This window comes from Sus scrofa, chromosome 15 (genome assembly GCF_054392235.1).
Source record: "Sus scrofa isolate SSC_HxYL_T2T_F1_AM1 chromosome 15, Sscrofa_HxYL_maternal_Yorkshire_Landrace_v2.0, whole genome shotgun sequence".
Taxonomy (NCBI): domain Eukaryota; kingdom Metazoa; phylum Chordata; class Mammalia; order Artiodactyla; family Suidae; genus Sus; species Sus scrofa.
Genome location: NC_139397.1, coordinates 120,260,013 through 120,331,784, shown reverse-complemented (window position 1 = coordinate 120,331,784; position 71,772 = coordinate 120,260,013). Strand labels below are relative to the sequence as shown.

The window sequence follows — 71,772 nt, the reverse complement described above, 5'->3', positions numbered from 1 at the left end:
TATTGCATAAGCATTTGAAACGCGCTGATATTAGAAAACAAGACTGTTTTATGGCCTTGCATTCTAGTTTTTCTGGCTTTTGATAAATATTTATCTGGCCTTTCATAATGACCTCCAAATAACTGCACTAGATTATCTGCTTGCAGAAATTACACAAATAATTTCAAGAGCAGCTGAAGCTACTGTAATACCCATCTTCTCAACCTTCACTCTGTGCCAAATAAGTACATATTCATCCTTTTTAGATTCCCCTGAAACACAGAAATATCCACATCAAAACCTTCTTTTTTCTTAATCTAGAGTTTCCCTAGTTAAAATTGATTAGATATTCAGAGGTAAAATGTGAGTTCCCATTGTGGCTCAGTGGTAATGAACCCGACTGGTATCTATGAGGAGGGAGGTTCAATCCCTGGCCTTACTCAGTGGGTTAAGGATCCAACATTTCCATGAGCTGTGGCATGGGTAGCAAATGGAGCTCAGAGCTGGTATTGCTGTGGCATAGTCAGGCAGCTGCCATTCTTTTTCTTTTTTCTTTTCTTTTCTTTTTTTTTTTTTTTGTCTTTTTTGCTATTTCTTTGGGCTGCTCCTGCGGCATATGGAGGTTCCTAGGCTAGGGGTCGAATCGGAGCTGCAGCCCCTGGCCTACGCCAGAGCCACAGCAACGCGGGATCCGAGCCGCGTCTGCAACCTACACCACAGCTCACAGCAACGCTGGGTGCTTAACCCACTGAATGAGGCCAGGGATCGAACCCGCGACCTCATGGTTCCTAGTCGGATTCGTTAACCACTGCGCCACGACGGGAACTCCAGGCAGCTGCCATTCTGATTAGACCTCCCCTAGCCTGGGAACTTCCATGTGCTGCAGGTGCAGCCCTGAAAAGAAAAAAAAAAAAATTTTTGAACCTCTTCCACTTGAATGTGTTCCTTTTCCCTTCAACTAAAAGACTGTTTTTTTTAATTGTACAATTCAGTGGGTTTTATATTTTTTTAATTGAAGTATAGTTGATGTACAATATTATATAAGTTACAGGTGTATAAAAGACCATTAAAAATTTTGTCTGGATTTGGTCTCAAAAATGCTTAAAAAGCAAGTTGACAACCTATTCTTTTTTTATGGAGAGAAATTCAATTTTCAGTTATAAAAATAACAATTTAAAAGAAGGCTGGAGTTCCCGTCGTGGCTCAGTGGTTAACGAATCCGACTAGGAACCATGAGGTTGTGGGTTCGGTCCCTGCCCTTGCTCAGTGGGTTAACGATCCGGCGTTGCCGTGAGTTGTGGTGTAGGTTGCAGACGTGGCTCGGATCCCGAGTTGTTGTGGCTCTGGTGTAGGCCAGCGGCTACAGCTCCGATTCTACCCCTAGCCCAGGAACCTCCATGTGCTGTGGGAAAGGCCCAAAGAAATAGCAAAAAGACAAAAAAAATAAAATAAAATAAAAATAAAAATAAAGAAGGCTGTGAGTTCCCATTGCAGCTCAATGGGTTTCAAACCTGACTAGTATGTATCCATGAGGATGCAGGTTCATCGCTGGCCTTGCTCAGTGGGTTAAGCATCTGGTGTTGCCATGAGCTGTGGCGTAGGTCGAAGATGCGGCTCAGATCCCGCATTGCTGTGGCTGTGGTGAAGACCAGCAGTTACAGCTCCAATTCAACCCCTAGCCTGGGAACTTCCATATGCAGCAGGTGTGGCCCTAAAAAGCAAAAAATAAAATAAAATAAATAAATAAATAAATAAAGGAAGGCTGATCATGGGCTGTTCTTGGGGTACATTCCTATTTCACTCAGTATGAGTCTTACAGTATCTCTGGCATCTTTAATATTCTTTTGTTTCAAAACCATCATTGCCTTCTACTGGTTAACTCCTTGCTCTTTCATGGATTGTTTGCTAATATATAGTTCAATTTTAATCAATATTTTCAGAATATATATACCATACAGAAATAGGCTTTATATAATTATTCTTCTAAAAGCACAGAATTAAAATTGGAACTACCAGCCTTGTGGATTTTCTTTTCTCTTTTAAATATTACACAATAATTTTTCCATATACCAAAAATGAACATCTCTAGGAAAATGCACTAAACACAAACTATTACTAGAATGGTTTCACAGCTAAGGATTACTCATATGCATTCTGTTTGCCAAGCTCTTATGTAGAACATCTGTAAGAAATCTTATTTGTCATTGTCTCGCCTTCCTACATCTCCTATAAGGATTTTTTTTTCCTCCTGGCCACAAAACTTCAGCAATAGAAAAACAAGAAAGATGGGGGTGGGGGAATCTAGTGGCGTGATTAGGTTAAGCAACAATTTTCTAATTAAAAGGATAATGGTCAACATCACATTTTCAGTTGTTCATTACCTCATTTACATCAGTTTAGCCAATGACAATTCTTTTTTTTTTTTTTTGCCTTTTTTGTCTTTGTCTTTTGCCTTTTTAGGGCCTCACCGGAGGCATATGGAGGTCCCCAGGCTAGGGGTCTAATCAGAGCTGTAGCCACCAACCTACACCACAGTCACAGCCACAGCCACAGCCACGCCATGCAGGATCGGAGCCGCATCTTCGATCTACACCACAGCTCACAGCAACGCCAAATCCTTAACCCACTGAGCAAGGGCAGGGATCGAACCCACAACCTCATGGTTCCTAGTTGGATTCATTAACCACTGAGCCACGATGGGAACTTCGTGCTAAGGACAATTCTATAGCTTTGTGAACATAGGTCTTTCACAACAGTTCCAGCTCTACCCACCTTTTTTATCTCCTAGAGTCCAGACATATTGAGCCTCTTACACTTTGCTGAACAATCCAGGCCTGTTTCCAAATTTTACTTTCTAACTAGAAAGAAAAGGCAGGGGGTGGGGTGGGTGGGAGGAGCTCTGTAATTTTCTGAAGATTATTTCTTTTAAGGTCAATGCCATTCCTTGCCCCTTCGCCAGGCAATCTATTCTTTTTTCAAACTCCAGCCTAATTGTTACCTGCTAGGTTAAGCATTCTCCAGTTCCCAGGTCAGCATTCCTGCCTTGTCTTCTGTGTTCCCAAAAAGCTTTGTTCACATTCTGGAGCAGTAAAATATTCCTCTTCTATTTTTATTGCTCCTGATTTTGATTTAGGAAGAGAGGGGATTAAGGGTAATTTTTTTTTCTCTTTTGTCTATTTAGGGCCACATCCTCGGCATATGGAGGTTCCCAGGTAAGGGGTCCAATCTGAGCTGTAGCCACTGGCCTTCACCACAGCTACAGCAACTTGGGATCCGAGCTGCATCTGCAACCTACACCACAGCTCACAGCAACGCCAGATCCTTAACCCACTGGGCAAGGCCATGGATCAAACCCTCAACCTCGTGGTTCCTAGTCAGATTCGTTTCCGCTGTGCCAACAGGAATTCCATATGGGTAATTTTAAATATTATTTTCTTTCTTATAATTTTCTATATATTGTGACTTCCTACAATGTTTTATATGTTATACCTGTATTACAAATGTATTATATATTTATATATGCCTTGGGTGCAGCCCTAAAAAGATAAAAAGACCCCCCAAAATAAAATTTTATCTCAAAATAATAGTTCAGGACAAAGAAAATAAGTAATCTTTGGTATCCAGAACAAAAATTAGACTCTAGGCGAGGAAATGCAAAAAAATTAAGCAAACTCTGCATCACATCAAGAAACAAATTACTTCACAATGATACTTTATCATCAGCATTGTATCTTAATATTTATTTAAATCTTCTGGATATGTTAATATTCTGTTTAGTACTGTGGCTTATTACCAGTCACATGTGTCTCTCTCGCTCTCTCTTTTATTTTTATTTTTTTGCTTTTTAGGGCCACACCCATGACATACAGAAATTCCCAGCTGGGGTTGAATCGGAGCTAGAGCTGCTGGCCTATGCCACAGCCACAGCAGCATGGGATCCAAGCATCCGAGCAGCATCTGCAGTCTACACCACTGCTCATGACAATGCAGTCACAGCTCATGACAATGCAGGATCCCCTACCTACTGAGTGAGTCCAGAGATCGAAACTACATCCTCATGGATACTAGTTAGATTCCTTTCTGCTGCGCCACAACAGGAACTCTGGTGGATATCTCTTTTTTTATTTTTATTTTTTCTATTTTGTTATACTGTATCATTCATGTATGGTATCATTCCTCAAGCCCTTGGTGGAATAGAAAGGGTGTAAATAAGCCATCTGGGACCTAGAATTTTAACTGTTCCTGGCAGGTCCCACTAGATCCACATATTTAGGTGGAATGTGAAGGCTGCCCCAGAGCAAGACATCATGAAGACAGCAGAACAGCTAACCAAGTGGCTAAAACCCATAGTGTAAAAGAGTTCCCATACCATCAACACAAGCACGTCTGTATGCAACAAACCATGAATGATATGTAGAAGGTTCTGATAGTTACTGACAGTTACTTCCACCTCCTCTTCATTGTAGAACTGGTGAAAAACCTTAGCTGCAAATGGCCAAATTGTGTTTTTTGTTTTATCTTCTGTAGTCCATTGCTGATTTTCTTTTATGTGTTCTGTTCGTGCACCAATGCAGACCTGGCAGGGATGCAAAATGGCTTCTGAGATCAATGAATTTATTATTATTTGCAAAAGCTGTGATACTTTCTCTCTTTTTTTTTCTTTTTTTGTCTTTTTGCCTTTTCTAGGGCCGCTCCCACAGCATGTGGAGGTTCCCAGGCTAGGGGTCCAATTGGAGCTGTAGCCACCGGCCTACACCACAGCCACAGCAACTCAGGATCTGAGCCACGTCTGCGACCCACAGCACAGCTCAAGGCAACACCGGATCCTTAACCCACTGAGCGAGACCAGGGATCGAACCCACAACCTCATGGTTCCTAGTTGGAGTCATTTCTGCTGCGCCATAATGGGAACTCCCTTTTTTTTTTTTTTTTTTTTTTTTTTTGTCTTTTAAAGCTGTGATACTTTCTTTTTTTCTTTTTCTTTTTTCTTTTTTTTTTGTCTTTTGTCTTTTTGTTGTTGTTGTTGTTGTTGCTATTTCTTGGGCCGCTCCCGTGGCATATGGAGGTTCCCAGGCTAGGGGTTGAATCGGAGCTGTAGCCACTGGCCTACACCAGAGCCACAGCAACACGGGATCCGAGCCGCGTCTGCAACCTACACCACAGCTCACGGCAACGCCGGATCGTTAACCCACTGAGCAAGGGCAGGGACCGAACCCGCAACCTCATAGTTCCTAGTCGGATTCGTTAACCACTGCGCCACGACGGGAACTCCTGTGATACTTTCTTAAACCAGTAATTGCTGAAGGATCGCTTCAAATATAGACTATCAATTGTATTGATGAGGAGGCTAGGCCAGTGCTCTGCCCTGCAAGCTTTGCTCTATGCCAGGGTCTCTCTCTCAGCTGTCTCCATGCTTGATGTGATCAGTGTTTTATGTAACTATATTAACTCTGATAGTTTGACTAATGAGAAGTATAATTTGTTTACTTTGATTATTTTTCATCCTGAGCAAAAACGTGGACTCTGTTGCATTTCCTCTGTAACGTTAGTTAAAACATTCATGTCTACACCCCTGCAAGTGTTTTACTTTTGAGCCATTTTAATCTCCTACTGTGAGATCCACAATAGCATTACAGCATTGTATTGTAAATTACCTCTTTAGGAAGCCCTGAGATTATGAATTCCTTAAGGGCTCTGACTTTAGCCTCAGGATTTAGCATAAATCTGACACATATTAGGCACTCAAAAATCCAATACTTATTTTGAATAAATAAATGCAGGGATATAAAGTTTAAGAAGTGGAGAAGCATCAGGAGAAATGTTCAAATTAAGATATAAAGTGAAATTCTTGAGCTAAACGTGAACTAATTTTAAATGGGCAAAAAATCTACACAGGAGTTCTGTTGTGGCTCAGCAAGTTAAGCATCTGCATTGTCACTGCATTGGCTCTGGTTATTGCAGGGGTGCAGGTTTGATCCCTGGCCCAGGAACCTCTGCATGCTACAGGTGCAGCAAAAAAATAAATTAATTGATTTTAAAAAAACATGAAAAAGTGCTCAACATCATTAGCATTAGGGAAATGCAAATCAAAAGCACTGAGATACCACTTCACACTCACTAAGGTAGCTAAAATGAAAAAGACAGATGAAAGGGTTCACAAGGATATGGAGAAATTGGAAGGCTGACACTTTACTTGCTGGAATGTAAAATAGTGCTGCTGTTTTGGAAAGACATTTGACAGTTCTTCAGAAGTCAAGCACAGAGGTGTCATATGACACAACAATGCCATTTCTAAGTATATACACAAGAGAAATGAAAATGTGTCTACACAAATGTTCATAGCAGCACTATTCATAATAACCATAAAGAGCAATGAGTCAAATGTCCACATGTTATATTTATGCAGGGAATGCTATTGAAGTATTAAAAAAGAATGAAGTACAGCTACATTCTACAACATTATGTTGAGTGAAAGAAGTCAGTCACAAAAGACCACAAATTGTATGATTCCATTTATATGAAATGTCCAGTACAGGCAAATCTGGAGACAGAAAGATTTTAGTGGGTTGCCCAGGGTTAGAGGCAGAGGGGAGTTGAAAATAAATGGGGGGAGTTCCTATCGTGGCGCAGCGGAAACGAATCCAACTAAGAACCATGAGGTTTCGGGTTCGAGCCCTGGCCTCGGTCGGTGGGTTAAGGATCCTGCGTTGCCTTGAGCTGTGGTGTAGGTCACAGATGCCGCTCAGATCTGGCGTTGCTGTGGCTGAGGCGTAGGCTAGCAGCTATAGCTCCAATTAAACTCCTAGCCTGGGAACCTCCATATGCCGCAGGTGAGACCCTAAAAAATCAAAAGCCAAAAAAAAAAAAAAAAAAAGGAAAGGAAAGAAATGGAGAGTGACTTGTACTGGATTAGGAGTTTCTTTGGGGGATAATAAAATGTTCTAAAATTGATTGTGGTGATTGATTGCACAACTTTATGAATACACTATAAACTATTGGATTGTCTGCTTTAAACGGATGGTTGTATTCTACGTGAATTATATCTCAATAAAGCTGCTTTTGTTTTTTATTTTTTACTTTGGTTTTGTTTTGTCTTTTTGCCATTTCTTGGGCTGCTCCCGTGATATATGGAGGTTCCTAGGCTAGGGATCTAATTGGAGCTGTAGCCGCCAGCCTTCGCCACAGCCACAGCAACGCGGGATCCGAGCCGCGTCTGCAACCTACACCACAGCTCACGGCAATGCCGGATCATTAATCCACTGAGCAAGGGCAGGGACCGAACCCGAAACGTCATGGTTCCTGGTCGGATTCGTTAACCACTGAGCCATAACAGGAACTCCAATAAAGCTGCTTTTTAAAAAAGGGAACTGGAAGGCAGTTTGCCAATAACAATTACATTGCTAATTCTCAAACTTTCGCATCTTTTGCAGGGTTTTTTTTTTTTTTTTTAATATAAAGATACATGAGAAATGAGCAGAGTCTTTTTTTTTTTTTAATGTTTATTTTTACAGCTGCACATGCAGCATATGGCAGTTCCTGGGCTAGGGGTCAAATTGGAGACACAGCTGCCAGCCTATGCCACAGCAACACCAGATCCGTGCCACATCTGTGACCTATGCCATAGCTTGCTGCAACACTGGATCCTTAACCCACTGAGCGAGGCTGGAGATCGAACTCACATCCCTATGTCGGGTCCTTAACCTGTTGAGCCACAAGGAGAACTCGAGATTCTTAAAGGAAAAATCTTTTATTCTTCATACAACCTTAGGAGCAGGATTAAATCAGGATGATGAAATTGGACCACTTCTTTCCCATGGGTCTTTACCTAATATTATCAGCATGTTTATAAACAATTTGGTTTGTTGAAAACAATGCTGAAATCTTCAGCTGTTTTAGGATATATGAAGGGGAAAAAACCCCTAACCTGTAAACTATAGGCCTTCAAATAAATACTAGAATTTGCAAGCTTTGCTTAGATTACCAGTGGCCTTTTATTTCCTTCAAAATTTTTATATAAGTAAATGGTATAAGTAAGAGAGCTGTGATAAGAGAATTTCTTATAGTATAGTATAGTAATAATATTCCTGCACCCCTGATGAGATAGCATCAATTTGGTGAGACCTGTTTTAATTTTTCTGAAGGAACAACCCGCCAATAATATTCTCATTCAATCCTATGCAACAATTACAACAACCAAGATGATGAAACTGATAACCAATAGTGTGAATCCATTACAGTGCTAATGTTGGTTTCTACATCACAGAGGATTTCAGTACTAGGACTAGAGGAAAAAAAATGAATGAGGTCAGAGTGGAAAACAAATGACAAGAGACACTGAGCGAAGTCGCTCATTCACGAGGATATGCTTAGTAAATCAGATGAAGTCTGCAAGCATTTTTGCAAATAATATCACAGCAGGAAGAAGAAGGTGCTTATTCCAGTTCCAGGAGGATGGATTTTTTTTTTTTTTTTTGTCTTTTTAGGGCTGCACCTGGGGCATATGGATGTTCCCAGGCTAGGGGTCTCATTTGAGCTGTAGCCGCTGGCCTACACCATGAGATCCGAGCCATGTCTGTGACCTACCACACAGCTCACAGCAATGCCAAATCCTTAACCCACTGAGTGAGGCCAGGGATCGAACCCACAACCTCATGGTTCCTAGTTGAATTTGTTTCCGCTGCGCCACAGTGGCAACTCCCCCCCTTTAACTAATACACACACACACACACACACACCAACTAACATACATAAATAATGTGTATATGTGTATACATTGTATATACAGTTAACTCTTGAACAACATGGGTTGAAATCACACAGGTCCACCACATGGGGATTTTTGACAATAAATATAGGACCTGCATTTTTACAGATCTTTAAATTAACTAAGTGTAGAGAAAACTTTGTGTTTGATTAGAGATCACAACATATGGAATCAAAAGAACTAGGGTTTGAGTCCTGATTCCATCCAATCAGTTTCAGCTTCCTGCCCTTGAGTGAGTCATTTACCAATTCCTTTGTTTTTGGGCAGAGATAAGAGTACTTGGATTTTCAGCTACACTGGGGGTTGGCACCACTAACCACCCCCTTCCGGTTGTTCAAGAATCAGCTCTGTGTGTGTATATACATGTGTATATAAACACTGCTCCAAAACATTCGTACCAATTTACACAATTACATATATATATAATTATTATTTAAAGATATAGGATTGGAGTTCCCGTCGTGGTGCAGTGGTTAATGAATCCAACTAGGAACCATGAGGTTGCGGGTTCAGTCCCTTCCATTGCTCAGTGGATTAATGATCCGGCGTTGCCGTGACATGGCTCAGATCCCGCGTTGCTGTGGCTCTGGCGTAGGCCGGTGGCTACAGCTCTGATTTGACCCCTAGCCTGGGAACCTCCATGTGCCACGGGAGCGGCCCTAGAAATGGCAAAAAGACAAAAAAAAAAAAAATTAGTGTACACATTTTTGTTGGAACACCACTGTGTTTTTTCTTTTGGGCTGCGCCTGAGGCATGATGAAATTCTGAGGCCAGGGATCAAACCCAAGCCACATCTGTAACCAAAACCATAGACAGCAGTGATAGTGCTGAACCCTTAACCCACTGAGCCACAGAGGAAGTCCCGAAAACCTATTTTCCTTCTTTTTTTTGTCTTTTTAGGGCCGAACCCATGGCATATGGGGGTTCCCAGGCTAGGACTTAAATCGGAGCTGCAGGTGGCAGCCTACCCACAGCCACAGCAGTGCCAGATCCGAGCTGTGTCTGCAACCACAGACGCAGCTCCTGGCCACACCGGACCCTTAACCCACTGAGCGGAGCCAGGGATCAAAGCTGCATCCTCACAGGTGTTAGTCAGATTCATTTCTGCTGAGCCACGACGGGAATTCCCTGAACACCTATTTTCAGCTATTTTGGGGTAGATACCTAGAAGTAGCATTGCTACTTCCTGTTTTCCTAAGCAGCTGTACCATTCAACAATTCCAACTACAAAGTATGAAGTTTCCAGTTTTTTCTCATCCTTGTCAATACCTGTTACTGTCTATCATTTTACTTTTAGCCATCCCAGTGGATGTGAAGTGGTCACTCATTGTGGGTATGATTTACATATCCCTACTGGCTAATCATGTTGAGTATTTTTTCACATGCTTATTGCCCTTTCGTACCTTTTCTTTGGAGATCTGTCTATTAGAAGTCCTTTGCTCATTTGTTAATTGGATTTGTTGTTGTTGGGTTGAGTTCTTTATATATCCTGGATACTACAGCCTAAAGTTTCTTCCTATTATATGGATTTCTTTCTTTCATTTGTTTGTGTTTTGTTTTTTAGTGCTGTACCTGTGGCATATGGAAGTTCCCAGGCTAGGGGTTGAATCAGATCCAGCCACCAGCCTACACCACAGTCACAGCAATATGGGATCTGAGCCACATCTGCGATCTACACCACAGCTCACAGCAGTGCTGGATCCTTGAGCCACTGAGTGTGGCCAGGGATCAAACCCTCATCTGTCATGGATACTAATTGGATTTGTTTCTGCTGTGCCACAATGGGAACTCCGTGGGTTGTCTTTTTCTTGACAGTGTCCTTTGAGTATAAAGCTTTTGAATTTTGATGCAATGCAATTTATCTATGTTTTCTTCTTTTGTTCATGCTTTTGGTGTCATATCTATGAAACTACTGCCCAATGCAAGATCATAAATATTTATTCCTACATCTTCTAAGAGTTGCACAGTTTTAGCTGTTTCTTTTACGTCTTTGGTCCACTATGAGTTAATTTTTGTGTATTGTGTAAGGTAGAGGTCCAACTTCATTCTTTCGCATGCTAGTATCCATTTGTTGGAGCACCATTAGCTGAAAAGACCATTTTTTTTCCTTTGAAAAGTTTTGGCATCATTGTAAAAAAATCAGTTGACCCTACAGGTATGGATTTATTTTCGAACTCTCAATTTTATTCCCCTGATTTTAATGCTTTTACTTATTCCAGTAACACACAGTGTGGTTTTTTTTTTTTTGGTTTTTTTTTTTTGTTTTTTTTTGTTTTTTGGTCTTTTTTGCTTTTCTAGGGCCGCTTCTGTGGCATATGGAGGTTCCCAGGCTAGGGGTCGAATCGGAGCTGTAGCCACCGGCCTATGCCAGAGCCACAGCAACGTGGGATCCGAGCCACGTCTGCAACCTACACCACAGCTCATGGCAACGCCGGAACGTTAACCCATTGAGCAAGGCCAGGGATCGAATCCGCAAGCTCATGGTTCCTAGTTGGATTCGTTAACCACTGAGCCACAAGGGGAACTCCCACACAGTCTTGATTGAATGTCACTTTGTAGTGAATTTTGATATCAGGAAGTGTGAATCCCGGAGTTCCCTGACGATCTGGCGTTGTCGCTGCTGTGGCTCAGGTTTAATCCCTGGCCCCTGAACTTCCACATGTCCCAAAAAAAAGGAGAGAGGAGTTCCCATTGTGGCTCAGCGGGTTACAAACCTGACTAGTACCCATGAGGATGCAGGTTTGATCCCTGGCCTTGCTTAGTAGGTTAAGGATCTGATGTTGCTGTGAGTTCTGATGTAGGCCGCAGATGATGCTCAGATCTAGCATTGCTGTGGCTGTGGTGTAGGCTGGCAGCTGTAGCTCTGATTCAACCCCTAGCCTAGGAACCTTTATATGCTGTGGGTGCGGCCCCAAAAGGCAAAAATATAAAAATAAAATAAAATAAAATCACCAACATTTGGTTTCTAGATTATCGCAACAGACTCAAAGCCATTTTTTAGCCCTCTATTAACAGTACAGAAGAATAATCTTCAAAATGTGGTAGTCACTATGAAATCTGGATTCCTGATCAGCCTAGGTGTAGCAGCATGATACTGAATTTTCTCAACTAAGATTAAAAGTCATGTCAACTGTGCCTTCATGAAAATTCTGTTGAGGCAACACAGATTAAAGATTAAGTTTGGTGGCCCGAGGAGTTCCTTTGTTGCACAGCGGGTTAAGGATCTGGCATTGTCACTGCAGCAGTCTGGGTCACTGCTGTGGTGTGGGTTTGATCCCTTGCCCAGGAACTTCTACATGCCCTGGGCATGTCTGAAAAAAGAAAGAGAGTGTGGGCTATGAAGTTAGATCACCTAAATTAAAACCTCAGGTATGCCTCTATTTTTATTTTATTTAATTAATTAATTTATTTTGCTTTTTAGGACTTCACCTGAGGCATATGGAAGTTCTCAGGCTAGGGGTCAAATTGGAGATGCAGCTGCCAGCCTACAGCAACAGCAAAGCCGGATCAGAGCCACATCTGCAACTTATACCACAACACTTGATCCTTAACTGACTGAGCGAGACCAGGGATTGAGCCAACATTCTCATGGATGCTGGTTGGATTTGTTTCCACTGTGCCACAACAGGAACTCCCAGGGGAGTAATTATTAACCTTACTCTCCATGTAATACTTCTTTTTTTTTTTCTTTTTAGGGCCGCACCTGTGGCATATGGAGGTTCCCAGACCAGGGGTCAAATGGGAGCTACAACTGTCAGCCTATGCCACAGCCACAGCAACACAGGATTCAAGCTGCATCTGTGACCTACCTACAACACAGCTCACAGCAAAGCCAGATCCGTAACCCACTGAGTGAGGCCAAGGATCGAACCTGCTACCTTATGGTTCCTAGTCAGATTCGTTTCCAGTGCACCACAACGGGAACTGCCCCCCCGCCCTTTTCCTGTTAAGCATTTTCAAGGGAAGTTCCCTCTTGGCAAATACTCACTTGAGACATTTTCATCACAAATCAGAGGTGGGAAGAAATCAGGCCTCAGGTGTTTGGGCTGCGCACTATGGCGGTGTGATCAACTGACTTCAGTGACTCAAGCCAAGTGATAAACAAAGAGTGAACCCGAATGTCTGTGCAGGACCCAACTTGATGGGGGAATCAAAGGAATTCAAAAACAATCATCCAACATTACATGGTTTGGGACTTTGTTTTTCAGAACACTGTAATTTTTCAATCTTTGCTTTGAACTTACTGGAATATCCCTTCCTGTGGATTCTTTTGAAAGTCTCTCATCAGGTCACCTTGAGGGTCAGATTTGTTCCAGAAGCGAAATGAAAAGATGCTAGCCCAAGTCAAGATGCCTGGAGTCTCCTCCAGCCCTGCTAGTTAGTGATCTTTGAGCTAGTGACTGAAACACGCTTTTTGAGCCCCAGTGCTCTTAGTCCTCACTAACTCAGTCAGGTCTGAATAAAATAATAGATGCAAAATGCTATGAACATTCTCAGATGCTCATATCAAGGGAAAACAGTATGGTATTTCTTTTACTTTGAAATCACCGTTGTTAAATCAGTCTTAATTGCTTAGTACCCTTTATTTGCTCTTCTGATCAGTATCAATGTCAGTTCACTGTCATCTTGTCTTGAACAAGGACCAGACATTGTCTCAGCTTTAAGCCAGATCTTACAAGAGGTAAGCCGAGGAGTTCCCGTCGTGGCGCAGTGGTTAACGAATTCGACTAGGAACCATGAGGTTGCGGGTTCGGTCCCTGCCCTCAGTGGGTTAACGATCCGGCGTTGCCGTGAGCTGTGGTGTAGGTTGCAGATGCGGCTCGGATCCCGCGTTGCTGTGGCTCTGGCGTAGGCCGATGGCTACAGCTCCGATTAGACCCCTAGCCTGGGAACCTCCATATGCCGTGGGAGCGGCCCAAAGAAATAGCAAAAAAAAAAAAGAGGTAAGCTGAGTTATCTCTGGCACTTTGACCCCTAGCCTTCTTTCCCATTGTTCCAGGAACCACAATTATTATGCTACCCTGGGACCTTCAGTCCGTCAGTCAAATGAACTGATAGACTACTTACACTAAGGTATTCGGAATTCCTGCTGTGGAGCCATGGGTTAAGAATCCGACTGTAGCAGCTCAGGTCTCTGGGAAGGTGCAAGTTCAGTCCCCGCCTGGGAACTTCCATATGCTGTGGGTATGGCCATTAAAAAAAAAAGTATTAATGTTATTCCTAGCGTTCTTCCTATTTCTTTTTTCCATTTTTTTTTTTTTTTGTCTTTTTGGGGCCCCACCTGTGGCACATGGAAGTTCCCAGGCTAGGTGTCAAGTTGGAGCTGTAGCTACTGGCCTACACCACAGTAACACCAGACCTACACCACAGCTCACAACAATGCCGGATCCTTAATCCACTGAGCAAGGCTAGGGATCAAACCTTCGTCCTCATGGATGCTAGTCAAATTGGTTTCTGCTGAGCCATGAAGGTAACTAATGTCTTCCTATTCAAAAGAAGTATCGGGAGTTCCCGTCGTGGCTCAGTGGTTAACGATTCCGACTAGGAACCATGAGGTTGTGGGTTTGATCCCTGGCCTCCATCAGTGGGTTAATGATCCGGCGTTGCCATGAGCTGTGGTGTAGGTCGCAAATGTGGCTCGGATCTAGTGTTGCTGTGGCTCTGGGGTAGGCTGGCGACTACAGCTCTGATTGACTCCTAGCCTGGGAACCTCCATATCCCGCGGATGAAGTATCGTATAATTGAAGTGCATGTTATCCTCTTCATCTGGAAAAACCTTCTCTTTGCGTTTATCTGGCAAAATCCTTTTTTTTTGGTCTTTTTGCCTTTTCTAGGGCCGCTCCTGCGGCATATGTAGGTTCCCAGGCTAGGGGTCCAATCGGAGCTATAGTCACCGGCCTACACCAGAGCCATAGCAACGCAGGATCCAAGCTGCGTCTGCTCACAGCAACGCCGGATCCTTAACCCACTGAGCAAGGGCAGGGATAGAACCCGCAACCTCACGGTTCCTAGTCAGATTCGTTAACCACTGCGCCATGACGGAAACTCCACATCCAGCAAAATTCTATCCATTCTTCAAATCCTAGCTATCCTGTGACCTTCCTAGTAGAAACTTTCTAGATCTTCCTAAAAGAGTGGCCATTCCCTCCTGCGAACTCCATTACCCTTCAGACATACCTCTGTTATACTTTAAGGGTTAGCATATATAATATGATGGGACAATCTTATATATGAAACAGCTGCACCACTATTCCTGTGTGTGGAGAGATTAAAGGGGTTAAGAGGTAAGACTCTCAGGGGCCTGGATGCAGACAGAACTGCAACATACCAAATAAGGAATGGACTTTGTAGTGAAGTTTACTCCAGAGAGTCAAGAGAGGTAAAAGAAATACTTCTTTTGTTGGCTGCATCCATGGCATATAAAAATTCCCCGGCCAGGGATTGAACCTGTGCCATAGCAGTGACCCAAACCACTGCAGTGACAATGCCAGATCATTATCCCACTGAGCCACCAGGGAGCTCCCAAGAAATACTTTTAGATAAGAAAGCATATCTGGGAGTTTCTGTCGTGTCAGTGGAAACAAATCTGATTAGGAACCATGAGGTTGCGGGTTTGATTCCTGGCCTCACTCAGTGGGTTAAGGATCTGGTATTGCTGTGAGCAGTGGTGTAGGCCGGCGGCTACAGCTCTGATTAGACCCCTAGCCTGGGAACCTCCATATGCCGTGGGTGCGGCCCTCAAAAGACAAAACAAAGTATCTGCTGCTCTTGAAATCACATTGCTGTGGACTGTCTCTATACAATTCCACTCCTTTTTGGAATCCTCTGAGTTCTCTGTGGGGAAAAATTATATTCAGAAGCAAAAACTTTAGATAAATATCCAAACATTAATGTCTTTTATCAGCCTTGCTTCACAAAGTTAGTGTGGAAACCAAATGAAATTGAATCAAAGAATATTAAAACTTTAAGTACCTTAGGCACCATGGCGTTCCGCCCCACATTTTTCAGATAACAGCACAGAGGCCCAGAGTAATCAGGACTCAGAAGGGGCCAAGGAGGGCTATAAACAGATCTGGAAGTTTGGCGCTTTTCCCCTCTACACTTCGTTGTTTCATATTATATGTAAAGTACTTAAAAATATATAGCATCTTAGCCAAGGTTCTTTTCAGTGCAAGCAGAAGAAACCCTCCAAGAGAGGAGTTTATTATAGAGATACTGGGACAGGAAGTAGTCAAGTCTCAGGACAGGAACCAGGAACTGGAAGAATATCAGGAGTCAAGATAGTGGCTAGTCCATCAGGCCTTCTCTGTATCTCTCTGGAGCCCTATGGTCTTCATCTGTTTAATTTCCTGTTATCTTTGTAGCTTCCTCTGCCTCTCTGGGCTCTTAATGGAAAACGGTTGCCAGATAAATCGTAATTTATTTAACATTCTGGTCTCAAGCAGCTAACAGAAACCACCTAGATCTTAGTGCAAATTTCCAGAAGAGGAGTTCCTACTGTGGCGCAATGGGATAGGCGTCGTCTCTGCAGTGCCAGGATGCAGGTTCGATCCTCTGCCTGGCACAGTGGGTTAAAGGATCCGGTGTTGCTGCAGCTGTGATGTAGGTCACAACTGCAGCTTGGATCTGATCCCTGGCCCAGGAACTCCATATGCCATGGGGTGGCCAAAAAAGAAAACAAATTTCCAGAAGAAAGAATCTGATTGATGCATGTTGAGTCAGGGGTTCACACACCCCTGGTCCAATTAGCCATGGCCAACGTAGAAGGGTCACATAGTATAAACTTAATGGTATTTCCTGGCCCAGGGTGAGATTATATGGGCCAGTCCTCACAAGACTGTCATTACTTCATTTTTTTATTTTTATTTTTTGCTTTTTAGAGCCACATTCGTGGCATATGGAAGTTCCCAGGCGAGGGGTTGAATCGGAGCCACAGCTACCAGCCTACACCACAGCCACAGCAATGCCAGAATCGAGCCACATCTGCGACCTACACCACAGCTCAAGGCAATGCAGGATCTTTAACCCACTGATTGAGGCCAGGGATCGAACCTGAAACCTCATGGATCCTAGTCGGATTCGTTAACCTCTGAGCCATGAAGGGAACTCTGACTGTCCTTACTTCTGACACCAAGCACAAGTTCAGAGGTTCTCCAAACCAGTGAGCCTCACAGAACTCACCCAAAACTCCTATCCTTATTACCGTTTATTACAGAAAAAGAAAACAAGTTAAAGTCAGCCAGGACTGGCAGTTTTAAGGACTCAGTGTTGTCATTGCTATTGCTTGGGTTACTGCTGTGGCTTGAGTTTAATCCCTGGCCCAGGAACTTCTGTATGCTGCAGGTGCAGCAAAAAAAAAAAAAAAAAAAAATCTGAGAGTACTGGGAGTACTGTTGTGGCTCAGTGTGTTAGGAACCCAACTAGTATCCCTGGGGACTTGAGTTCAATCCCTGGCCTCGCTCAGTGGGTTAAGGATCCGGTGTTGCTGTGAGCTGGGGTGTAGGTCACAGATGCAGCTTGGATCCTGTGGTGCTATGGCTGTGGTGCAGGCCGGCAGCTATAGGCCTGATTGGACTTCCTGCCTGGGAACTTCCATACGCCCTGGGTGCAGTCCTAAAAAGACAAAAAAAAAAAAAAAAAAAGTAAAATCGTCAAGAGAAGAGACAAATAGGGCCAGGAGAGGTTCCAAGATGCTTCTGGGGATCCTCTCCCTGTGCAGTCAAGTGCACAGTAACGTCCTCCTACCTTGTACTGGGCTCCTCACAAACTGGTCCTCAGGCAGATCTTTATTCTCCATCTCTCCCAGAGCTTGCACTAACATCTTTAGTCTCCAGTCCTTTCAGAGCGCAGAACTGATATGGTGTCATCCAAACCCTCACAAGTCACATTTCTAGACTGCCCAGTGGCTAAAACCCTCAGCACATAAAGAGATTCATATCAGGCAAGAACTGCCAGGGACCTGAATCTCACCTCCCAGACGCTGAGGGCAAAAACCAGACTTCTCTTAGGAAAGGTCAGTTCATCACTCGAAGAGCCCACTCGCATTTGTGCAGAAGGGAAAATCCATGTTCTCAAAGACGCAGGACATAGCAGTTGGCAAAATACCCCCAAAGGTGAATTCCACTGTGTATTACACAGGTAAGTAACTCCAGCTGCTGTGATAAATAAACCTTCAAAGTACAGTACTTCGGATTCCCGCTGTGGCTCAGAGGTTAACGGATCCAACTAGTATTCATGAGGATGCGGGTTCAATCCCTGGCCTCGCTTGGTGGGTGAAGGATCTCTCGTTGCCATGAGCTGTAGTGTAGGTCGCAGACGTGGATCGGATCCCTCGTTGCTGTGGCTCTGGTGTTGGCCGGTGGCTACAGCTCCGATTCGACCCTTAGCCTGGGAACCTCCATATGCCACGGGAGCGGCCCTTAGAGACAAATAAATAAATAAATAATCACCCTGATAGGTCTGGTTATGACCTGTCACCCTGTGAAGATATTACATAGTTATTGACTATATTCCCCACACTGTACAGATCTTACCTGTGGCATTTATTTCCTCCTAATCTCCCTCACCTATTTCTTCTTCCCAAACCTCTCCCTTTGGGCAACCATCTGTTTGTTCTCTGTATACAAAACTCTATTTCTGTTTTGTTACGTTTGTTCACTTGTTTTATTTTTTAGACTCCACGCCAGGAAGATAAGCCCCCAGCACATTTGGCTTTGAAGGCCAGCAATGCTGACTTTCCTGAGAGCCAGAGGGCTGTGGGAAATAACCACTCCACTCTTACAGGGTGTAGACAAAATCTCAGACACGCCAGGATTCGGGGCAGAAGCCGTCATTTGACAGGGGCCTGGATCAGACCCACCTGCTACTCTTGGAGAGCTTCTCAGAGAGGCAGGAGGCAACTGGAGCTCACCTGGGGCACATAGACTCCGGTGGCAACCATTTTTGGGAACTCATTCCACCATGTGGATGCTGGAGCTGGCAAGTTCTATTCTAGAATTCTCTGTCTAGTTTATCAGCACCAAGACCTGTTCTTACCCACCAGCCTTTCTGCACCAGTACCAGAACACCTCACGCCAAGCAAGTACCCCCTGATAAAGACACAGCCCCAGCTACTAGTAGGCCTACTGTCTTAAGTCCCTCTAGGTCCACACTCTCTATGAGGCCCAATCCCTGTCCACCAGATGGCCCAGGACCCTGCCCCACATACCAGTGTGCCAGCACTAACTCCAGGACCCCCAGCACCCTGAAGCCTGAGACTTGGGATCCTGGGTCCTGGTCCTACCCATCAGTGGTCTACACTAGCTCTACGACAACCCACACCCTGCAGCCAGCCACGTTATGAACTGGCTCTGCCCAGCATGCCAGCACCGGCTCCAGGATCCCAAGACCTGCAGCCAGAGACCGGGGATCCAGTCCCACTCATTAGCGGGCCAGCACCAGCTTTGCAACACCCAGAACAGGAGCATGTCAAAGGGACACAAAGAGCGTTCCTGTAGTGGCTCAGCAGTAATGAACCTGACTAGTACCCATGAGGACGAGGGTTCAATCCCTGGCCTTGCTCAATGGGCTAAGGATCTGGCATTGCTGTGAGCTGTGGTGTAGGTTTCAGACTCGGCTCAGATCCTGCATTTCTGTGGCTACGGTGTAGGCTGGCAGCTGCAGCTCCAATTTGACCCCTAGCCTGGGAACTTCCATTTGCCATGGGTGCGGCCCTAAAAATACAAACAAGCAAAAAGGGACACAAGGAACAAGCTGAAAGAACCCCAAACAGGCAAAGCTAGACCAATTTTAGGAACAAAATTAATACTGTGGTGTTGTATTATAACTCAGAATAAAAATTAATATATATGAGTCCATGCAGATGTAAATGAATTCATGAATTGATTAATTCAGAAGAAGAAACAAATCTTCCTGACAGAATTCCACTTAATACATGTATTAAATCGCCAGGGAGTAAACTGAGACTCTACCCCTTTGCTATCCCATTCCTCCTCCATCTTCTTGAGAGTAGGACAGATTTAGTGATTTGCTTCCAATGAATAGATTACAGTAAGAGAGGAAAAAGTAACTTTATAGTGGAGAAACCTCAGCAAATTCTGCCTTAACCTAGTGATGAAGCTTAATTGCACCAAGTGATGTCATGTAATGTCATCTACCCCGATATAAGGGTACCTTTTCTCTGAGCTGTTCCCTTCAAAAACCCATTACTCCAATCTATTCATGATTTATTAAAAAAAAAAAAAAATCAGACAAACCTAACCTGAGAGACAGTCTACAAAATATTTGACCAGTACTCCACAAAACTGTCAAGGTCATCAAGAAACAAGGAACATCTGAGAAAACGTCATAGCCCAGAAGAGCCTAAAGAGACATGATGATGATGAAATGTAGTGTGATACCCTGGATGGAATCTGGAACAGAAAAACTAGTGAAAGTCTAAATAAAATGGGCTGTTTAGTTAATAGTAGTGGACCAAAGTTAGACCCTTAGTTGTGACAAAGGTCCTATAGTAACATAAGACATTAAGAACAGGAGAAATGGAGTTCCCATTGTGGCGCGGTGGAAACGAATCCGACTAGGAACCATGAGGTTGCAGGTTCGATCCCTGGCCTCACTCAGTGGGTTAAGGATCTGGCGCTGCGGTGAGGTGTGGTGTAGGTCGAAGATGCAGCTTGGATCTGGTGTTGCTGTGGCTGTGGTGTAGACTGGCAGCTGTAGCTCCGATTAGACCCCTAGTCTGGGAACCTCTACATGCTGCTGGTGTGGCCCTTAAAAGACAAAACACCAAAAAAGAAAAAACAAACCAGGAGAAACTGGATGAGGGGTCAAAGGGCACTCTGTATTATTGTTTTAACTTTTCTGTAAATCTAAAATTATTTCAAATTTAAAACTTTTATTTAAAAACTTTTTATTTTTATTTACTTATTTTTTACTTTTTAGGGCTGCAGGTGTGGCATATGAAAGTTCCCAGGCTAGGGGTCAAATTGGAGCTATAGCTGCCAGCCTACACCACAGCCACAGCCATGCAGGATCCGAGCCGTGTCTTCATCATATACCACAGTTCATGGTGATGCTGGGTCATTAGCCCAGTAAGCGGGGCTAGGGATTGAGCCTGCATCCTCATTGATACCTGCTGGATTCATAACTCACTGAACCACAACAGGAATGCCTAAATAATTTTTTATAGGAAAGGTCATTTTTTTGGAGGGAGCCACAGATGGCAAAATACACTTTAATTATTCCCTCTGTATCACCTCTCCAACAGGGTCCTACTTCATGAGGATGAGGGTGAGGTACACTGAGGAAGGATCCCTTCATTTTCTAAATTGTGTTTTAGGGCAGAACGTATTAGCTTTTGGTCTAGGAACTCCAGGCTAAGCATTTATGAGGACATTTTTAGAATGTTCACACAGGCAACATAAGGGCCTGCCTGTCCTTGCCTGAGGCTTTATTCATCTGTCCTTGTTTTCTGGTAGAAGCTGTGGATTTGACATCTAAAGGAACATTTTCCCACTGATTTCTCATGCTAGCCTGGGGCCTCTGAGAACCAGGGGGTGAGCACTGAACCTGGGGAGGGCCAGCAGGGGGTGATTATGCAGACGGAGCTTTCTGCATTTTCCCTTCCTCCGCTTGGCCTCACAAGCACAAAGTTCTGAACATAAAAGACTTCCATTAATACCAAACCAATGGAAGCCAAAGAGATTTCTTGACTATGGTTAGGTCATAACCACAATTTCTTTTTCTTTGCATTTTTTTTATATAACATGTTTATGAATCAAAATCAGGATTTTGACTCTGCTGGGCTGTTTTCCAGCTTCTATATTCCAGGAGGGCTGCAAAGATTCAAATGCAGCTATAAGGATGAGTAGAAGCAAATGCCTTAATCCCTGGCGGCTCCTTTTCCAGCTTCCAGAGAAGGGAGGGAAATAGGGAAACAGTAGAAACTGCCTTCTGCCAACCCCATCATTGTTCCGTACTTACAGACATCCCCCTCTTCATTCGTCATTCAAAGAGCTGTGTCCACTGCCCTTCAGGGACGCCTACCCGCTTTTACAGCCAGGCCTTGTCATCCTCACTGCTCCACTTCCTTCACTAATGTGCTCTCTGGCCACAATCTCCTTCCTTGTTTGTTCATTTAGTTATTCAAAAACTATTTCTTGAGCATGTCCTCCCGAATTATACTGCAGGAGAGAGGGTGATGCACAGATGAAATGGATCTTGCTCTTGGGGAATTTACAGTCTACTGGAGGAGGCAGACATGGATGAGTAAATACATAACTGAGATCCTGAAAAGTTCTGAGTAGAGGAATGAGAGAAATGTTAGAAAGGTGGTTGGGGAAGGCTCTTTGAGTAGGAAATGTGTGTACTATCAGCTGAAAGAGGCCTGGTGTGTTGGAGCGAGAGTATTTCAGAGGGTGGAAACCAGAAGTCCTAGGGGCCCTGGGGCCGGAATGAACTTTAAGTCCTCAGGGATCCTTGTGACTGAAAGGCTGTGATCAAAGAAGAGAATGAGAGGAGATAAGCCTGGGGAGATAAATAGGTTCCAACGCTCAGGGTCCTAATGTGTTTTCATTTTCCCGTCTTGAGAAGCATTAGAGTTACTACCAAGGGGATCAACACAGGATCACTTCTCTTTGGAGGGGATAGAAAAAAATAAGGCTTACTGAATTTCTTTGAATTGCTGATTATTTGAGAGGCCCTTAAAATGAGCTAAATAACAAAACTGTTCATTTTGAGGAAAGAGCAGAAGAAAAGGGGCTGATGTTGCAAAACGGAGATTCTAGTTAGATGAGTGACTTTTAAACTCTTGGCTATAGAACATTATATATATATATATATATATATACACAGAAACACACATTTTTTTTCAAGCTATGCCATAAGTTCTCAGACCAGTGATCTAATCCTCGTCACTGCAGTGACCTGAGCTGCTGCAGTGAAAATGCTGGATCCTTAACCCACTGTGCCATGTGTCCATAATGTTCTATTAGAACATAGCCAAGCTCATTTGTTTAGATATTGTGTATGGCTGTTTTTACATTACAGAAGTTAAATGGGTGCAATAGGAGCAAATGGTCTGTGAATGCTCAAATATTTATTTACTGATCCTTTGCAGAAAAAGCTTGGCAAACTTTGATTTAAATGAAAGAAAAGGTTTTATGATACTGTTTTTAACACTGGACATGTGATCGACAAAGTTTATACAATTTCTCCTTTTGGAAGGCATTAAAGTTAGGCTAGGCTGTGGTTTAAAGAGGTCCTGTCTGTAGGGAGGGAAATGACTGGTCTTAACCTCCCAGGATTCCTGAAAGTCTGTCCCTTCCAGCAGCCCTTGGAGGCTGTGGTTTTATCCTTGGGCTCCAGCCAGTCGCCTTCAGATGGCTAAAGGGAAAAGAAGGCAATTACCTGGTGGTATGCCAAAAATCCTCCCCTTTTCCCCCCCAGTTTGGAGCCTGAAATTCCTGGCAGTTAAAAAAAGGATTTCCTTCAGAAAAACACAATTGCGGTAATGCTCTGGCCAGCCAGTCACTACATTTCACAGGGTGGGAAAACATCTGTGATTTGGGAAGAGGAAAGAAAATGCAATCCTAAGAACGGATGAGTAATGGAGGAAAGCTCTAAGACCAAGAGAAAGAAAAGCACATCTAGAACACGTAGAGAGTGAATAGCAAATCTCAACATCTACTTGTGCTTTCTTTTATTTTTTTTTTTTTTTTTTTTTTTATTTTATTTTTTTTTTTTTTTGTCTTTTTTATCTTTTATCTTTTGTTGTTGTTGTTGTTGTTGCTATTTCTTGGGCCGCTCCCGCGGCATATGGAGGTTCCCAGGCTAGGGGTCGAATCGGAGCTGTAGCCGCCGGCCTACGCCAGAGCCACAGCAACGCGGGATCCGAGCCGCGTCTGCAACCTACACCACAGCTCACGGCAACGCCGGATCGTTAACCCACTGAGCAAGGGCAGGGACCGAACCCGCAACCTCATGGTTCCTAGTCGGATTCGTTAACCACTGCGCCACGACGGGAACTCCTTTCTTTTAAATTATTACATATCATTGAGGATCAAATCAGATCATCTACCTTAACTTTTTTTTTTTTTTTTTTTTTTTTTGCTTTTTAGGGCCGTACCCGAGGTATATGGAGATTCCCAGGCTAGGGATCTAATCAGAGTTACAGCTGTCAGGCTGCACCACAGCCACAGCAATGCCAGATCCAAGCCGCTTCTGTGACCTACACCACAGCTCATGGCAACGCCGGATCCTTAACCCACTGAGCGAGGCCAGGGATCGAACCCACAACCTCATGTTCCTAGTTGGATTTGTTCCCACTATGCCATGACAAGAACTCCTGCCTTAACTTTTACACATACTAGAACTCTTTGGTCCCCAGTCTAGTTGTTCACAGACATTAGGTTTCTCTCATTTACTAAACAGGTGGAAACTGGAGTTGTAATCCTGTCACCATAGCTCTTCTGTGATATTAGTTCTTCTGCTATAAAATGGGGATGAGACCTTAATACCCTCAAAACCATAGTGATTTCTCAGCCTACGGTATAAACTAGTTAGTAACTGGGGACTAAGGGAGGGCATGAGTGGTAAACTGATGAAACACATAATTTGTTCATTCATACTTTGCATTCTCCACATTGTTCTTTATTTGAAAAGGCTCGGAGGAGTTCCCGTCGTGGCTCAGTGGTTAGCGAACCCGACTAGGAACCATGAAGTTGCGAGTTCAATTCCTGGTCACGCTCATTGGGTTAAGTATCTGGCGTTGCTGTGGCTGTGGTGTAGGCCAGTGGCTATAGATCCAATTGGACCCCTAGACTGGGAACCTCTGTATGCTGTGGGTTCAGTCCTAAAATACAAAAAGACCAAAAAAAAAAAAAACAACAAAACATAGTCCTCCTGATCTCTGCAGGAAAAAACTAAATCAATAAACAACAAAACAGGAGTTCCCGTGGTGGCTCAGTGGTTAAAAAATCTGACTAGGAACCATGAGGTTTCGGGTTCGATCCCTGCCCCTTGCTCAGGGGTTAAGGATCCAGCATTGGCGTGAGCTGTGGTGTAGGTTGCAGATGCGGCTCGGATCCAGCGTTGCTGTGGCTCTGGTGTAGGCCGGTGGCTCCAGCTCCGATTAGACCCCTAGCCTGGGAACATCCATATGCTGTGAGTGCGGCCCCAGAAAAATACAAAAAGACAAAATAAATAAATAAACAACAAAACAAATAGCTGGTATCATAGCTTTAGATAAAACTTTTTTGGTAGTTTTGGACTATAGCTTTGTTTATTTTACATTCAAAAATGAAAATAATCTATGTGAAAAATAACACAGGCACAGTTTTTATAAAATGAAACAATACAGAAATGAATGGAAAGCAAAAATCTTTCTCCCTACCCTCTGATCCCCAAATTTCCAATCCCTGCCTCCAAAGGTGACAACTGTTAAGTTTCTTGTATATGGGTCCCAGGGAAATAAAGAAAAAAGTTACGTACATATCCTTTTAAAATTTTTACATAAATGGTTTCACGCTTCTGTATTTTGCTTTTTCAACGAAATAGTGTGTCTAGGGGATTTTTCTATATTTTAATGGCTGCAGTTTTTGGACATAAGGTTATTTACTGGCCTCTATTAGTGGGATATTGTGGTTGTTTCTGGTTTGTATTACTGTTACCAACAATGCTGTAATTAATATACATCCTCATACCTACATCTTAGTGACCTTTGTGACTGTATTTGTGCATTTAACTAGCAGGATTGTTGCTTGATTAGCACTTTTATTTTTGTCTTTTTAGAGCCCCACCTGTGGCATATGGAAATTCCCAGGCTAGGGATCGAATTGGAGCTGCAGGCCTACACCACAGTCACAACTGCACAGGATCTGAGGTGCATTTGTGAACTACACCAAAGCTCATGGCAACGTTGTATCCCCAACCCACTGAGTGAGGCCAGGGATGGATCCTGGGTCCTCATGGATACTAGTCAGATTTCTTTCTGTTGCATCACAATGGGAACTTCCGATTAGCACTGTTAAAAGCTGTTAGGGAAATGCCCTCCAAACCAGTTTATACTCTTACCTACAGTGTAGGTCAATTTTACTAGATTCTGGTCAACTCCGGTAATGCTATTATTATTTAATTGGATAATTTGATAGGGTATAACTCCTCTTATGCTTATTTTTCATTTATTTATTTTGGCAGCACCTGCAGCATATGGAAGTTTCTAGGCTAGCCCAGGGACTGAACCTGCACCAGAGCAGAAACAATGCCAGAGACTTAACCTGCTGAGCCACGTGGGAACTTCTCCTCTTATGTTTATTGATCACTTATACACTCTTTCTAGGATTGTTATTTGTAATTTTCATCTTTTTCTTATTAACTTAACTTCTTTATATATTAATGAAACCATTGCCTTGTCATACTTTTAACTATTTTACACTATTTCTGCCATACAAGTTTTTATGTGGTCAATTTTATCAATCTTTTCCTTTTCGTTTTCTGAATTTCCTAAATTAGAAAGAACTCTGCACTGTATTATTACAAATTTCTCTCTTTTAAGTCCTAAACAGTTTAATCTTTGTTTATTAAAGTCTTGTTCTTTTGGCCTTGTTTAGTTTGATTTTAGGATTTTTCTTTGCTATGTTGATTTTTAAAGTCAAAAAACAAATGACAAAGATAAAATATTTTGTTTGCATGACAATTAGACATTTTTGATTCAGCAATCAATTCAACTTTTTAAAACGATGTGGACTAACATTTTGTGGAACAAATCAAATATGTTTACACCCCAATCTGAATTAAAAGCAGGCCGTTTACTATCTCTGATCCCAATTTCCTCTCTCACCTTGGTAAAAGTGGCTTTTAAAAAGACTTTCTCTGAGTTCCATCATGCTGCAGCACGTTGAAGATCTGGCGTGGTCACTGCTGTGGTGCAAATCCCATTCCTGGCTGGAAATTCCACATGTTGTGGGCACAACCTATCTCCCAAAGCCCCTAAACCCCAAAAAACCAAAGGACGTACTGTGTAGTACAGGGAACTGTATTTAATATGATAATCTAAAATGGAAAAGCATCTGAAAAGGAATTATACATTTATATACAAAAATGAATCACTTTGCTATACACTTGAAACATAACATTATAAATTAATACTTCAATTTATTATAAAAGATCAAAAAATTAAACAAAAATTAAAAACTTTTGAGTTCCAGTTGCGGCTCAGTGGAAATGAATGTGACTGGTATCCATGAGGATGCAGGTTTGATCCCTGCCCTTGATCAGTGGGTTAAGGATCCAGCATTGCTGTGAGCTGTGGTGTAGGTTTCAGAGGTGGCTCGGATCTGGCATTGCTGTGGCTGTGGTGTAGGCCATTGGCTACAACTCCGATTCCACTCCCAGCCTGGGAACCTCCATATGCCATGGATACGGCCCTTATTAAAGAAACAAAAACAAAAACAAACTTCCTTTAAGGTGTATTAAGGCTGCATTAGCTGCTGAAACAAACCAGAGTATCTTCTAAGTTTAAATCATGGAATTATTTTTGTAGATAAAATGGGCAAACACTGGAATTTCATATGCTTCAAGCCAATATAAGGACCCAAACGTAATGAGAGTTTATTTCTTCCCAAGTTCAAAATGGAAGTTCCAGATCAGTGCATAGTTGTTCCCCAAACCAGGGGTTTCTTTTACTTGGTAGCTTTTCTGTCTTAACACTTGGCTCCTGAGGTTACCATGTTTGCATTAAGCCAGCAGGGTGTTGGGGGGGAAATAAGGCATCGAAGAATGCGATGGAATATTTTCAGGGGCCAGGCCTCCAAGTGATGTATATTATTAACATTCCATTGACTGGCCTCAGTTACATGGCCACATCCAAATGCAAACATGGTATACAGTCAAGCTGTATGCTCAGAAAGAAAACATAAATGGTAAATGACTGACTGGCTGGTGGCTGCCGTAAAAGTTTCCCTAATCTCTTCCACTGACTTCTTTCCGGAATACCACTTACCAATTCTAGGTAGAATAGATCTTGAGTAATGATACTTTACATTTATTCAGCTGACAAGGTATTTTTGTATAAACTATCTCATCTGAGTTTCTAAGAATCCTACAACAGATAGGATAAGCCAAGAACTATTATTTCCACATTATAAAGAAACTGAGGCTCTGAGAGAGCACAGGTTCACTAGTCCAAGGACATGAACTAGTCAATGGTGAAACCAGCTCATCCTAACAGGAAAGATACTATATACAGTACTTTTTGGCTTAGGCAGCACTTTCATGTGTATTATTTTCTCTGACCACTAGTGCAGTGATCTTCCCATTTTGACAGTCAGCTTGTGGCCTTTCCATCATGCCCAGTTGGTTATTAGCATGTTGCTGGCCCAGCAGATTATAAGATATAAATAGATGCACTTGTTGTCTGACCAATTCTTTTCCGAGTCAGGCACATGTAACATTTACGCTTGCTGTTAAACCAAGGCATTCTCTGCTTCTTGGCTCAGGTTAGCAAGGTAGGAGTTTTGAGGCCCCAAGAACCCAGGAGAAAGCTTCCCTATACCTCTATGCCACAGCACTGCTCTCCCAAGTACCAAATCGCCAAGGCTCAAGGGCAGTTGAAGAGCAGTTTTAGGGTGAGGATGTGGGATACAATGGGATGCAGCTGTACTTACAGTTCTTTTTATTGCCAAGGGGTAGGTCTCTGTTTTTCCTGCAGTTCTCTACTTTCCTCAGTGTGCAGACCTTGTGCTTAGTAGAGAAAGGGAAAGGGATGATTTCTCTCCCATAAACTCATCTACTCTGCAGCTTTTTCTTCATAATTTCTGTATTTCTCAACGTTGAGAGCTCTACCTGTTGCTTCCCTGCATTCCCCGTTCCTCAAAACACAAAGGATTCTGAAAGGGAAATAGACCATCCCAGGAGGCTATGAGGTTTGAAGTTCACTCTGTAAACTCCCTGAGGGCAGCAGCTGCTGAATCTTGTCTCCTTGAGTTTTCCTGGTCATCCATTTAACAAAGGCCTGGCTCACAGTGGGTTTCCCCAAATGCTCACAGACCAGCAATGCTGAAAAGTTTCAGAAACAAAGAACGTAGGAATTAAAGCAAAATAAATAGCATGCTATTGCTTAGAACTTTTAATTATGATCATTTTCAAGCATACAGAAGAAAAAACATCTATACACCAATTGCCACATATTTCAGTAAGATTCCAATTATCTTCAGGCTATTAAGAAAATCTTTGGACACTGAGTAGCTTACGCTTTTCATAACCATAGAGCACTAGCATTATAGAGGCATTCCTAGTCATTGGAATGGCACTAAGTTCCTTAACCTCTGTGTGCATCTCAGTGTTAAAGTGGGCCTAACAGTACACATAATAGTGTTAGAAAGGGTTGTTAGACTAAGTTAATAGCACCTGAGATGTAGTAAGTGCTTCATTATCCTTTTAGGCTTACTACTTCATATTTTCCATTAAATAATAGTAGACCCTAATTAAGAACCACAGAAGTGGAACTCCCATTGTGGCTCAGCAGGTTAAGAACCCAACTAGTGTCCATGAGGATAAGGGTTCGAGCCCTGGCCTTACTCCGTGGGTTAACGATCCAGCATTGTCATGAGCTGTGGTGTAGGTCACAGACGAGGCTCAGATCTGGTGTTGCTGTGGCTCTGGCGTAGGCCGGCAGCTGTAGCTCGGATTCAACCCCTAGCCTGGGAAACCTCCATATGCCGCAGGTGTGACCCTTCAAAAAGCAAACAAACCACCTTAACAACTATGTGTAAAATTGTGTTAGCAAGCAAGAGGTTGCAGTAAATACTAATAAAAAGACAATTTGTGAGACAGTTCCTGAAAGAGGAGCATTCTCTTAACACTACTGGTTGGAATAAATATCACTAGAGTATTTGAGGCAAAATGGCACTATTTTACCTTAATCCCTCCCTCTGACACAGTAATTTTACATCTAGAAACTTATGCTACAGAAAGACAAGTTCATGAAGATAAATGTACAAAGATATTCACTGCCTCTTTGTAATAGAATTAAACAAAACTCAAAAAAACCTAGAAGCACTCCAAAGAAAAACAACAGTAGACATATGAAAGAATGGTGAGACTGGTATGAATACCCATTTAGCATCTTAAGTTTATAGTCAAAGACTGAGGAAATACACATCTGAGACTAGTCCATAAACTTTCGCTATTTCTTTCAAATACGCTTTTGAATGCTTTTGGCAATGTTGAGTGCTGTTTCAAATCTGGTGTTTTGTTCTCAGAAACTTAAAAATTTTGTAATATACTATACATATAAGGAGCACAGACCAGATTAAATGCTCAGCCTTCCTCAGACTACTTGCCTGCTGCCTGATGTCCTCATTTTAAGGAGATAATAGCCGGACTTCTTGGGCATCAGTTACATTCTAGTTTGCAATAGCAAAACAGAAGGGAGTCCACCTAGTACAGCAGAAAAAGGTGTACAAATTGTCAGCTAGAAACTCCTCAAAATGCATACTCTTGGGCCTTATATCTACCAAGTGAGAAATTTACATTTTAAGAGTTCTCCAGGTGATTCTAATTCCCACAAAACTTGAGAACTGCTGTTCTAATTAGCGGACCCTTGAACAATGGTCTGTAACTTTACAGCTGGCCTTGGCCATTGCCAGTTCTGCATCTGTGTACTGTAGTTATTTACCACTGAAAAAAATTCCCCTCTCTAATAAGACCTATGAAGTTTAAATGCATCTTGTTCAAGAGGCCACTGTACTTCTAATTACTCCTTAAAACCAAACCCAGTATCAAAACTGTAAAAAACTCCAGAAGAGTCACTATTTGATACTTGCTGCAAGGAATGTTTTCAGGTGAAAAAAATTAAAACAGAAAATAATCTATAGATTTAATGATCTTAAAACATTAAAAAAAAAAAAAAAAAAAAGAGCATTCTTTTTTGAGGGGCTGTGCCCGCAGCATGTAGAATTCTGGACTAAGGATCAAACTTGGGTAGCTGTAGTGACAATGCCAGATCCCTAGCCCACTGCACAAGGGAACTCCCAGATGTACTCTTTTTTTTTTTTATTTTTTTTTTTGTCTTTTTGCCATTTCTTGGGCCGCTCCTGCGGCATATGGAGGTTCCCGGGCTAGGGGTCGAATCGGAGCTGTAGCTGCCAGCCTACGCCAGAGCCACAGCAACGCAGGATCCGAGCCGCGTCTGTGACCCACACCACAGCTCACGGCAACGCCGGAACTTCGACCCACTGAGCAAGGGCAGGGACCGAACCCGCAACCTCATGGCTCCTAGTCGGATTCGTTAACCACTGCGCCACGACGGGAACTCCCCAGATGTACTCTTAATATTACTTTCATTTGAGTAAGACAAAAGCCTAGTTAATTCCTCCATGGGTCATTCACTCATCACTGAACAGACATTAAGAGGGGAGATGTTCAATGAATGCAGAAGGAAATTAATGTCCTTAAAAAACCCTTTACATTCTCTCAATCCTCAGAGAAATCTAGTTTCAGATAGGTTTTAAAAGATGATCTCAGAAAGGCAACAAATGGATTTAAGGGAATTCTTCAAGGACAGAACTGTAGATAGTGTTCTGAGGCTGAAGCTCTGGGCAGAGGACAAAGCTTAGCCATGGCTTGGATAAGTAAGCAGACTCAAGACCCAGCAGATGGAGTCAGAAGTTGAATCTACCTTTTAGTTGGTATTTTAAACAGGACTTTAGCACTTAAGCTGATAGCGCTATGATTTATCTGGGTTTTCCCCAGGACTACTCAAAACGACTAGAAGGCTTATTAATTAGCACTAGACTACTCAAAACAACCAGAAGCTTATTAATTAGTATTTTCAAGGTCTATGTTGCTTAAGATAAAGTTTTGGATTATATAGTCCTATCAGGTCAACAGGCCACTTTCATCAAAATTTGTTATAATAAAGTCTGTTACATCCCAAGTCAAGGATGGGTCTGGAGTATTACTGGGTGATACAAAATGACAATACTCTCCTAGAGGCAATAATAATGTTTCATTATAGAATTTTCTAGAGATGGCTACATGTACTTTATGCAGCATTTACTTCAATTAAAATATCTATATTTGAAATGTATTTTCATCTCTGAAAATTCGTATTATCTTATTTTCTACAAGTCACTGTTAGGAGGAATAAAGCTGACCATTATCTCTGATTTGCAAATGAGGAACTAAAGTTGCTGACTTGCCCAAGATTACATGAAAAGCAGAGGTAAAACTCAAAAGCTTACTATCATTTTAGCTTCTCCACTGCTGAATGATTTTATTAAATTGAGTTTGTTTTTTTTTTTTTAAATCACTATGCCTGTGGCATACACAGAAATGCAAGACATAAAAGTCCATTAAACTTAAGACTATCATGACTAGATGGCTGACGGCTGAGGATGCTATTCACCTATTAAAATACCACCTTCTAGAAAGAAAGATTTCTCTTTGGTGTTCTTGGTCCTAGTTTATAAGCCTCAACACTACTGACTTTTTTGTTCATCTTGTTTCACCCTTATTCCTTACTATAAAATCATTTTATATTATCTTTTTAAAAAATTCACTTTAGGAGTTCCTGGTGTGGTGCGAGGGATTAAGAATCTGAGGGATTAAGCTCAGATATGATCCCGGACCTAGGAACTTCCATATGTCATGGATGCAGCTACTTTAGATTACTTTAAAACAAATCAAGGGAGCTCCCTTGTGGGACATCAAGTTAAGTATTCGGCGCTGTCACCACTGTGGCTCTGGTTATAGCTATGGTATGGGTTAGATCCCAAGCCTGGGAATTTCCACATGCCCCAACATGTCTGAAACAAAACAAATCAGGATATAGATTAACAATCATTTCCTTGCACTTTTCACAACTACAGAGTTTCTAATTACTGCTTTACAAAAGGCTAAGTTTCAAATGAATGGTTCACAGCTTTCATTTTTCTGGTAAAATTATCAAAATAACAATCACAAAATGCTAAATAAAATACAGAAATGGCCAAATATTCTCTACCTAAAATACAGAAATCACAAAACTGACTTAAAATACAAAGAAAATATTTTTATTTAACAAATATTCTAAGAAATGACATAAAATTAACAGTTGAAGTGGTGTCAAGACACAAACAAGCATGAAATGCTACTGATGATTAATCATTGTTTCACCCAACCTGCCATCAAATATTTTAGAGAGCATCTCTGATATTATTTCTGACTGAATCTTAAGCATGATGTGGACAGGTGGTTCAATTAGGAAATTTTTGAAAGAATGATTCATTCCATTAGTCCTCATTAACTTTCTTTTTTTTCTTTTTCTTCTTTTTCTCTGGACTCTGAAAATAATAAAAAAGAATGCTTTTGAAAGAACTGTAAATGAATGGGTGATTAAAAATAACGTTTCCTCTTAAAAGCAAAGCAGGTCTACTCTATTTCCCTTAAAACAATTTTGGGGGAAGACTAAAATATAAAAACATAAAAATCAGCTTTGTGATCTGTAGCAAATGATATTCTCTTCCTTCTTCAAACCAAAACCCATTTCAAATTAAGAGTCTAAGTTTGGGAAATGGCCTTTTATATATATATATATATATATATATATATATAAATACAACGTTGTTTTATTTCTATTTCCTCTTCAATAAAATCATTAAAAAACCCCTCCCTGCTCATTTCTAGGCCATACAGAGTAGAATAAAATGTGGAAACCCTGTCCATGGCACTACAGTATAGGTAATTAAAAACAAACATACAGCAATTGCTGTGCTGGTGCATGGTTCTTCCTCAGAAAGGAGTTCTTCCTTAATGTGTTTCTTTTTGTCCTTTTTCTTCTTCTTCTTTACAGATGTCTCCTGTTCTTCAACCACTTGTACTCCTTCTTCTTCTACTTCTTCTTCTACTACTTCTTCTTCAACTGAATAAGGTAAGTGTAAATGCACAACAACTAATATTGCATCAGACTTTTCTCTCTCCAAACACTTTGGGAGTCTTACATATATATAATTTTATAGCTGCCAAGGTCCTTCAAATATCTACCTAGTTTAATTCTACTAACTTTACAAATGATATAAAGCTCAAAAATAAATTTCTCATGACCACATACATATATAAAGAAATCAGGTATTAAAACAAATCAAATCATCTGATTTCCAAACCATTTTCGGACTAGTAAGTTATATTAGAAATGATTAATAAGAGTTTGGAGTTAAGAGACCTGGCTTTATTCCACCTGATGTGACCCTTAGTAAGTCATTTAACCTCTGTAAACTCAACATCCTCATCTTTATAAAATTTAGTCTATCTCATTGCATTTAATGAGGTTAACACATGCAGGATGCTTAGCATAAATGCTTGGCACATTAGAATGAGGACTCAAGGGAGTTCCCGTCATGGCTCAGTGGTAACGAACCTAATAGCCATGAGGACTTGGGTTTGTTCCCTGGCCTCACTCAGTGGGTTAAGAACCCGCAACCTCATGGTTCCTAGTCAGATTTGTTTCCGATGCACCACGATGGGAACTCCTTTGGGTGTTTCAAATGCTACTACTAATGGGGTTTAGGGACCTCCTTACTATTCAATGAGGGAACAGAAACACAAGAGTTAAATAACTTGCTTATGTTTTCTTTATTTAGGGTAGGAGTCCACATTTGCTGATCATACATCTTTTTTCTTTTTTGGCCACACTACTGCACATGGAATTCCTGGGCCAGGGATCAGATCTGAGCCAGTTTCAACCTATGCCACAGGTGTGGCGATGCTGGAGCCTTTAACCCACTGTCCCAGGCCTGGGATTGAACCTGAGTCCTGGCAATGCAGAGATGCCAGTGATCTCATCACACCACACTGGGAACTCCTGATGGTACAACTTTTGACCACAAAGCTATTTAGAAACCAAAAATTAAATCAGTTATTGATTTAATGCAGCTCTTGCTAGACCACAGGTGCAGGTGATATGGGAGAACTCAGTGATCAACTCTATAAGAGAGCCTAATTCAGTTAAGAGCACCTGTTAAATATTACTACGAAGATGGCAGGCTACCCAATCATCACACTAGTCCTTTTCAAGTAACAGAAACAATGAAGAAAAAGTACTGCTCCATCAATTTTATGGTCAACTAAAATAAAAAATATTTGAGCAACTAATTAGAAACCACATACTTTTTTCCCCCTTCTATTTTAAGCTGATTCTCAAAGGGGTTCACATGATAGAAAGTAAGGTTTTGGTACATTTAGTATAACATGATAAATTTAACAATATTCTAACTATTCCCAGAGAACATGATGGCTTACTAAAATGCCATTAGTTTTTAATATGGGTGGGTGCACAATGAAGTTCAATAGTGTGTATTTCTGCAGGACTTAAAGTCTGAGCTGCTGCCCTTTTTTTTTTTTTTTTTTTTTTGTCTCTTTGCCTTTTCTAGGGCTGCTCCCATGGCATATGGAGGTTCCCAGGCTAGGGGTTTAACTGGAGCTGTAGCCGCCAGCCTACGCCAGAGCCACAGCAATGGGGGGTCCGAGCCCCATCTGTGACCTACACCACAGCTCACAGCAACGCCAAATCCCCAACCCACTGAGCAAGGCCAGGGATTGAACCCGCAACCTCATGGTTCCTAGTTGGATTAGTCAACCACTGAGCCACGATGTGAACTCCTAAAGTCTGTGCTTCTCACGGAACAAGAGTGTAAATGACATTAAAAAACTGAAACAAACCTTTAATTTTAACCTTGGCTTTTTTGGCCTTCTTTTCAATAACTTCATCCTCTTTGTCCACCTGTTCAATCCTGCGTTTTTTAGAAAAGGTTGGCAGTGTGGAGTCACCAGAAGGATCGTAAGTCTTCACCTCACTGAAAGAGCCACAGAATTTTAGAAAATCTCTACAAACATCCGTAAATCAACTACATTTATTTTTTTTGTCTTTAGAGCCACACCCATGGCATACGGAAGATCCCAGGGTAGAGGTCAAATCGGAGCTGCAGCTTCTGGCCTACACCACAGCCACAACAACGAGGGACCCAAGCTGCGTTTGTAGCCTACACCACAGCCCACTGCAACACCAGCTCCTTAATCCACTGAGCAAGGCCAGGGGTCGAACCCACATCCTCATGAATAGTCAGGTTCATTACTGCTGAGCCGTAATGGGAAATCTTAAACTTTTAAGAAATGTGAAAAAAAAAAATTCTAAAGAGATTTAAAGGAAACACCACTGGGTAATACTTACAAAAGCCTATGTCTCATTAAAGTGGCTTTAGGGTAGCTTATAAAGTGAAAAATCTCCAGAAGTTAAATCACACTTCAAATGATGACCCTCTCCCCCCTAAGGAAAGGAGTTTTCCTGTGGCTCAGTATCCGGTGTTGTCACTGCAGCAGCTTAGGTTGCTGCTATGGCATGGGTTTGACCCCTGGCCTGGGAACTTCCTCACGCCTTCGGCATGGCCAAAATATATCCAGAAGACAATGTGAGCTGAATGAATTTTGACTGTGTAATCAACGTAGTGACTATAGTACAGAAAAATAAATATTCAATCAGCATGGGAGAAAATGGAGGACATATCTTTACACCAAATGTTTTATACTAGAAGGTGAAAAATGAACCAATCCGTGAAGTTTTAGAACACTGGGCAATTCAACTTCATTACAAGTTTCCAGGCAGCAGAGGAATAAGAAGGGTTACACAGGAATAAAGATTCCCTAAAACCCAAATGTTTGCTTTTGTTCTAATGGAGTAGAAAGAAAACAAAGTTCTGATTGCCAAAAATGTGAACTAAATCTCATAATTGGTGCTTTAAGCACATGTGTTTAATGTCATAAGTATAATGGCCTGGGAACATTAAAAAATTGTTCAAAACAAGCTAAGGAATGTTCTATTAAACTTGTAGGTTCATGGCTACGTTTAACTTTTATAGGTTAAAAACATTTATAATTTAAGAAACAAAGGAGTGACTTGGTTCTCTTGGGTCTCTCCCACATACATCTTATTAACTTTTGACTTCCTATTTAAAACAAACAACCCCCTCCAAACAATATCCACGTTTTTCAACTAAACCAAATTTTTTTTTGTCTTTTTGCTATTTCTTGGGCCGCTCCCGTGGCATATGGAGTTTCCCAGGCTAGGGGTTGAATCGGAGCTGTAGCCACCAGCCTACACCAGAGCCACAGCAACGCGGGATCCGAGCCGCATCTGCAACCTACACCACAGCTCACGGCAACGCCGGATCGTCAACCCACTGAGCAGGGGCAGGGACTGAACCCGCAACCTCATGGTTCCTAGTCGGATTCGTTAACCACTGCGCCACGACGGGAACTCCTAAACCAAAATTTTAAAAATTATAAAATATATGGTCACTGTAGAGAATTTAGCAAATTCACAAAATACACAAGTAAATGTTAATTAATGTCCATATAACTGAATACATTTGATTGCTTATCAGAATAAAGAAAAACAATTTTTACAAATGTGTATACTAAAGCATATAAACAGTTATTCATAATGAGACGTTACTATATATTGCTCTCCCTGCCCACTTAAAAGATTTTTTTTTTGGTCTTTTTGCTTTTTAGGGCTGCACCTACGGCATATGGAGGTTCCCAGGCTAGGGGCTGAATGGAAGCTGTAGCCACTGGCCTAACGCCACAGTTACTCGGGTTCTGAGGCGCGTCTGTGACCAAACCACTGCTCATGGCAATGTCGGATCCTTAACCCACTGAGCAATGCCAGGGATCGAACCTGTAATCTCATGGTTCCTAGTCAGATTCAGTTTCCGCTGCGCCAGGACGGGAACTCCCCCCACCCCTTACGATTTCACTAAAGAATTCTAAGACTCCTAAAATCTGATTACAAATGTTTTTAAGGCTCTTGACACATACTGTTAAACTGATTTCAGTATTCCATCATTACAGCTCCATCAGCACTGAACATTATCTCATTGTAATAATAGAAACACCTCTCGCCACAAATATCTTTTGTAATTTCACAGTGAGGTCTGAATACTTATGTCTCTTAGCCACTTTTAGACTTGATTCTTTTCTAACAATGTGAAAATGTGATTAAAAACTATAAGTGAATATGAAAAAAAGTAAAGAAAAAAATTAGAGGGATGTTGACTTGCTAAGTTAAAAAAAAAGTGCTGTCAACAATATTTACATAAAGCAAAAACTGTGTACCCAAAATGCACTCACCTTTTATGTTCGTATTTTTCAGCTTTTGCTAATGCCTTTCCTGTTCCACTTATTTTCCTTATCTAAGAAAAGAAAAATTATTAAGTTTTCTAAGGCATAATCTCTTTGTCATATATATACTCTAGTAGGCCAATTCTTAGTATATATTAGGGAAACTGTACATTCTTTTGTGCCTGCTGTTTACAATTTCCCTAATCATAAAGTAAAACTGTTTAGCTGGTGAAATGAAAAATTACATAAATCACTCATCATTTATTAACTTTTTTGATTTTGCTTTTTAGGGCCTCATCCATGGCACACGGAGGTTCCTAGGCTAAGGGTTCCTAGGCTAAGGCCTACGCCACAGCCACAGCCATGCAGGATCAAGCCAAGTCTGCGACCTATGCCAGATCCTAACTCAATGAGTGAGGACAGGGATAGAACCTGCGACCTCATGGTTCCTAGTTGGATTCGTTTCTGCTGCGCCATGACAGAAACTCCATGACTTATTAAGTTTTGACTGGTAAAACTTCGGCAATATGTAGGATGTGATTCTTACCCCTCTATCTTCCAAGGTTCTCAACCTGGCCTCTAATTTTGCTCTGTTCTCAACTCCCATTGCAGAACTGGAATCTTCTCCAAATGCATCATAGCGGATTGCCAAAACAGTTTTGGCTGCCAGCATTCGAGAAATCTGTCAGAGAATTCAAAGTCAGAGGTATTCAAACTATGTTCCAAGCTGACATGTAAAAATTCTATTGGTAACTTATTCATGAGAACATTATAGCAAATCATTAACTACATAATTCACTCTAGCAGGTTTTTTTGTTTGTTTTGGTCGTGCCCACGGCATGTGGAAGTTCTCAGGCCAGTGATCAAACCCAAGCTGCTGCAATGACAATGCCAGATCTTTAACCTGCTCTACCACCAGAGAACTCCAAGCCACCTATCTCCTGTTTGAACCTTTGCCACAATATAATGGCTAACTGGCTCTGTACATAACCACCACCATTTTGGTGGATAGAAAGATCTTCAATAGCTCAGGTCTAAAACTAACTCAAATTATTCTTCTGTGTTCCATAGTTTTCGATACCTGGTATTAGTTCTACACCATGAGGTCATCTAGAGTAAGTATAGCCCCCTTCCAAGCTAATTAACATTTGATTTTACCAAACCTTTTACTTTACCCATCCCTCTGCTCTGAATTTCATGAAATTTGAGTGTCTTTTAGACTATATATCCTACAAAGAGCTTGAAAGTACTTAATTGTTTAAGCCTCAGTTTCTACCTCTGTGAAACAGAGAAATCTACAATTCATAGAGCTATTAAAAGAATTCACTAAAGTCCTCTAAAGTTTTTTTTTTTTTTTGCTTTTTTAGAGCCGCATCCGAAGCATATAGAGTGTCCCAGGCTAGGGGTTGAATCAGAGCTACAGCTACTGGCCTACACCACAGTTACGGCCATGCCAGATCCGAGCCACATCTACGACCTACACCACAGCTTAGGGCAATGCTGGATCCTTAACCTACTGAGCTAGGCCAGGGATCAAACCTCATGGTTCCTAGTCGGATTTATTAACTGCTGTGTCACAACGGAACTCCAAAATTCCTCTAAATTTTTTAGAACAGTGTATGTATCTGTCAGAGCTCATAAATGTTGATGTTAAATTGTTTTCTTGCCACACAGAAAACTTTTGATGTGCCACCACCCTCAAAGGGTAGAGTCTAGAAAAACAGGAATACAGTAACTAGTAACACTTTCTTCTAACCTTTTCTTTTACTGTACAAGGTGTTTTTTTTTTTTTCCCCCATTGCTTTTTAGGGCTGCACTTGCCCAGGCTAGGTGTCAAATTGGAGCTGCAGCTGTTGGCCTACACTACGGCCACAGCAACGCAGGATCTGAGCCTCGTCTACAAGCTACACCATAGCTTACAGCAACACTGGATCCTTAACCTCCTGAGCAGGGCCAGGGATCAAACCTGCATCCTCATGGTTACTAGTCAGGTTTGTTACACCATTGAACCTAAAAGGAAACTCACCACAAGTTTTTATTTAATGTGTATACCATTCTCTACTTAATGAAAAAGAAAGAATAGAAAGATTTACTGACCATTATAGAGTAAGAGAAGGAAAATGGTTTTGGGGCCGGGGGGAAAGGCCTATCCCAGGAAAACTATTTTAACTCACCTTTCCTTTGTGTTTGGGACTTGTCTGGCCTACAAGTGAAGCATGATAAATGAGACCATACTTAGGGGTATCTCGTCTAGACTTGAGGGCTCTGAAGAGTGCCTTTTCTGCTCCAAGAATCTGGACTGTGGAAGCTGCATGTTTGGCTAAATTCAAAAGAGAACCTTCAAAAGAAAAGCAGCAGTTACTAGGAATGTACTTCCAAGTATCTGAAAGTTCCATCTATTAAACAAAAGACCTATAATCTAAGTATTATGGCCACTATAGCAAACAACTGGCAACTCCGGCTGTAACAAACTTTTTGACAATGGACCACAAGTGTCTCAGAAGAGGTAGTGACTAAAGATGCCTTCATTATCCAAAAGGAAATCAGGCATACAAATAAAAATCATCATTGAACACCTGGTCCTTAGTCCTCACACATGGCATTTACATCTACTTATTATTATCCAAAATGACTTTCAACTCATCTCTCAGTACCCATGTTTACAAATTACATTAAAATCATCACCTGCATGAGCAATAAGCCGTGCTCCAACTAATTCCCCAACCATGACTGTAACATTGGGTGCAATGGCCATCATTCGATTTTGCAGATATTCGTAGAGCTGGGTTCTATATTCAGAGATTTCAATCACCTAGTGTAGGGAACAAAATGATTAAGTCATAACTAATTTAAGAGCAGGAGAAAATCCAAATTATAATAGTTGTGCAACCCTGGGAAAATTAGCCATTTCTTACTTCAATTTCCTATAAATGGGCTATTTGTAAAGATTTTATTAGATAATGTATATAAACAACCTAAAACACTGCCTAAAGATAATGTTGTTCAATGTTACTGTTATTTACTGTTTTCGCCACACCCATAGTACAACGTTGTTCCACACCACAGCTGCACCCAGAACCACAGCAATGAGAGATTTTTAACCCACTGAGCTGCAAGGGGATCCCAATATTAATTATTAAAACAAAAACAACAAAACCCTCCAAGAAGCCAGACATTTGTTATCCTGTGATTCCTGTACAGATATTTTTACATGAGGTATCAACCAAAAAACCTCTACAAGGTATAAAGATAAAAGAAGTAAATAACTCAAAACTATACTTCTCTGCCTTCTTAATAGATTTATGATTCAGATAATGCTAACAATACAAATAAATCAATAGTACGCTGTTAACTTTAGTATATTTCCCTAAGTATATAAATCAAGATGGCATCAGATGAGGTAGTGACTGAACACCCTCATATTTATTTCTCAGGTGAACAATAAATTTCAAAATCATCATTGCCATCAGAAATTACAGAGCTGGTACCACGTCAACTAGTTTTTCTATGTGTATAGGTTACCTGAGTGCAGAGATGCAGAATGTTGCAAATATCTTCTTCTGAAACCTCTGTTCCCATAGATATCTCTGCAGCTGCCTTCACTTCTGCTTCAACTTCCTCTGGCAGTAATTCAGAAAGTTTGGCTGAGGCATAATTCTTCCGATCGCCTATGGAATGTTTGTAGAGGATGAGGGAGAATCACTCTTCAATAAATTACATAAAATCCACCAAATAGTCAAAAGAAAAAGTAGAGATGCCAATGAAAAGGAAGCCTAAGTGAAACAAAAAGTGAAGAAGTCTGACCTAGTAATTTTCCTCATATAAAGGTTTGATTTTAGGGAGTTGCCGTTGTGGCGCAGTGGAAACGAATCCGACTAGGAACCATGAGGTTGCAGGTTTGATCCCTGGCCTCACTCAGTGGGTTAAGGATCTGGCCTTGCTGTGAGCAGTGGTGTAGGTCACAGATGCAGTTCGGATATGGCATTGCAGTGGCTGTGGTATAGCCTGGCAGCTGTAGCTTCTATTAGACTCCTAGCCAGGGAATCTCCATATGCTGCGGGTGTGCCCCCCCCCACAAAAGAAAAAAAAAAGGGTTTGATTTTTAGAGATCAAAACCTGTCCCCACTACCTCCCTCCAAAAACTAGAGATAATACACATGAAATAGGACTTCCAATTTGTTAACAACCCTCAGGTTCCTCTGCTAATAGTATTACTATACTAATAGTACACAACATAACATTAACAGTGTACATAGCAATACTATTTTTAATATTTGTCATTAGTAATGTATTTCAGGGTTACCCCTAGTCCACAGTTGTCCCTATTAATGGCAGTTTCACTGAGACACATTCACCAATTCAGGAAAAATCAAATTAGAGAATTGCGTTCTCTGTTGTACAGGCCATTGAAATGAAAGTCAAAGTTAATTTTGTTTCTGAAATCTAACAAGTATTAATATGGCTACACTCCCAAAACATATAAGACATAAAAAACTCTAGGATATTTAAGAAAAAAAAAAAATGAAACAAAACAAAAACATTGTAAGTCAAATACAGAACATTTATATGAATCACTGTTTTCAATGCCTTAAAGGATAAAGTTACTCACCAACTTTCTGTAAACACTTGCAGTATGTCAAATTATCTGAAATAATTTTTCCTAATTCAGGGAAATGCCAGCCATACCATTCTCTACACCGCATAATGTAGTTGTTCAGTTCTTTATCTAAGTCATCTAACAGGGCTGCAGAAGGATGAAAGAAAAAAAAATTATTAAAAACAAAGTGAGAAAATATACATAAATTTACCATTTTAACCACTGTAAAGTGTACATTTCAATGGCATAAAGTTCATTCAGCATGCTGTGAAACCACCACCACTAACCATTTATAGAACTCTTACAAACTGAAACTGTGTCCACTAATTAAAGAACTCTTCATCCCCCTACCCCCATTATCTCTGGCTCTATCTCTATGAAGTCAGAATAAAGTATCTCCTAAGTAGAATCATACTTGTGTGTGTGGCTTATTTCACCTAGCATGTTTTCAAAAATCACCTATATTGTAGCATGTATCAGAAATTCTTATGGATGAATAATATTCCATTGTATGTATCCACCATATTTTGTTTATCCATTCAACTTTAATAGGTATTTGAATTGTTTCCACCTTTTGATTCCTGTGAATCCTAAGTACCTGAGTATCTGCTTTCAATCCTTTAGATACATATACACCCAGAATACTGCTGTTTAAAGGGATTTTAATGTATATATATTTTAAATGTCTGCTCTTGTGGCATATGGAGGTTCCCAGGCTAGGGGTTAAATTGGAGCTGCAGCCACTGGCCTACGCCATAACCACAGCAACGCCTGATCCCACCTGCGCCTGCAACCTACACCACAGCTCATGGCAACGCCAGATCCTTAATCCACTGAGCGAGGCCAGGGATCGAACCCGCAACCTCATGGTTCCTAGGTGGATTTCGTTAACCACTGAGCTACAACAGGAACTCCCTAAAGGGATTTTTAGTTAGAAATTGTTATGGCTTTGATGTCCCCAAATCACCAAATGACATCAGAGAATGACCTATTATATATAAAGCCAAAAGAAAAAAGCACAATATAGCACAACACAGTTCCCATTTAATGGGTTTATCATTTATGTAGAAAATAACGAGAGAGTTCCCTTCGTGGCTCAGCGGTAAACGAATCCAACTAGGAACCATGAGGTTGCGGGTTCGATCCCTGGCCTTGCTCAGTGGGTTAGGGATCCAGCGTTGCTGTGAGCTGTGGTGTAGGTTGCAGACGCAGCTCGGATCCTGAGTTACTGTAGCTATGGTGTAGGCTGGCAGCTATAGCTCTGATTAGACCCGTAGCCTGGGAACCTCCATATGCTGAGAGAGCAGTCCAAGAAATGGCAAAAAGACAAAAAAAAAAAAAAAAAAAAAAAAAAAAAAAAAAGAAAATAACAGTTTACATTAACAATGTACGTCACATTATCACAACTACTTAAATTATATTTATTCCTTTTTCTATTCTGCATTTTCCAATTTATTTACTTTTTACTTTACCAACAGTTCTAGTTAATCATTCTTCTTCCTCAAACAGAATCATAAAAGACAGAATTTTAATAGTAGGCAAAAACTATGAAGAGGAGAAAAACAGATTAGATTTCACATGTACAATACTTACAAATTGCCTGAACAATCATTGTGTCCACTTTATCAGCACTAAATTTCAATCTGTATCGGGACAAGCTGGGGAAAGGGGGGAAAATTACAAATTACTAAAATAGCATCAAGGGGAAGGATTTTGTTAACATCTTAAAAAAAAAAAAAAAAAAAAAAAAAAACAACTTACCCAAACCCCTTTTGTTGAACCACATTAATTTCTTTTTTCTAAATGGGAAAATCAGCTAAACAAGAATATGAAAGATCCATGGAGTTCCCGTTGTGGCGCAGTGGTTAACAAATCTGACTAGGAACCATAAAGTTGTGGGTTCGATCCCTGGCCTTGCTTAGTGGGTTAAGGATCCAGCATTGCCGTGAGCTGTAGTGTCGGTTGCAGACGCAGCTCAGATCCTGTGTTGCTGTGGCTGTGGCGTAGGCCAGCGGCTACAGCTCTGATTAGACGTCTAGCCTGGGAACCTCCATATGCCGTGGGAGCGGCTCAAGAAAAGGCAAAAAGACAAAGAATATTTAAGATCCAAAAATACACATTTAAAAGAAAATAAGGAACTCCCTTGTGGCCTAGCACTTAAGGGATCTGATGTCACTGCTGTGGAGTGGGTTTGATACCTGGCCCAGGAACTTTTGCATGCTTCAGGCACTGCTCCCCCCGATTCCTGCTATAACCTCCATTTCTGTAACATGAATTAACTTACAGATGACAAATAATGCTGTGTAGTCCAAATCATATGGTTCATGTATGATTTCTGCAGCACATTTAATGCTTTATACCACCAGGTAAGAACAACTAGAGCACTACCTAACACTTGAAAGGAGTAACACTGACCATAAGAATCTTTCCTTTTGGAGTTCCTGTCGTGGCACAGTGGTTAACGAATCCGACTAGGAACCAGGAGGTTGCGGGTTTGATCCCTGGCCTTTCTTAGTGGGTTAAGGATCCGGCGTTGCTGTGAGCTGTGGTGTAGGTTGCAGACGTGGCTCAGATCCCGAGTTGCTGCGGCTGTGGTGCAGGCCAGCAGCTATAGCTCTGATTGGACCCCTAGCCTGGGAACCTCTGTATGTTGCGGGAGCGGCTGAAGAAAAGGCAAAAAGACAAAAAAAAAAAAAAAAAAAAAAAAAAAAAAAAAAAAAAAATCTTTCCTTTGCTTTATCTGGCTGTCTGTGGCATGTGGAAGTTCCCAGGCCAGGGATAGAACCTGTGCCATAGCAGTGACCTGAGTTGCTACAGTGACAACCTGGATCTTTACTTGTGATAGAACATGATAGAAGATAATATGAGAAAAAGTGTGTGTGTGTGTGTGTGTGTGTATATGATTGGTTCACTTTGCTGTACAGCAGAAATTGACAGAACATTGTAAATCAACTATACTTTAATAATAATAAAGATAAAAGAAGCCCAGGAAGTGTGCCATCTAATGAGAGAGCTAGAAAATGCTTATGAGATTTAAAGTTCATACAATGGAGCCAAACTACCTGGGTTCAGATCATGGCTTCATCACTTACCAACTATACTGACCCTGGGCATCAATTTCCTCATCTGTTAAAAGAGGATACTATCACTAACTTCCTCTTAAAATCCCTGAGGATTAAGTTAATATTTGTAATATGTCTCAATCAGTGTTATTTATTGGAGTTCCCTGGTGGTTCAGTGTGGTAAAGGTCCAGTGTCGCCATTGCTGTGGCATGGGTTTGACCCCTGGCCTGCAAACTTCCGCACGCCATGGGTGAGGCCTATCAACAACAAACAAAAACCTACAAAAAACAGAAGAAAAACCCCAAACCCGCTTACTAAATAAAAATTTAAAAATCTAAAAAAAAAAAAATTTTTTTTTTTTTTAAATTAAGGAGCTACTGTCGTGGTGCAGCAGAAACAAATCCGACTAGGAACCATGAGGTTGTGGGTTCAATCCCTAGCCTTGCTCAGTGGGTTAAGGATCCAGCGTTGCTGTGGCTGTGGTGTAGGCCGGAAGCTACAGCTCCAATTCGACCCCTAGCCTGGGAACCTCCATATGCTGCAGGTGTGGTCCTAAAAAGACAAAAGACAAAAGACAAAAAAAAAAAAAAAAAAACCAAAAAAACCCAAAAAAACTTACCTGTGTGCCAACCCAAGACACATAGCTGCCATTTCACGTGGCTCTACACCAGGGATTAATCCATCCATCTGTGACCGGATTCCTCTCATAAGCTCATTAACAACAGGACTATGGATACAACTGAGATTTAGTTTTTCCTACAAGAACAAGAACATTTGTATTAAAGAAATAAATTTCCTAAAATCATATAAATGTTAAAATAGCATTGATTTAAATATGTTTTCTCCATTCCATAACAGTTTCTAGTTCGTTTGTGAGAGGAATACTTGAATATAATACCGTTGGTGGAAGTCGAAATTGGTATAAGCCTCCAGGAAGGCTGCCTTTGTACATGAATTAAAAGCCACAGACTATGGAGTTCCCATCATGAGGCAGTGAAAACAAATCCAACTAGCAACCATGAAGTTTCAGGTCTGATCCCTAGCCTCGGTCAGTGGGTTAAGGATGCAGCGTTGCAGTGAGCTGTGGTGTAGGTCAAAGACGAGGCTCAGATGTGGTGTTGCTGTGGTTCTGGAGTAGGCTGGCAGCTACAGCTCTGATTAGACCCCTAGCCTGGGAACCTCCATATGCTGCAGGTGCGGCCCTTAAAAAAAAGAGAAAAAAAAAAGCCACAGACTGGGAGTTCCCATCATGGCTCAGTGGTAATGAACCTGACTAGTATCCATGAAAATGCAGGTTGGATCCCTGGCCTTGTTCAATGTGTCAATAATGTGGCATTGCTGCGGCTGTGGTGTAGGTCAGCACCTGCAGCTCAGATTTGATCTCCAGCTTTGAACTTCCATGTGCCACAGATGTGGCACTAAAAAGACAAAAAAAGCAAGCCACAGTCTGGCGTTCCTTGGTGGCACAGCTGGTTAAGGATCTGGCATTGTCACTAGACCTTCTGGGGTCACTGCTGTGGTGCAAGTTCAATTCCTGGCCTCTGAACCTCTGCATGGTACAGATGTGGAGAGAGAGAGAGAGAGAGAGAGAGACAGAGAGAGACAGAGAGAGACAGAGAGAAAGAAAGAGAGACAGAGAGAAAGAAAGAGAGACAGAGAGACAGAGAAACAGAGAGAGAGAAAGAAAGAAAGAAAGAAAGAAAGAAAGAAAGAAAAGGCTTAAATAGATAAATTACAATTTAACCTGGTGGTTTTTTTATGTTGGTGTGAGTAATCTTTTACTGCTTTACATTATTTAGCTTCTTTTAAAAACATTTCCTTTCCCTACTATTAGGGTCCTCTAAGTACTTCCAAATACACAGTAATGTTAATACGTATGTGTACACACATACATAAATCAATAGAAATAGGATGAATTCTATTCTGCACGCCTCATTTTTTGACTTGGCAGTGTATTTGTAGGTCACACACAAATCTACACAGTTCACTTTCATCAAATGCAAATGAGAAGCATGCAAAATAGTGTATGTTGCATATTATACACACACACACACACACACACACACAGGTTTTTTGTTTGCCACACCCACTGTATACAGAAGTCTTTTGTGCAATAGCAGTGGGGCCAGATTCTTAACCTGCCAGGCCACCAAGGAACTCCTATGTTGCATATATCAGGAAAAAAAAATTTATAGTATGTATACAAGAGATACACAATGTAAAACTTTCAAATGGAGAAACTAAAAAGCAAAAATTAAAGACATTTATAATCTCACCAATCAGCAATATATGCCCTCCCATGTACCTTTCCATGTAAGTTTATAATGCTAAAAATTAATGTTTTTAGCAGAAAAATATAAACTAAGATTTAATGGGCACTTCACAGGATAAAGACAGATTGATATCATATAAAACATCATCACAGGACAGTATTAGAAATAATCTATTTAAATGAACTTATTTCACAACCCTACCTTGGAAAAAACCCCTCAAATCTCTTCCACACTTCCCTGTTTTCAAACACCTACATGCAATGTAATCCTTACTTCAAAAATGAAAGGACTGTAAATCAACTATATGTTTTTAAAAAAGACGTATATTCATGTGTTTGCACTGTAATAACTACTGCAACTGCTGAAACCAGCACATCTGGCTCCTAAAATGTTTTGCCTTTCATGTCTGGGAGCCTACCTAGTTTTTCTCTCCATTCTCACTTTAATTTCTAGCAACTTTACCTACTACTAGTATTTTCTAAAAAACCCATATACTAAAATAGAAATGTCACGTCACCATTTATATTGAAAGAAAAAAATGTTTCTCAACAAAAATATGTATGTCAAGATATTCATACAGTGTTATCCTTCTGAAGCATCACTTATATATCCTTAGTACTGATAGTCATATTGGAAGCAATTATTATGTAGCCTAGAGGGAAAAAAGATCAAGTTATTCAAGTCTGATAACTTAGAACCAAAGGCTAGGTAGGCTTTGTAGTCACTATGCTGTATGGTGAGCTCTGCTTAGCAGGCGTAAGAGAAAATTATAGCTTTACCTTTATGACCCCTCCTAGTTTAGCATCAGCTACAGCCAGGGGTTCATGGGCTTCTTTAACTATTTTCTTCAGAACTTTCTTGAGCTGCTTATTGATTTTGCCCTCCATCAGAGCCGTGAATGCTTTTTTAGGAAGAAGAAAAACAGAGTTAACTCAGGAGTTCCCTTGTGGCACAGTGGCTTAAGGATCCAGTGTTGTCACTGCAGTGGCTTGGGTTGCTGCTATGATTTGGGGATTTTCTTCTCTTTAGGACCACACCTGCAGCATATGGAAGTTCCCAGGCTAGAGGTTAATTCGGAACTGCGGCTGTTGGCCTATACCACAGCTCGAAGAAACACTGGAATCTTAACCCAGTGAGCAAGGTCTGGGATGAACCTGTATCCTCATGGATACTAGCTGGGTTTATAACCAGCTGAACCACAACTGGAACTTCTGTGATGCAGGTGTGATCCCTGGTGTAGGAATTTCTATATGCTGTGGGTGTGGCCAAAAAAAAAAAAAGTTAACTCAAATTTAAGAAACAAGTTTTTATTTAAATTCGTATAAATAAAGCAAAAAACAAAAATCCATCCCAATTTTCAAAAGAACTGAATTTAATATTACTTCTGAAATGAAATATAAAAATATTCCAGAAGTTACAAATTTCACAATCTGATCTGATCTTGCCACCCTAATTTCTACTGCAGAACCAGGAGTTACAGCAGATCTAGCACTCCTTTCTCTATGTCATATGATCCTTCTGAACTAGAATTATAAGTTGCTAGAAACAATCTATTTTAGAATGACAATTAGATTCACTCTATGTCATTTACAGACCAACTGGCCTGATGCTCTGGGTTGTGAAATACCATAAAATCTTGGCAGACTTTGTAAAAAGAAGTGTATTCATTTTGAAGTTTCCGCCATAGTGTAAACATGTCTGAGTGGAGGTCTTATCTTTGCTAATCCTTGACCCAGATGAGTTGTCACCAGGCCTCTACTTTTAACCTATGGTGATTGAGTACTTACTACTGAAAGCAGACTATCTGATAGGGGAACTGCTTCCATTTCTGGCAAGCTTTAAATGTGCTAATAAACTTTCACCCTTCCTTAGACTTATATTTATTAGACCCTTTGGACCCACATGAACTTATTAATACTAATACTAATACCTCAGCTAGTATCTATGTCTTGACTGAACTTAAAATATGCCTGGCAGGAAGTTTGTCAGTTTCTAAGGCCAGGCAGTTTGTGCTTAATCAGCCAGGTATTTGCTCTTTCCTCCTGACCAAATTTCCCTTCATTTGAATTCCAAGTCCATGTATCATCTGGAAGATGAATGGTGAGGACAAAAACTATCTGGCTATCACACACGTCTCCACACTCTAAGCAGCTAAGATTCAAGCAACTTTTGTTAAGTTCTAACATTTCACACATTATACAACACTGACTCCTTTCCAATTTACCTTTCTATAATAATTAATTTTTTCTTACAAGTTTTTAATCTAATTAAAAAACTTCATTCATGTCCTTCTAACGTTCAATCTTCTCCATCATTTACTTTCACACTCTAACCTAGGATTCTCCTTTATTTAAGTAAAACTTCTTCAAAAGGAAAAAATTGGAGTTCCTGCTGTGGTGCAACAGGATTGGTGGTATTTGAGCAGTGCCAGAATGTAGGTTCAATGCCCAGCAGATTGAAGGATATGGCTTTGCTGCAACTGCGGCTCAGATGTGATCCCAGGCTGGGGACTCCATATGCCTTGGGATGGCCAAAGAAGAAAAAACAAAAAAAGTAAAAAATATCTACATTAGATCTACTCTAACATTCACAAATATTTACCTTCCCTTTATCAAAAAGCTTGTTAATTAGTCTTCATATTATATATTTTAAAAAGAAGGTATACAGAGAAGGTAATAGGGAGAAGGGGAAGCTGAGTCTTTTCTCTTCTCTACTAACCACTTTTCAGCGTCCCTTAGCAGTCTCCCCATTTCATCCAAATTGAGGCTGAGCCCAAATTTTACTGTGGTTATTTATGACTTGAAACGTCAAAGTCTGACCAAGAGTAAAAATAAATCTTGCCATGCAAATGACACATTTTATCTACTGAGATCAATATAAAGCGACATCACACTCCAGGTTCTTTCTCAGGCTATGGGGTTTTAAATGCATACCCTGACATGTACAACCACTCAGTTTTGGTTCTACGTGTCACAACTGCCTTACAACAGGGAGTGAGAAGTAAACTCCCAGGAAGGACTTTGTTCTCTTCATATTAAGGTGATGTTCAACTTCCTGCTAAAAATAGATAGAAAAAGCATTGTTGGTTGCTATGACTAGATTACTAACAGAGCTCACTACTTTCATTCATTTATCCAAAAATATTTATGTGCTGGAATTATGGATCTCTACTCTCATGAATTTAGATTAAGAGAGTCAGGGGTTAATTTTAAATGCCTCAGTTTTTATCATCTATAAAATAGTGATAATACTATCCATCTCAGAGAATTTTTTTAATGGTTTAAATAACAATTTTGAAATGATGAGTACAAAATGTGACAATCATTACATGACCAATATATTGGCTGTTAATACAATCTATGAGAATAATGCTCCCCAGAGTTGGAGAAGAGCTAATCCAATTTTGCTCGGTATTTTACCAAAATTCTACCCATAGTTATTTTTAAAGCTGTGACAAACAGAACTTACTTCTTTCTTTTTTGTTTTTTTAGGTCTGTACAGGTGGCATATGCAAGTTCCCATGCTAGGCGTCTCAAATTTGAGCTACAGCTGCCAACCTACACCATAGCCACAGCAATGAAGGATCTGAGCCGAGTCTGCAACCTATACCACAGCTCACGGCAATACCAGACCATCGACCCACTGAGCAAAACCGCATCTTGATGTATACTAGTCAGATTCATTTCCACTGTGCGACAACGGGACTCTGGAAGAGAACTATCTCTTAAAACATTTTCTAGGCAAAAATCACCATATTTGTACTTAATGATTCTATGAGGCTTTAATTACTTGATGGATGCAGACCTAGAACTATTTTTAAAAATTAAAAAAAATTGGCCCTATTGTTGGCTACTCCTTTAGCTCATCCCTCTGCCAAGGTTGAGGTAGCCCATTAATATTCTCACATTCAATCAGAGTCCTAATTTTGGCTGTATAAGAGAAATACACACTTCTCCTGTGGGATGACAAAATTATTCGGGCTGTCTAATTTTACGGCTTAATTTTAAGCCATATTCTTCCTTACGGTCCTTCATTTTCAAATTATATCACCAAGTAATTGGCTGATTTAAGATACAGAAGTTAAGCAGCTGAAAAATTCATGGTTAGTGTTTTGTATCTGATCTTCTCATTTTTCCTAACACTAAAAGAACCTTATAAGACCAAGTACTACTAAAGCGAAGCCTAGTTAGTAAAACCTTGTTCTCTAGGTCTGCTGTCTCATCAATAGAACTAGTTGAGGGATAACAGTCATCCACTTTTCTAAATCATAAAAAATCATGTTCCATTTATTTCTTTATTTGCTTTTTAGGGCTGCACCCTTGGCACATGGAGGTTCCCAAGCTAGGGGTTGAATTGGAGCTACAACTGCCGGCCTATACCACAGCCACAGCAACGCCAGATCCGAGCCTCATCTGCGACCTACACTACAGTTCATGGCAACACCGGATCCTTAACCCACTAAGTGAGGCCAGGGATTGAACCCCAAACATCATGGTTCCTAGTCAGATTCGTTTCTGCTGTGCCACATCGGCAACTCCTCATGTTCCTTTTAGATAAACTTACGCCTCTCTAGTCTTTGTACTTCTCAAACCCATACTCCCACCCCCAACACATTCTATTAGTTTTCTTATATTCCTAGAGAGCTGCTTTATTATTATTTCAACTCCTGACTATTCTCAACTTTAGCCTTGGATTAAAATGATCAGAGAGCTATGTACTTGACCACATTACCTTGGTCCCTTGTAGAACAGCTTTTACTGAACTGTGTGCTTCAGCATTATGCTGTTGGTTTCCACAGGGTGATCAACTTAACCACGTCTCACCTCTCATGGGGGTGGGCAGGGAAACCAGCCCTATAGTGAAAAAAGCTAACTCAATGTTGTCTCAGTGGTAGTGACGAATTTGAATTAGATCACTTAAATTCAGTTTCAAAAAGAATGCATCATTGACAACATTGAATAAGGTTAACTCAGGCAACTGAAGAAAACCATCTTTTAATAAGGATAACAAATCATCAATATTTAAAAAACAAAAAAGCTTGTCTTTGACTTTACCTGCCAATGCTTCTGCTGTATCCTGAAATTTCTCAAAATGTTTCAGCTTTACACTAGAATTAAGAAAAAAAATGTTACAGGGATACAATGGTTTTTGCAAACGCCACATATTAAGGAAAAGACGTATTGGACTATCTCCAAAGCATATACCAATAAAAGAAACTTTCCTATCACTGGACATCAGTGCAAAATTAGATATTCTTCATAAAATGACCAATTTCTGTAAATGTTAGGATAGTAATGTCTGAACTATTACAGAGGTTGTAGCTTTGAAGTAAAGTTGGAACAGCAAAGAGATTTGCTATCACATCTAAACCACAGGAAAGATGTTTAAGCTTTAACATAACCTTTGCTGCTTAAAGCTGGACAGATACCTTCTACTATATGGCATAGAAGAGGCTTAAGAAAACGTCTAACAGTCCTTCCTGAGTCAAGAATCTCACGACACTGATTTGTCCATTTAGCACAAGTGCCATTAAAAAATAGTTAACTGTTAAGGAGTTCCCGTCGTGGCGCAGTGGTTAACGAATCCGACTAGGAACCATGAGGTTGCGGGTTCGGTCCCTGCCCTTGCTCAGTGGGTTAACGATCCGGCGTTGCCGTGAGCTGTGGTGAAGGTCACAGATGCAGCTCGGATCCCGCGTTGCTGTGGCTCTGGCGTAGGCCGGCAGCTGTAGTTCTGATTGGACCCCTAGCCTGGGAACCTCCATATGCCGCGGGAGTGGCCCAAGAAATAACAACAACAACAACAACAACAGACAAAAGACAAAAGACAAAAAAAAAAAAAAGAAAAAAAGAAAACGTCTAACAGTCCTTCCTGAGTCAAGAATCTCACGACACTGATTTGTCCATTTAGCACAAGTGCCATTAAAAAATAGTTAACTGTTAAAGAGTTCCCACTGTGGTGCAATGGGTTAAGATTTGACTGAAGTGCCTTGTGCTGCTGCAGAGGCAAAGTGGGTTAAAAAAATCCATAGGTTGCAACTGCTGTACAGATTTAATCCCTGGCCTGGGAACTTCCACATGCCATGGGTGCAAACATAAAAAGAAGAAGCTAAATGTACAACTAGAGATTATCATACTAAGTGAGGTTAGAAATAGCAAGACAAACAACATTATCACTTATATGTGGAATCTAAAATATGGCACTAATGAACCTATTTACAAAACAGAAGACCCACAGATGTAGAGCCAGACTTGTGGTTTACGAGGAGGAAGGGGGAAGGAGTGAGATAGCTGAGGAATTTGGGGTTAGAAGATGCAAACTATTACATATGCAATGAATAAACAATAAAGTCCTACAATATACTACAGGGAACTATACCAATCTCCTGGGACAGATCATGATGGAAAATAATATAAGAAAAAGAGTGTGTAGGGAGTTCCCATTGTGGTACAGTGGAAACAATCCGACTAGGAACCATGAGGTTGTGGGTTCAATCCCTGGCCTTGCTCAGTGAGTTACGGATCCGGCGTTGGTGTGAACTGTGGTTACGTCGAAGATGTGGCTTGGATCTGGCGTTGCTGTGGCTGTGGTGTAGGCCGGCAGTTATAGCTCTGACCCGACCCCTAGTCTGGGGACCTCCATATGCCGTGAGTACAGCCCTAAAAAAAAAGACAAAAAAAAAAAAAAAAAAAAAAAAAAGACAAAAAGAAAAAGAATGTATATGTGCACACACACACACACACAAACACACACGTTAACGGAATCACTTTGCTATACAGCAGAAATTGGCACAAAATTGTAAATCAATTACACTTAATTAAAAAAAAAAGTATTTGTTAGATCCAATTCTTGTTACCCTGATTTTACCTTCTTCTTCTGCATTCACTTATGTACAGGGCAACATTATTTTATATCAAAACAAATACACAAAGTTAATCCATTGTTGTCTCAGTGGTAGTGACGAATACTTGAATTAGATCACATAAATTCAGTTCCAACAAGAATACATCATCGACAACAATGAATCAGGTTAACTCAGACTATTGAAGCATACCTTTAGTAGTTTCCTTTTAAAAAGGAAAACTAGCCTTCCACTGTGTCTAAAATAGTGTTATCTTAAGGAAAGCTTTCTTACTGGTCAGAAAACATCCTGGTGTTACCTTAAAAGTACATTTTAATACAAAAAGTAATAATTTCATCTTATTCCATCTCACCTAGCCCCCACCTCTACTCTTCTGAAGTGGCATTTGCCCACATCTCTCTACACTTGCATAAATGCATATACAGGTATATAACATCTGCAAAAATGAAATCACACTATTCAAATTACTCTGAAGCACGATTTTCTAATATATCATGTTTCTCTAATTGTTTATCATGAATTGAAGTGTTGGGCTCAACACTTTTTAGCAAGCTTAAGTATTTTCCTTTTATCCTAGTGAGTTTATACTAGCATTAGCAGATGAATTCTCAAATGCCCTTTGGCATCTGAGGACATAATCAAGGGACCAGTCCAGTCCTTCCTAGGACCACACTCACCAAATGGGCTATTTCACAAGGTAAATGATTCACAGATGGTGAAATAGCCTTCCCGATTCTACCTTGATGAAAAGCCAGCTCTCTCTCTCTCACCCTTCATTTCTTAAGTTGGACATCAAGGGCATACTCTATTTTCTTGTCCAGAGACCTTGGGGTACACAGACATGCCTCTCTAGGACTTACTACCTAGTTATTTACTACTTCAGAGGGAAAGAGGAAAAGTAAGTCATAAAGAATGAATAAACTGGAGTTCCCATCATGGTGCAGCAGAAACGAATCCGACTAGGAACCATGAGGTTGTGGGTTTGATCCCTGGCCTTGCCCAGTGGGTTAAGGATCTGGCGTTGCTGTGAGCTGTGGTGTGGGTCTCAGACGTGGCTTGGATTTAGCATTGCTGTGGTGTAGGCCGGCAGCTGTAGCTCCAATTGGACCCCTAGCCAGGAAACCACCATATGCCACAGGTACAGCCCTGAAAAAAGAATGAATAAACTATGAATCAAGCTAAAAAATATCTGAATACCACCAACTTAGAGATTTTTAAGACAATTAGCAGCCTATGCTTTGAAAATGACTTTTAACAGAAATTTATACCTAATTCACAATTAATTGATGCTTTCAAATATCTTACAAAATAGTAATCCTGGGGTGCTGTCCAATCTACTCTGCAATCAATACAAGTTACTGGAGATGGCCTACCCTCCAAATAAGGAATCTAACAATTAGGCTCATACCAGTATTATTCCTGAAATAGAGTTCAAAACAGAAAGTTACGAATATATTACATGAATTGGGGGGGCCCTACAAACACAAAACAAACAAACAAAAAAACCCCAAAAACCTCTAAATGTTAACTGCTTAAGTTCTTAGTTTTGACATGACTTACACTTTATTTGCTTTTTCTGGAGTTTCAAATTCTTTCCACAAACTATCAACCTCTTGAAGTTTCTTCTCATTCAAAACCTGCAATAGATATTTAAAATAATTTTCTTTAAATCACACAGCTTAGGCATAAATAGCTAGACTCTTAAAGTACAAGTGTACATGCAAAATGAGGATGAAGTAAGTTAATTTTTCTCTTTGAAATAACCAGTTTTCTTACCTGGCATAAATTTTTGGTCAAACTAATAGCTCAAGTATCCCACTGAATAACTGGATGGAATCCATACCTAATTGGGAATTTGTTAAAACCATATTTTTGGGGAGTTCCTGTCCTAGCTCAGCTAAAATGAATCTGAGTAGCATCCATGAGGACGCAGGTTTGTTCGATCCCTGGCCTTGCTCAGTGGGTTAAGGATCCTGGCATTGCTGTGAGCTGTGGTGTAGGTAGCAGATGCAGCTTGGATCCTGTATTGCTGTGGCTATGGCATAGGTGGGCAGCTGTAACTCAGATTTGACCCGTAGCCTGGGACCCTCCATATGCCACAGGTGCAGCCATAAAAAGCAAAGAGTAATGAGGCAGTAAATAATTGGAAAGCACGCTGCTTAGTATTAGAAATTAAAGGCTACTAAATAGTTCTGTTTTGGATGTCATGAGAATTTTAGAATCCAAAGACATTCCGTCACATCTCACGAATGCAATGAAACTTTAATTCAAAGGTTTTTTGTTTTTTTTTTTTTTTTTTTGTCAAAGGAAATTCACAGAATAGTTGTGATTTTTGGAAATAGTTTACTAAGAATGTGGTTAAGCATACACAAAGTTCACTGATTGTTGAGAAGATATGCAGCAAACAGGGGATATGATTCATGAGTAAAGTTCATTTTTCTAGTTGAAAAAAAGTTTTGTAAGTATTTTTGAAAATAACATGGATAACAAAATTGGTGTATTTAAGAGATATTATCAGTATTCTTAAAGTAACAGAGGAAATGTAATGAAATCATGTTAATCCATGACCAAAGATCTCCAAAGATTTTGTTATGGCAAACAAAACCTTGGCTCATAATGTTCCCATTCATGCACAACACATTGAAAAGAACATTAAAATAAAATTAGAAACAGGAGTTCCCAGAGAGGTTCAGTGGTTAAGGAATCTAACTAGCATCCATGGGGTTAACAAATCTAACTAGTTCCATTCCTGGGTTAAGGATCCAGCATTGCCATGAGCTGTGGTGTAGGCCAGCAGCTACAGCTCTGATTCAATCCCTAGCCTGGAAACTTCCATTTGCTGCAGGTACGGCAGAAAAAAACCTTAAACCCCAAGCCCCCCCAAACCCCCTACATTTTCTATTATACATCTGTCTCAAATTTTTACTTTTTAATTATTTTCTGGGGGGGGGGGGGGGCCCACATCCGCAGTATGCAGAAGTTCCCAGTCCTGGGATGGAACCCACCCCGTAGCTGTAAAGCAGCTACAACACCAGATCCTTAATCCACTGAGCGACAAGGAACTCCTGTTTCATTTTTTTTTTTGGCTTTTTAATAATCATGTTATATATGAACTTTGGTATTCACATTAAAAATCTCTTCCTTGGAGTTCCTGTCATGGCTCAGTGGTTAACAAACCACATCCATGAGGATGTGGGTTCAATCCCTGGTCTCACTCAGTGGGTTGAGGATCTGGTGTTGCCATGAGCTGTGGTGTAGGTCGCAGAAGTGGCTCTGATCCTGCAATGCTGTGGCTGTGGCCTAAGCCGGCAGCTACAGCACCGATTCGACCCCTAGCCTGGGAACCTCCATATGCTGAGGATGCAGCCCTAAAAAGCAAATAAATAAATAAATAAAAATCCATCTCCTCAGCTTTACTAGCCACATTTCAAGTGTTAAATAGCTTTATGTGGCTACTGGCTACTACACTGGGCACCACAGCCACAAAAGGTCTAGGATGAGTAAGGCTGAAGAAAGTTTATTCTTATTCTGTAGCCAGGTGACATGAGAGACACAGTCCTAAAGAGTTTCTGCAATACGCCAGAAATAATTATTTTAGGTATTGTCTCTGCATTTGTATGTAACTTTGTTAATGAGCAACAATCTTGAGTTTTTAACCCTTCATGAACCACAGTGTGTATATATATGGATATACTGGGTCATGATATAAAATGTATTCCTTATTGCAAACTGAGTTTGGAAAATTTTTTTTCTTTTTTAAATCACCACACCTGAGGCATATAGAAGTTTCTGGCCTGGGGACTGAACCTGAGCTGCAGTAAGATTTTTTTTTTTCCATTTTTTTTTTTTTTTTCCTTTTTAGGGCCGAACCCAAGGCATATGGAGGTTCCCAGGCTAGGGGTCGAACCGGAGCTGTAGCCACTCGCCTACCAGAGCCACAGCAACGCCAGATCCAAGCTGCATCTGCGACCTACACCACAGCTCGCAGCAATGCTGGATCCTTAACCTACTGAGCGAGGCCAGGGATCAAACCCAAAACCTCATGGTTCCTAGTTGGATTCATTTCCACTGCGCCACAATGAGAACTCCTTCAGTAAGATTCTTAACCCACTGCCACAAGGGGAATTCCTGAAGAAAACTTTCTTAGAGCATTCTATTCAAGCATGAATTTTATGCAGTCCATATAAATTTATACCCCAGCTTTGAAAGATTAAGGGGACCGGAGCTAATAACCATGTACTGAACATCTACACACATGTTTCAGAGAATATTCACACCTTTAAGGTGTACAATTTACTTTTAGTAATTCTTTCAAACTTGTTCAACTTATTTTAGAATATTCTGTATGTCAATTTTATTCAGAAAGAATCAATAACTGCTACTGTAGTTCCCACCATAGCCCAGTGGGTTAAGAATCTGACTGCAAAGACTTGGGTTGCTGTGGAGGTGCAGGGTTCCATCCCCAGCTTGGTGCAGTGGGTTAAAGGATCTCACTTTGCTGTGTCGTAGATTGCAGCAGTGTTTCGGGCTCAATCCCTGGCCCAAGAACTTCCATATGCTGCCAGTGCAGCCATGAAATAAAAAAATAACTGCTACTAATTCCAAGTATTTATAAATGAAACAATATTTCAGAATATTCACAAGCCTTTGGTTATTTCTCAATTAGGTTACATAAAAAATAAATTACAATTTGACAATTTTCAATAGTAATTTAAGTAAAATCAAAAACTGCAATAGAAGGAGTTCCCATTGTGAATCAGTAGTAACAAACCTAATTAGTATCCATGAGGACTAGTTTCAATCCCTGGCCCTGCTCAGTGGATTAAGGATCCGGTCTTGCCAAGAGCTGCGGTTCAGGTTGCAGACTCGTCTGGGATCCCACGTTGCTATGGCTGTGGCTCCAACTCACCCCCCCTAGCCTGGGAACTTCCATATACTTCGGGTGTGGCCCTTAAAAAAGCACAAAAAAAGGAAAACAAAACAAAACAAAACAAAACACTGCAACAGAATACCCAGGACTTATTTTTACGGAGGATACTCTATATTAATAGAAATCAGTAGTAATTCCTCATATGACTTTATACTTTATGACCCAGGGTCTAGAAACCACACAGTTGCTAAGCCAGTTCCTTCCCACCGTTGGATTCAAGCAGTGGAGAGTGCATTTACACCTCCCCCGCCCCTTAGCATCCAGTTAAGGATGTTTGTTGTAACATCGATTTAGATGAAACTCATCCAGACACCCACACACTATAATGGCTATGAGAATTTGGGGGGCATGAGCAAAATGCTGAGACCTTGGAGAAGATTGCAAAAAGATGGGGAAAAGCCTAAAGGACCTATTCCTGGGCTCTATGGACCTTTAAAGTCCCTTAAAATTGCTAATAATGCATTCAGACAAATCTAATGAGAGGAAAGATAAGAAATATCAGCTTTTGGTTTTAAATTATCTTACTGTTTTTTTTCCCACTTTTTTTGGCTGCAGCATGCAATGGATTAGTATGGAATCTCAGTTCCTAGAGCAGGCGCTGAACCAGACCACAGCGGGAAGCTCCAAATCCTAACCACTAGGTCACAAGGGAACTCCTTTATTGGTTTTCTTAAAACAAGTACTTAATGTAATATGCAAATGGTATTTTCAAATGCCAAAGAGAAACTTGGAAAATAAAATGAAAAACTGCACCAAATCGACGTTTTGGTACCATTCCACACTCTCTGCACCCATATCAGTTTTTTTGATTGATGCCTAGAATCATACCATATTTTATCTAGCATTTTTTACCTTGTCAGTACATATGAAAAATATGCTTTTCATTACTATGTTTGTAGAGCACCAGGATACCACTCAATTTACCTCATTCTCTTAACATCTCAATGGCACCCTACTAAACGATAGTCACATTGTTCAATTATTTATTCAATTATTTCCTTGCTGATGAAGTCAATTTTATTTGTTTATTTATTTATGGTCTTTTAGGGCCGCAATCGTGGCATATGGAGGTTCCCAGGCTAGGGGTCCAATTGGAACTGTGGCAGCTGACCTACACCACAGTTTACTGCAACGAGGGATCCTTAACCCACTAAGTGAGGTCAGGGATCGAACCCACATCCTCATGGATCCTAAGTCGGGCCAAGACGGGAACTCCTTGATGAAGTTAATTTTAAACTTTCCCAATTAAAATAAGCAAAACTCAAATTTTCAGCTCAGATTTCTCCCCTGGGCTTCAAACTTGAAATGACCACTGCATTTCCATGTCTAACAGACATCAAACGCTGAAAACGGCCCAAAATGTAACACTTTAGTAACCCTCCCAGATCCCTAAATCTTCTCCCTACCACCACACCCACTTAAACCCCAAACTCACATTCTTTTATCCCTCAGCCAATCCCATCAGTTCTACCTTCTAATTTTCTCCCAATACTTCTTTCCACCCACACAAACCTTAATCCAAGTAACTTCATCTTGTCTAGATTAACGCAAAAATATCCTTGCTTCCTTTCTTGCACCCCGTCCCGCCAATCCACTTCACACACAGCAAAGCAACTTCATTAATAAAGTTAAATCAGTTTACTCCTCCGTTAAAGTCTCCCAATTACTCCTCAAATCACTCAACAAAATCCAAACTCTTTATCATAACCTGTAAAATTCTAATACGGCACCTGCCCACCTCTCTAACTGGGCCAAATCCCCTTACAGAACCGGGAGGCCCAAACAACGCCGCCACGTGTTCACCGAAATAGGCGCCTTCCAGGCCCAAACCTTCCAGGCCCTTCCTTTCGGACCAGGGGGGCAGAAAAGCACCCACGAGAACATGAGCGCTGTCGTCCTCCCCTTAGGTCTTTCCCTCTCCTCCCCTGCCCAACACCCGCCATCCCCCTCCAATGGCTCCCACCTACCTTAAAGATGGCGTAGCCGACGGACGTTTCAAACAGCACCAACATGGTGAAGCCGGGTCAGGGCGCCGAGTGGCGTGACACGAGATCTTAAACCAGTGAAAAAAAGACCAAATTTGTAGGCCCTCAAGGCCCGCAAGGCCGCGGCTGGCCAAGCACTTGGGCGCACGCCGTCCGGCAAAGAGCCAGACCACGTTGCAAAAACGTTCCACACCTGACTACATGCAGAAAGCGTCCCGGCGCTTCTCCTTCCCCAAGGCTTCTGGGACGTGACTTCACTTCCGACAGATGACGCGCAGCAGAGTCGCCCTGGCTTCCGTTTTGTTCCCGCCACAAAGGACCGTAAAAATATCGCGAGATTTCGTAGAGCGCAACCGCGGTTTTATTTGCTCAAGCTCAGAAAAATCTGAAAGGGAAAACTGTCCTGCTTTGGAGAATGGTGGTGGCTACGGGTTACGGGTACGGTCTTGTTCACTGCTGTGGCTTGGGTCGCCGCTGTAACGCATGTTCGATCCCTGGCTTGGGAAATTCCACCTGCTGTAGGTCTGCCAAAAAAAGAAATTAAAAACAAAAATAAACAAAACCTTCAGGGAGTTCCTCTTGGGGCTCAGCAGGTTAAGAACATAACTAGCATCCATGAAGCGGCAGTTCGATCCCTGGCCTTGCTCAGTGGGTTAAGGAGCCAGCATTGCGGCAAGCTGGGGGCTTGTAGGTTGCAGATGCAGCTGGGATCCCATGATGCAGTGGCTAGGCTGGTAGCTGCAGCTCCGTTTCAACGCCTAGCCTGGGAACTTGTGAGGCAGAATAATAATTCCAATAGTTAGTGTAGGAACACGGGCTTCCATATATTCCCTGATTAATGTCCACGGTTTTAAATTTGTAAAAACAAATCAAGATAAACAGCCCTTGCTTGTTGGAAGATTAACTACTGAAAGTACATCTGTGGACATTAACCTCTGATCTACACATTTGGCTGCTAGAAAAGGAATGTAAAGAATGGCAACTCTAAGTCTAAGGGAAAGAAGAACAAAAGGACCATAAAGCCTATGGAGTATATCCTGACTCTAAGCCCCTATTGGACAAGGCCCAGTATAGGTGCTGGGCAAGGCCAACAGGGAGCAGGACTGATAGCAGGACCCCATGTTGGTACCCCTGTCTTTAAGAGATAACACCTCCTTAGAAAGTTAGTGTGTGGGAAATCTTCCTCTCCCTCGCAGTGTCTGTGCTGGGAGCTATCTGCCTTTCTCTAATAAAGACTTTTGCTTTCTTGCTGCCTGTGTGTTCACAAAGTTCATTCTTCAGCTCCGTGAACAAGAACTGGGATTCCGGTAACATCTTTCCGGGGCCTGTCCAAGATCTGATACACCAGCACTCATAAGGTAAGCAAGCTTGTGATTTTGCTTTCTACTTTGTTCAGTTCCTATTTGCCTCTTGAAAGGAGAATGAATGTGTGTGCCTGAGACGTGTCATGGACACAAAGCCAGTGTGGAGTCCTGATCCAAGTTTCCATTTAAGCCCCTGAGTGACCTCATATGGCTATAAGGCAGACCTTCTGAGCCCAGTCAGACCAGGAGTCCCAGTCGGGGGTTTACATGGACTTGCCATATGCTGAGAGGCACCAAACGGGATGTCCCACGAGGGAGACGGCCAAAGACGGCTGAAGCAAGTCACAAGGCAAACTTTACAACGTGGCCTTCCCCTTCTCCCACCCTGGGTACTCCTCCCTCTATATACTCTAGCCTTTGTAAAGCATTTTGGAAACCACAAGTTACTTTATTCCTGAGGATTAGCAATTTTCAAAAGACCTGTCATAAACAAAAATACTGTTTTTGAGACTTTTTTTTTTTTTTCGTCTTTTTGCTATTTCTTTGGGCCGCTCTCACGGCATATGGAGTTCCCAGGCTAGGGGTCTAATCGGAGCTGTAGCCACCGGCCTACGCCAGAGCCATAGCAACACGGGATCTGAGCCACGTCTGCGACCTACACCACAGCTCACGGCAACGCCAGATTGTTAACCCACTGAGCAAGGGCAGGGACCGAACCCGCAACCTCATGGTTCCTAGTCGGATTCGTTAACCAATGCGCCATGATGGGAACTCCTGTTTTTGTGACTTCTTAAAAGGTGAGGGAGGGTTTAAAGTAGCCGTCCCTACCCCCTTACGAGACTCACCTCCATCTTCCCTATTTTTTACAGCATATCAGGAAGCAGCATATCACAGTGAGCAATGTTAGCTGAGTGGCCAGAGTCCAGTTTTTAATGGAAATCCATCTTTTAGTGGCATCCCTAAGAGGACAAGACACAGGGAGGCCCCTTACACTGTGGGAAGAAGATCTAAGGGCTATATGGATAAAGGTCCTCATAATCCAGTTTTATAAGCTTAGAGAATACCCCTTAAATTACAAGTCCATCCCATTGTAAAGCAGATTTGAGAAAATTTACTGACGATCCACATAGATACACAGAGGTCTTTCAGGGTCTCACGCAATCTTTCAAGTTGACCCGGAGGGACATCATGTTATTGCTGAACCAGACATTGACTACAAATGAAAAGAATAAAGTTTTAGAATGAATATGCTCAAGGCCGGGGAGATGAGTGGTATGTTATAAATGCCAGGAGTAAATCAGAAGAGGAGCTAACATGATTCCTACAGGAGGTCAGGCAGTTCCTGTGAGCAATCCCAATTGGTCTACTTATGAGGGAGACAAAGAAATTAGCATAGGAACCATTTTATCACTTGTATAGTTGAAGGCCTTAAAGCAGCATGAGTGAAGCCTGTTAACTACTCTAAACTATTGGAGGTCTGTCAAGGGGAATAAGAGAGTCCATTGGCCTTCTTAGAAAGGCTCAGAGAGGGATTGAGGAAGCATACACCAATGCACCCAGAATCACTGGAGGGCCAAAAAATTCTTAAGAATAAATTCATAATTCAATCGGCACCAGATATATGGAGGAAGCTCCAGAAATTGGCTTTTGCCCCTGATCAGTATCCAGAGTACCTCCTCAGAATAGCAAGTCAGCTGTATTATAATCAGGACCAGGAAGAGCCAAAGGAAAAGAGGAGAGACAAAGAAAAGGCTGAGGCTCTAGTTAAGGCTCTACAAGGAGTCAACCTGGGAGTTTTCAAGGCAAAAGGACTAGGGCAAAGACCCAAGTCCAGAGCCTGTTTCCTCTGTGGAAAAGAGGGACTCTTTAAAGGGGAAGGCCCCAAGGCTTGCACTCTCTCTGAGGTTGACTCCTCAGGCCCAGGATCAAGACTGATGGGACCCAGGGCTTTCCATATTGTCTCCTGTCCTTATCACTACCCAGGAGCCCCAGGTGACTCTGAATGTAGGAGGACAGCCTATCAACTTCCTTGTGGGTATGGGAGCCACCTTTTTGATCCTCCTCTCCAACCCTGGGTCCCCTTCAAGTACATCTGCTATTATTCATGGTGTTTCTGGCAAGCCGTTTACAAAATTCTATGTAACCTTTTAGTTGTGACTGGGAGTCTGTTTTCTTCTCTTATGCCTTTCTGATTGTTCCAGAGAGTCCAACTCCACTTTTAGGAAGAGATACCTTGTCAAAGGTTAAAGCCTCAATCCACATGACAGTGGAACCAGATCAAGGCTTATGCCTGCCTCTGATGGAAGTAAATATTGACCCAGAAGTCCGGGCCGTTGGAGGAAGGATAGGAGGAGCAATGAACGCTCAACTGGTGTAAATAACTCTTAAAAATCAAAACCTATTTTGATGCCTTTTTTCTTTTTCTTTTTTTTTGCATTCCCTTGGCTAAGGCCTCGCCATTCTTATTTGCCTTTGAGGATCCCTCTGACTAGTCCACACAATTAACTTGGACTGTCTTGCCTCAGGGATTTAGAGACAGCCCTCATTTTTTGGCGAAGCATTAGCCAGAGACTTGACAAACTTTAAGGCTTCCAAGCCTGTCAAAATTATTCAATACTTTGATGACATTCTTCTTTGTGTTGATACCAAGGAACAATGTAAGGTGACTTCTCGTGATCTCCCTAACTTCTTAGCGTGATATGGCTATAAGGTATCAAAATCCAAAGCTCAGATTTGTCAACCTGAAGTTAAATATCTGGGTTTAAAGCTATCACAAGGGATTAGAGCTTTAAGAGAGGAAAGGATCAGACTTATCCTGCAGTACCCACTTCCCAGTACTGTTAGACAACTTCAGGGATTCCTGGGCATTACTGGATACTGCAGGATATGGATTCCTGGCTATGGAGAGTTAGCATGCCCAATGTATAAAATGCTAAAGGAAGCACAACAATCCAGTACCCAAATCCTACAATGGGAACCCAAAGACAAAAAAGCCGTTAAGGCACTTCAATGGGCTCTTCTTCAGGCTCTAGCTCTTAGCTTACTAACAGGACATCTTTTTAATCTCTTTGTAATGGAAAGATCTGGAGTAGCTCTAGGGGTATTAACCCAACCAAAGGCAGAATCTCAACAACCTGTAGTGTATTTAAGTAAAGAGTTGGACTCAGTAACCCAAGGTTGGCCACACTGCCTACCAGTAGTAGCCTCAGTGGCCCTACTAACTTTCAAGGCCATTAAATTATCAGCAGTCCAACTATCTATACCTCTCATGATCTAGCAGGTATTCTAAGCTCCAAGGGTGGACATTGTCTCTTAAACAATCGGCCCCTCGAATATCAAACCCTGCTATTAGAAGGACCTGTAACACAACTGAGGACCTGTTCAACTTTAAATCCTGCAACTTTTCTTCTTGACTCACTAGATCAGAAAGTCAGGCATGACTGTCACCAAATCTTTGCAGCCAATTATGCAGCAAGGGAGGATTTAAAAGATCAGCACTTACCTAATCCTGACCTCACTATGTTTATGGACGGCAGGTCCTTTATTGAAAAAGGAGGACACAAGGAGGGGTATATAGTTGTAACTCTGTATGAGACCCTGGAGAGTGGGCCTTCGAGGCCAGGAAGAAGTGCTCAATTAGCAGAACTAACAGCATTAACTGAGCATTGGAATTTGGGTCAGGAAAAGGATAAATGTTTACACTGACTCCAAATATGCATATCTGGTCCTCCATGCCTATGTAGCCATTTGGAAGGAATGGGAATTTCAGACCTCAGACGGAAGTCCTATTAAATATTTTCAAGAAATTATGCACCTCCTAGATGCCATCAGACTGCTTCAAGAGGTTGCCATAATTCATTGTCGAGAACACCAAAAAGATGCCTCTGAGACAGCTGAGGGAAATCAAAGAGCAGATCGACAAGCTAGAAAGGCTGCTAGTGGAGTTCCCCGTTGTGGCTTAGCGGATACTAATCTGACTGGCATCCATGAGGACGCAGGTTCAAATCCTGGCCTTGCTCAGTGGGTCAAGGATCCGGCATTGCCATGAGATGTGGCATAGGTTGCAGATGTGGCTCGGATCCCGTGTTGCTGTGGCTGTGCTGTAGGCAGGTGGCTATAGCTCTGATTCAACAACTCCTCCTAGCCTGGGAACCTCCATACACTGTGGATCCGGCCCTAAAAAGACAGAAGAAAAAAAAAAAAAAAGGCTGCTTGTCAACCTTATAATGTACAAGCCCCTCTCTTCTGGGAAGGGATCCCAAGTGGGATTAAACCCACTTACTCCCCTGAGGAACTCCAATAGTCTCTCTCTCTGGAACACTTTACTCCCCTCATGCTGGCTACAGACTACAGATTATAAACTGGTGTTGCCCTCTAGTGTCCAATGGAAGGTCCTTAAGACTTTACACCAAACCTTCCATTTGGGAATTGAGAACACTTATCAGCTAGAAACCTGTTTAAAGGAAAAGGGCTATTAAAGACTGTGAGTCAAATAGTTAAGGGATGTGAGCTATGTCAAAAGAATACCACAAAGATACCAGTCAACCCCCCCCCCCCCCCGGTTTACAGCAGTCTGAAAAATATCCAGGGGAGGAGTGGCAAATAGACTTTACTCATATGCCTAAGTCAAAAGGATGTCAGTATCTGTTAGTGTGGGTAGATACCTTTACTGGGTGGGTAGAGGCCTTCCCCTGTCAGACTGAGCAAGCCAAGAAGGTCACTAAAACACTAATTCATGAGATTTCCCCCATTTCAGCTTGCCACAGGGAATTCAGAGTGACAACGGATCGGCCTTTAAGGCAGCCGGAACCCAGGGAGTGTCCCAAGCTTTAGGAATAAAATATCATTTGCACTGTGCTTGGAGACCACACGTATCAGGAAAAGTGGAAAAAACATGACTTGATGAAACGTCGCCTACAAAAACTATCACAGGAAACTCATCTTCCCTGGTAATCCCTCCTTTCCTTGGCCTTAATACAGATTAGGGAAACTCCTAGGAGTCAGGGGCTTAGTCCATTTGAAATATTATATGGACGGCCCTCTCTTAGAAATGATCTCCTGCTTGATCAGCAGACGGCTGAACTTACGAAGTATATGAGCAATCTAGCCGTTGTTCAACAACAGCTTTCGAATTTGAAAAACAGTCTAGATCAGAGGAAAGAAAGTGAGAAACCTCTTTATCACTCAGGGGATATAGTATTAGTAAGTCCCTCCCCAACAATTCTCCTTCACTGGAGCCTATCTGGGAAGGACCCTGCACTGTCAACCTTTCCTCCTCTACCGCTGTTGAGGTTGCAGCACAATCTTGGATTGGATTCACCACACAGGAACCAAAGCCTGGAACCTGGAGAAAGAAGATGCCCCACCCTCAACTACCGAGGAAAACTCCCCTGAATACCAATGCAACCCTCTGGAGGAAATCAAGGAACCCTTCCAACAAACAAGGGAACAATCAGAATGAAACGAGTGGTCAGTGTAATTGCTTTTCTCTCCTTTGCCATGGAGGATTCTTCCACTTCCTTACAGTGGGTACAGGGAAATGTTTTGTCTCCTGGGCTCACTCCTATGCCTACTTCCAGAATCAATCAGACTGCTGTGTCTGCAGAGCATTACCTATGTCGTTTGTAGAAGGATTCCACATAGGGAAACAACTGCTTGCAAGTATGTGAATTCCTACATCAGAATGGGACTGATTCCCCACAAGATCTCTGGACAGCAAATAAGTTGTCCTGTCCAACTCCAGCTTTTGGCACTACCCTCCAGAACTGGTTAACATCCTCTTCCTGGTGGAAATGTTTGTTTACAACAATCGCAATCATCATGTGGTCTTTTTTTTTTTTTTCTTTCTTTCTCTTTTTAGGGCTGCACCTGAGGCATATGGAAGTTCCCAGGCTAGGGGATGAATCAGAGCTATAGCTGCTGGCCTATACCACAGCCACAGCAATGGCAGATCTGAGATGCATCTTTGACCTACACCACAGCTCATGGTAATGCTGGATCCTTAACCCACTGAATGAGAGCAGGGATCAAACCTGAATCCTCATGGATCTAGTTGGGTTTGTTAACCACTGAGCCATGAAGGGAGCTCCTCATCATTGTGATCTTGATTCTCTTATTTGGACCCAGTATAATTAATTGTATTTCCTGCTTCATCGAATCCTGATTAGAAGCTATTAGATTTCAGATGGTAATAGAAGGGGAACCCAGTGCGATATATCAAAGCCCGCTTGACCGTCCCATGAGTGGAGACCTAACTCCTTTCCCCTAACAAAGCCCCTTGTCAGCAGGAAGCAGTCAGAGCGGTCTTTACCCCTCACCCTGCAGTTAGAGTCTCCAACTTTAGAGGGGGGATTGAGGCGGAATAATTCTGGTAGTTAGTGTAGGAACACGGGCTTCCATATATTCCCTGATTAATGTCCACGGTTTTAAATTTGTAAAAACAAATCAAGATAAACAGCCCTTGCTTGTTGGAAGATTAACTACTGAAAGTACATCTGTGGACATTAACCTCTGATCTACACATTTGGCTGCTAGAAAAGGAATGTAAAGAATGGCAACTCTAAGTCTAAGGGAAAGAAGAACAAAAGGACCATAAAGCCTATGGAGTATATCCTGACTCTAAGCCCCTATTGGACAAGGCCCAGTATAGGTGCTGGGCAAGGCCAACAGGGAGCAGGACTGATAGCAGGACCCCATGTTGGTACCCCTGTCTTTAAGAGATAACACCTCCTTAGAAAGTTAGTGTGTGGGAAATCTTCCTCTCCCTCGCAGTGTCTGTGCTGGGAGCTATCTGCCTTTCTCTAATAAAGACTTTTGCTTTCTTGCTGCCTGCGTGTTTGCAAAATTCATCCTTTGGCTCCATGAACAAGAACCCAGATTCTTGTAACATCTTTCCGGTAACACCTGTGCTGCTGGTGCAGCCCTAAAAAGACAAAACGAAAGAGTAAAAAGCCTTCAGGAGCTCCCACTGTGGCCAATGGGATTGGTTCAGTGTTGGGAGTGCTGGGACAATGGTTCCACCCTGGCTGGGCACAGTGGACTAAGGATCCTGTGTTGCCGCAACTTTGGCTTAGGTCAAGACTGCGACCTGGCCATATGCTTCAGGGCAGCCAAAAATGAAGGAAAAAAAAAAAACAAACACTTCACTTTTTTGGAGTTCCTGTTATGGCTCAGTGATAATGAACCTGACTAGTATCCATGAGGTTTTGGGTTTGAAACTCGGCTGGGCTCAGTGGGTTAAGTTTCTGGCATTGTTGCCCTTCGCTGTGGTGTGGCCGTTGCTGTGGCTGTGGCATAGGCTGGCAGCTGCAGCTCTGATTCAACCCCTAGCTTGGGAACTTCCATATGTCTTGGGTGCAGCCCTATAAAAACAAAAAAACAAGAAACAAAAAACTTCGCTTTTTATTATTGTTTTTAAACTTTCATATATGATAATATATTACCTTGAGAAAACGTAGAGCTACTTAGTCAGTATGCCTCAAGTGTCTGTAGTTTGGGAAATGCTAGGCGCTAGATTACTCCCCAGAGAGCCCTGCCTTAAAGCAAAGTCCTCAAAATGCCACTGTGACAGTCATTGTATATGTGAATGCTGGTAACCATTCTCCTTTCTTTGGTCAAACTGATTTTTACCATAGATGTCATTCAAATATATGTAGGCCTTTCCTGTTTTTGCTGCAAGGACTCTAGTCTGCATTTAGACTTTATGTGCTTGTTTTAGTTTTCCTTTTCTGGGACCTTTCAGTCCCAGTGACTGATTTAAATATCTCAATTATTCCCAAGTCTGGCTTCCAATAGGAGTAAAATTTCCTTCCCCACTTCCCAGGCCCTGTATGCAGATTGCTTGTAAACACTCAGATGCAATCTGCTTAAAGTTATGGAATACCAAGTAGTTTGTTTTTTCAAGCAGCTCTGCAACCTGGAGTCAAAAGGAAGGAAAATCTCGGACTAACAGAAAGGATGAAAGTGGGAGAAGTGTCAAGGGGTGAGGGAATCTAGAGTACAGACAAGAGTAGGGCCCTAGGATCCAGGGAGGTCAGGGAGGCAAGAGAAACCAAAATGGCTTGACTGGGAAAGGGTGGGTAGATGAAGCAGAAACACTTTGTCTGATTATAGTGTTACATAACTTAGTATTTTTTTGTCTAGTCTCCTTAATGGAAGTACCATCTACTAGAGAATGCAATCTTCACCTTACAATTAATTGTATCCGTATAGGGCATCATATTGTCTTAGTCATGAAGAAGGATCTTATTAAGTAGTTTTCTGCTTGTTTGGGTTTTTTTTTTTGGCGGGGGGGGGGGGGAGGAGTTGGCTGCACTGGCAGCATATGGAGATTCCCTGGCCAGGGACAGAATCTGAGCCTCAGCTGTGACCTATGCCACAGCTGCAACAACAGGGGATCCTTAACCCCCTGTGCCACTGTGCCCACTCTATTAAGTAGTCTTAAACTTTAAATGAATGAAAGTTTACTTATATATAGTTAATTCTTTTCCTTATATCCAAATCTTGCATCCTTTCATCAAAGAGAAATGAAACTCCTTATTCAATGAGAAACATCTTTACTGTAGCATCTTCTAGAAGCTGTCTTTGCACATTGCCATTTATATAATCTGCTCAGTGATGCATCGTCGGGTTCAGAGTTGCCTCTGATTTTGGATTTGGATGTTGGCCAAATACAGTAATTGTCTGAAAATTCTGTTACAGGAGAAAGCAAGAGATTCAATAATTCACTAAACAACCTGCTAGGTCAAGGGCAGACAGTACAAAGCATGAGGAGAAGAATGTGGGAGAGCAGAGATATCCCAGAAAAAGGGCTTATAATTTTACTAGTGGCTTAATATGGTGAGATGACAAAATGAGAAACATGG

At 41.5% G+C, this 71,772-nt stretch overlaps 1 protein-coding gene, 1 long non-coding RNA gene and 4 other non-coding genes across 16 annotated transcripts; 1 reads left to right on the top strand and 5 right to left on the bottom strand.

The window, feature by feature from the left end:
- Window positions 1-26,763: 26,763 nt before the first annotated feature.
- Window positions 26,764-61,847, bottom strand: NOP58 (NOP58 ribonucleoprotein). 10 transcript variants are annotated; one of them, XM_021075924.2, is made up of 16 exons: window positions 61,587-61,847; window positions 56,250-56,326; window positions 52,882-52,934; window positions 52,559-52,742; window positions 48,607-48,728; window positions 46,174-46,310; window positions 44,085-44,149; window positions 42,504-42,638; window positions 41,417-41,562; window positions 40,580-40,706; window positions 40,069-40,232; window positions 38,442-38,576; window positions 37,904-37,965; window positions 35,438-35,571; window positions 33,481-33,641; window positions 32,772-33,063 (listed from the first exon to the last, which is right to left on the bottom strand). In XM_021075924.2, exons 5-16 carry the CDS (start codon window positions 48,712-48,714, stop codon window positions 33,013-33,015), a joined length of 1,425 nt encoding a protein of 474 aa, XP_020931583.1. In that variant the 5' UTR covers window positions 48,715-48,728; window positions 52,559-52,742; window positions 52,882-52,934; window positions 56,250-56,326; window positions 61,587-61,847; the 3' UTR covers window positions 32,772-33,012. The 10 variants fall into 10 exon arrangements, with proteins under 10 accessions (XP_084854539.1, XP_084854538.1, XP_020931580.1 ...); XM_021075923.2 differs by having other exon boundaries at window positions 52,559-52,680; XM_084998413.1 differs by lacking the exons at window positions 32,772-33,063; window positions 33,481-33,641 and adding an exon at window positions 26,764-28,795.
- Window positions 40,387-40,470, bottom strand: LOC146396092 (small nucleolar RNA SNORD11). The gene has a single exon (XR_014830617.1). It is a non-coding gene; the product is annotated as a small nucleolar RNA SNORD11 (small nucleolar RNA).
- LOC146396091 (small nucleolar RNA SNORD11B) lies at window positions 41,278-41,363 on the bottom strand. Its single transcript, XR_014830646.1, has one exon. It is a non-coding gene; the product is annotated as a small nucleolar RNA SNORD11B (small nucleolar RNA).
- On the bottom strand, window positions 52,700-52,786 carry LOC146396090 (small nucleolar RNA SNORD70). Its single transcript, XR_014830640.1, has one exon. It is a non-coding gene; the product is annotated as a small nucleolar RNA SNORD70 (small nucleolar RNA).
- LOC146396089 (small nucleolar RNA SNORD70) lies at window positions 54,764-54,852 on the bottom strand. The gene has a single exon (XR_014830641.1). It is a non-coding gene; the product is annotated as a small nucleolar RNA SNORD70 (small nucleolar RNA).
- Window positions 61,848-61,946: 99 nt separating the features above from the next.
- Window positions 61,947-69,733, top strand: LOC102166561 (uncharacterized). Of its 2 annotated transcripts, none has more exons than XR_014828941.1 (3): window positions 61,947-62,042; window positions 62,874-62,962; window positions 68,236-69,733. It is a non-coding gene; the product is annotated as an uncharacterized LOC102166561 (long non-coding RNA). The 2 variants fall into 2 exon arrangements; XR_308179.4 differs by lacking the exon at window positions 68,236-69,733 and adding an exon at window positions 67,665-67,802.
- The last annotated feature ends 2,039 nt before the right edge of the window (window positions 69,734-71,772 follow it).

Bases quoted from the DNA above. Each gene is read 5' to 3' on its own strand.
- NOP58 (XM_021075920.2), bottom strand. From the start codon at position 61,631: ATGTTGGTGCTGTTTGAAACGTCCGTCGGCTACGCCATCTTTAAG. The intron at 44,150-46,173 runs GTAAGTTTTTTT...CCCTTTCCCCAG, and splicing joins TGTCTTGGGTTGGCACACAG to CTTGTCCCGATACAGATTGA. The intron at 37,966-38,441 runs GTAAGAATCACA...TTCTTTTCTTAG, and splicing joins GAACCTTGGAAGATAGAGGG to ATAAGGAAAATAAGTGGAAC.